Source organism: Castanea sativa, chromosome 9 (genome assembly GCF_040712315.1).
Source record: "Castanea sativa cultivar Marrone di Chiusa Pesio chromosome 9, ASM4071231v1".
NCBI classification, from domain to species: Eukaryota; Viridiplantae; Streptophyta; class Magnoliopsida; order Fagales; family Fagaceae; genus Castanea; species Castanea sativa.
Genome location: NC_134021.1, coordinates 23,643,307 through 23,710,938, shown reverse-complemented (window position 1 = coordinate 23,710,938; position 67,632 = coordinate 23,643,307). Strand labels below are relative to the sequence as shown.

Sequence of the window (67,632 nt, the reverse complement as noted above, 5' to 3'; positions counted from 1 at the left end):
TTTCTTCTGAAAACTCTTAACTTATGCCTCATTTTATTATAAAAAGACCCAAAAATATTAGAGAAATTAGAAATCTTTTTATCATTAATCAAAAAAAAAATTAAACATTCATTTATTAGATAGTTGAGACCTGTTAATCACATTGATTACCACATCATATAACATTCATTGTCATATCAATTTATGTACTTTATGTAATAAAGTTTGTTGTAACTTTAGCATTATTCAAGGTGGTATAATAACATGTGGGTTTTTTTTTTAAGGGCTATTTACTATTTTTCCCACCTTTTTTAAAGGTATACAAACAAAAACTCAACCCAATTGAAAATTATACACTTTTGGGGAAAAAATTTATTTTCATACTTTAAGCCAATAATCTATAAATTCTATACAATAGATTGTCGACATTACCCACCTAATTTTGCGCACAGCTACACACCAAACACTAAAATCAAAATTTATTACAATGTATTAGCTTGTCTTAGATAAAATAAACCTCTGTTCTAACAAAATAATAATTTTTTATCATTTTTTTATAAACTTTATTCTTGAACCATCATAGTTGGTTCTCTATTTGAAATTTAATTTAAGTTGGTTAATATTGATTCATAATTTTTTTTTTTTTTGATTCATCAAATTAACCTTGATTTGGTTAGTTTCAAATAAATTTATTTAATTGATATTTAAATACAAATGGCCCACTTAAAAATTTCACGTTAGGCCCCCAACTATATTAAGCTGGCCCTAATTGGTCTTTTTTTTAATCTCTTAATTAATTTTAACCTTAAATTTGGTTTTGTTGTTCTTAATTTAAAAAAATCCAATGGCTACTACTCTTAAAAGAAAATCAACATGGTTACTGTGGGGGTAGAATGGTTGAAACACACATTTGGGCCTTGGGCCTAATTTGGTGGTGCTGGTCTATCCGAGCAAAGCCTTTGAAGCCCATAAGCCAGCTCTTGCCAGAAGGGTTGGTGGGTTGTCCGAGGAAGGGCATTTCCTCGGCTCAGTCAAGCGAAGATCATAGGACACGTCATGGTATTTGGAGGGAGGATTTTGGAATATCTGTTGGGTAAAGATATGTTCTACACAGTTATAGAGAGGAAGAACGTATGAGAAATATCAAGGAAAAAAGGCTGCCACCACCACATTAAAGACCCTGCACCTACTTCTCTAGCCGCATTAATGGGGAAATGACCTTTGAATAGTAATGATCAGTCTTCCAGCTATTGTGTGAAGACTTCCAGAGGGTGGTGGATAGGACAAGTATCTAATGGGGTGATTTATGCTACACGTGGAAGATGAAGGGAAGAAGAAGAATGATATACAAGAGGATGAAAAGGGCATGAGAAAGGGGGAGGAGAAAAAAAAAAAGAGAAAGAAAGTACAATATACCTCATCTTCAATTTTAGTTTGTTATTCAAAGAAAGAAAAGCAATATAAGACTTCCTCGGCTTACGTCCGAGGAGGATTTCTCACTATTTTTATCCATTGATTGTGTGTATAGTGGAAATCTAGCCCATCATTTGTTGTCCAATATCCATAAAATCTAAGTTTCAAGCCCACGCTCTACAAATTTCATTGTATAAGGCTTTTTGGGCCTAAACCCATCATTAGGTTGGGTCCAGGTACAAATTGTGCACTTACAATTGGCGCCGTTTGTGGGAAATCTTGTGTTTAAGGAATCGGAACACTATGGCAGGCTCAGATCCGCATCAAGCAGAGCCTCTGGGTTCCCAGCATGAGAATCATTTCCAGCGTCTTGAACGTGAAAGGGACCAAGAGGGTAGTGTACCCATGGTGCACACCGGTGGGAGTCGTTCGTGTGGTGGAAGCAGAGTCCCCCATGAGGATGATGCCAAGGCCATGCAGAAGGAGATTGATCGTCCTAAGAAGAAGTTAAGCCGTGCGAGACAGAGGAGGACACCATCTCTTTCTGACCCTTCTTCTGAGGACTCCCAAGGCAATAGTTACAGGCCAAGGTCCATAACTCCCCCTAGTGAAACCTTCTCGTATGAGAAGGACGATCTTCATGGTCGTAGGAATAAGAAGTCTTCCTCCAAGGGCTTTGAAAACGATGCTATGAGTAGAGCGTTACACCAGATCTCCAAGTCACCTTGCACACGTACGATTGAAAGGGGAGAGCTTCCACGACGGTTCGCTCAACCCACATTCACCATCTATAATGGCAAAACAAACCCAGTGGAGCACGTGAGTCATTTTAATCAGAGGATGGCGGTACACTCTAAGAATGAAACGTTAATGTACAAAGTCTTCCCCTCAAGTTTGGGACTTGTTGCAATGAGATGGTTTAATGGCCTCAAGGCAGGTTCTATTGATTACTTCATGGAACTCACCAGGGCATTTGGGTCTCGATTCATTACATGCAGTAGAGTTCCTCGGCCTTTAGACTCATTACTGTCCATGGCCATAAGGGAGGGAGAGACCTTGAAAATGTATTCTGACAGATACTGGGAGATGTTTAATGAAATTGATGGTAATTTTGATGAAGTGGCGATTAACACTTTCAAGGTGGGCCTCCAAACTAATCACGACTTAAGGAAATCTCTTACTAAAAAGCCTGTACGAAGTGTACATCGGCTCATGGATCGTATTGACGAGTACAAACGGGTCAAGGAAAATCAATAGCAGGGTAAGGGGAAGGTGAAGGTTATCCCTCAGGAGATTAGGGATTTCAGGTCGGATAGATACAATAACAACAGGCCGATGAGATATTATGCTGGGCAATCTGATTCAGCCATCCCTCAGGCAGTCAACATCGTATTCTGAAAACCGGTACATCAGTTGCTGGAGAAAATCCTGAAGGAGCCATACTTCAAATGGCCTAACAAGATGGCTGGAGATCCTACAAAACAAAATCAGAATCTCATTTGCCAATATCACTAGGACGTAGGTCATACCACTAAGAACTGCCAGACACTATGGAATCATTTAGAGCAGTTGGTTAGTGAAGGGAAGTTGAAGCAATTTTTGTACCACCCCAATGGACAAGGAAGTCATTCAGGTTCAATCAATCAAAGGAACAACTCATCCCAACCTCCCTTGGGAACGATTAATGTCATTTTCGTTGCTCTTGGCAAGACTGGCTCCTGTCCTACTAGGGTGATGTCTGTGTCACATATCCTCGCCGAGGAGTCTGGCTCGAGGCCGAAGAGGATTAAAGGGAGTAATCCACCTATTTTGGGCTTCTCGGATGAAGATAAGGTTGGGACCATTCAACCACATGACGATCCTCTGGTGGTTACACTGAGGATAGGGGGTTATGATGTGAAAAAAGTGATGGTTGATCAGGGTAGTGGTGCTAACATTATGTACCCTGACTTGTTTAAGGGGCTTAATTTGAAGCTCGAGGATCTTACTCCTTATGATTCGCCGTTGATAAGTTTTGAAGGGAAAGCTGTCACACCAATAGGACAAATTTGTTTGCCTGTGCAATCAGGTTTAGAAATGGTTGATGTGGATTTCATCGTGGTCAACACTTATTCCCTGTACACGGCCATCGTAGCAAGGCCTTGGTGCATGCACTGGGTGCTGTATCTTCAACTCTTCATGTCAAAGTGAAATTCCCTTCAGAGGAACAGATTGAAGAAATTCTCGGGAGTCAATCAGTAGCAGGACAGTGTATGTCGGCTACAATACTACATCAAGCTAAACCAGGATCCTCGGTCTCGGCTACGGAGGACTTATAGCAATTAATGTCTCTGGATGCGCCCAGTGCGGTGACAGCAGAGGAGGCAACATGTGAGGAATTAGAAAGGTTTCTTATAGGTGATGATCCTGAAAAGTTCTTTCAAGTTGGTGCTCGCTTACCACATCAGGAGAAAATGGAATTGGTTATGTTTTTGAAGAACAATGTGGACGTATTTACCTGGGATCCCTATGAGGCCCCTAAGGTTGATCCAAGTTTCATTTTCCATCATTTGAACATCAATCCTGCCGTTGTTCCGAGGAGGCAACCACCTCAGCATTCTTCCAAAGAGCATATAGAGGCTGTCAAGGAAGAGGTGTTCAAGCTCAAAAGGGTCGGGGCAATCAAAGAGGTTTTTTATCCGGAATGGTTGGCACATACAGTGGTTGTAAAGAAGAAGAATGGGAAGTGGAGAGTGTGCGTGGACTTCATAGACCTGAACAAGGCTTGTCCTAAAGATTCATTTCCAATACCTCGTATAGATTAGTTGGTGGATGCCACAATTAGGCATCCTCAGATGAGTTTTTTGGATGCCTTCCAAGGCTATCATCAAATACCTTTGGCACTGGATGACCAGGAGAAGACAACATTCATTACTCCTACGGGGAATTATCACTATAAGGTGATGCTATTTGGTTTGAAAATGTAGGGGCTACCTATCAAAGGATGATGACCAGGATGTTCGAGTCGCAGCTCGGAAAAACTATTAAGGTATATGTGGATGATATGGTGGTGAAAAGCAAGACGGTGCCTATGCATGTGAAAGATTTAGGTGACACCTTTCAAACGCTCAGGAAGTACAAGTTGTGACTTAATGCCTCTAAATGCTCTTTTGGGTTGGGCTCTGGTAAATTCCTAGGCTACATGGTGACTCATAAAGGAATAGAGGTGAATCTGGCACAGGTCAGGGCAATCCACGGCTTACAACCACCTCGGAATCTAAAGGAAGTTCAGAAATTGACTGGGATGACCGCTTCTCTCAACAGGTTTATCTCTCGGTCCACTGATAGGTGTAGACCTTTCTTCCAATTGCTCAATAAGTGGAAAGGATTCGAATGGACCGAGGAGTGCGCTTTAGCTTTTCAACAACTTAAAGAATACCTTTCTCGACCACCAATCATGTCTCGGCCAGAGGTAGATGAAATCCTATTTGCACATATAGCTGTGGTCATCCATGCTGTCAGTTTAGTTTTAATACGGGACGATAGTGGTGTATAGAGACCAGTTTATTATGCAAAACAGAAGTGCGTTATTTACCATTGGAGAAAGCGATTCTAGCTGTGGTGCATGCTACGCGTAAACTTCCCCACTATTTCCAATCCCATACTGTTGTTGTTTTGACTCAGCTTCCTCTTAAGTCGGTGTTGCGAAGTGCTGATTACTCAGGGAGGATAGCAAAGTGGGGAACTATCTTGGGGGCTTTTGACATTAAGTATATGCCTTGCACCTCTGTGACGGGCCAGGTCCTTGCTGATTTGGTGGCAGAATTCGCTGAACCCTCGTTAGAAGAAACTGCAAAGGAGTTGCAAATGGGTGAAAAATCAGTTGGCATAATCACTTGCAAGGAGCTTCCGGTTTGGAAAGTGTATGTTGATGGGGCGGCTAATCAGAGAGGGTCAAGTGTGGGACTAGTCCTAATATCTCCAGAGGGGCTTACTTTCGAGAAATCTTTGAGATTGGGATTCTCGACTACTAACAATGAGGCGAAGTATGAGGCTTTGTTGGTCGGGATGGATATGGTTCAGAAAATGGGGAAAAAATCAGTCCAAATGTTCTCGGATTCTCAATTAGTCGTTGGCCAAGTGCTAAGGACATTGGAGGCTAGAGATCCAAGAATGCAAGAATAACTGACCAAGGCAAGACACTTACAATCCAAATTTGATTCCTTTATCTTGTTACATATATCTAGGAGTGGAAATACACATGCTGATTTATTAGCCACGCTAGCAACATCCTTGGCTCAAGGTCTGCCTCGGGTCATTCTTGTTGAAGATTTGTTGAAACCTGCTTGGACGACTGTAGATGCCATCCATGTTCATCAAGCTAGGCTTCGACCTAGTTGGATGGACCCCATAGTGTCCTTTCTTAAGAGCGATGTCTTTCCTGAGGAGAAATCTAAAGAAAATAAGATACGTAGGAAGGCACCTCGATTTTGGTTTTCTGAGGATCAAAAGTTGTACAAACGATCTTTCTCTGGGCCATACTTGCTATGTATACACCCTGAAGCAACGGAGTCACTTTTGGAAGAATTGCACAAAGGGATTTGTGGAAGTCATATAGGCGGAAGGTCTTTAGCTCATAGAGCTTTGGCCTAGGGGTATTGGTGGCCTAATATGCAGAGAGAGGCTCAAGATTACGTGAGAAAATTTGACCAATGCCAGAGATTCGCTCCTAGCATCCATCAACGCAGTGGTGTACTTAACCTTTTGTCTAGTCCTTAGCCATTCGCTCAAGGGGGGTTGGATATAGTAGGGCCTTTCCCAAAGGCTGTGGGGAATAAAAGGTGGTTGCTCGTAGGGACAGATTACTTTACCAAGTGGGTTGAAGTTGAACCTTTGTCAAACATTAGAGATCTAGATGTAAAGAAGTTCGTTTGGAAGAACATTGTCACTAGATTTGGGATACCTCATACTCTTATTTCAGACAACGGCTTGCAATTTGATAGTAAAGCTTTCAGAAAATACTGTTGTGACCTAGGTATCACGAACAGATACTCCACTCCAGCTTATCTGCAGGGTAATGGGCAGGCCGAGGTAGCTAATAAGGTTATAGTAAGTGGACTCGAGAAGAGGCTGGATGACGCGAAGGGAAGATGGGAGGAAGAATTGCCACATGTTCTATGGAAATATCGAACTACACCACGAAGATCCACAAGCGAAACACCCTTCTCCATGACTTATGGGGCCGAGGCTGTGATCCCTTTGGAAACTGGTTTTCCAACGTTAAGGATAAGCTCTTTCAGCCCAAATAATAACAATGGTTTACTGGAGAAAAGTCTGGATTTAGTTGAGGAACGGTGAGAGACTGTCATGGTTCAGCTAGCTTATTATCAACATAAGCTCAAACGAGGGTATGATGCTCATGTGAAGTTAAGGCCACTTGCACCGAGAGATTTAGTATTGAGGAAGGTCTTGGGTACTGCCAAGAACCCCACATGGGAAAAGCTAGAACCTACCTGGGAAGGACCATACCGAATCACTTCTGTAGCAAGGATAGGGCCATATCGTCTAGTAGACTTAGATGAAAAAGTTGTACAACGTCCTTGGAATGTAAATAACCTACGAAGGTACTACTATTAATAGAAGGCACTTCTACCATTTTTGTTCTATTATCATTATGCTCTATTTCAATTCATTTCTCTTAAGTATCAAACAGAAACTTGGTCATGCTTGTCTCCTCGGACCACATACCTCGTGAAAATTGATATATTATTAAATGTTAAACAGAACCTCAGTTACATCTGGTCCTCGGATCATCTACTTTGGGGAATTTAACATTTCAATTCAATTCTCTTAAGTATTAAACAGAAACTTGGTCATACTTGGCTCCTCGGAGCACATACCTCGTGGAAATTGATATATTATTAAATGTTAAACAGAACCTCAGTTACGTCTAGTCCTCGGATCATCTACTTTGGGGAAATTAACATTTCAATTCAATTCTCTTAAGTATCAAACAGAAACTTGGTTATACTTGGCTTCTCGGACCACATTCCTCGTGGAAATTGATATGTTATTAAATGCTAAACAGAACCTCAGTTACGACTGGTTCTCAGATCATCTACTTTGGGAAAATTAACATTTCAATTCAATTCTCTTAAGTATCAAACAGAGACTTGGTCATGCTTGGCTCCTCGGACCACATACCTTGTGAAAATTGATATATTATTAAATATAAGTAAACAGATATATTTTGGTGTTGCTATTGCTAGTTAAATCCTTCATTAAGGTCTGTATTGGTCCTTTGAGCATTATAATTAGTCATATTATAAATGTGAGTTGTATAGAAATAAAAGAATAGATATTCCCAGTAAACGAAGTCAGAATTAAAGTCTTAAACTCATGATTCAATTGTCTGAAATAAAATAAAAACAAAACTAAGTTAAACTAATGCAAAAATAGGCATAGAACAAGGATGAAGTCCTAGGTTATTTATGCCTTGTTTTTGGATGAAAGATCTTCTGCGACCTTGAGTACAATCTTTTTCGTTTTATCTTCCTCTTCTTTTGTTTTAAGCTTGGTCTCTTGGGATTTGGGGGCCACGACTTTAGTATTAGGAGGAGCATTTGAAGGCAGGTCCTCGGGCGAAGTCACAGTTTGTTTCCCCTTGTCCTTAGTCACTGGGGGAGGATCTCCTGGGTAGGATATCTTGCTCGAATCCTTGTTCATGTTCGCTTCTTGGCGCATGGCTTGGCCAGGATTAGTAGAGGCTTGTGTGGGGGGAAGAATGCTTTGAATGGTGGAAGGCAGACTAGGAGATGCTGTCGCTAAGGCAGCTGTAGCAGGTGTACCCTCGAGTGCACGGATGTCAGGAGGATACCATACACTCTCAGTTTTTCTCCACTCAGATGTAGCAGGAACACCTGCCACGTTGAGGGCTTCCATCCACACTTGCTGACAGTACCCTCTGCACAGTTCCACAAGCTCTTCAACTAAGCGGGTTTCTGTTTCTTCAACCCTTCTGTTAAAAGAAGTGAGTGATGTGGCATCAGCAATTTCCTTAGCTTGGGCTAATTCACCCTTTAAGCGTTCAATCTCTAGTCGAGCAGTGGCCAGGTCCTCCTTGTGGCTTCGAAGCTATTTGCGTTGCTCCTCGGCTTGTGCCTTTGCTGAGTTAAGACCAGCCTCAACGCTCTTTCTTAATTGTTCTTCTGCCATAAGTTTGTCAACAAGTTTCTTGTTCTCCAGGTCAACTCGGTCTAAAGCTTTTTCCGTTTCAACCCTGATGGTGAACTCCGTATTAGCTTTTTTACGAGCATCTTCTACCCATTTCTCAGCAGCAAAGACATCTTGGATGGCCTATATGAATGTGGGAAACATGTACAATAGGATGTAGAAAGTGACAAGGTATCTATAAGTAAGTTTATAAAAATAATAAATAAGTTAAATTACACATACCATAGCTAAATCCCTTTTGAGGGAAAGGAAGAGTTAAGGTTGCTTCATTTTGTCCAAGGCTTCCATATCCTTGGGTAAAAGGATGGGTTGCTCCAGGGCTTCCGCCAAGTAATGACTATGCCCTTTTTGAAAGTCTCTTATAGTAGAATGATAGGGAATGGGAGTCCCCTCCAACTCTAGGGGGGGTGACCAATGGGATTATGCTTGGCGCACCTCGGCTAACTCTCGGCTTTCCTTACTTTCCACCAAGGATTCTCGAACGTGGCCTTTTCCTGCCCTCTGCTGTTTTTGCTTCTTTTTCTAAACCAAATACTCCTCTTCAACCTCATCAGATCTTCTTTTCTTGAGGTGGGGGGCAGGAAGAACGGAGCCTAGAGGAGGAGGCGGAGGAGGAAGGTTAGCTGGGGGATGGGATCCAGAAGCATCTTCTGTGATTTTTTTGCCTCTTTCGAAAAGCAAACCCCACAAATCTGTCCCTGATTTTTGAGACATTTCTTCCTCTTCCTCGTCACTACTATCAAAATGGGCAACTATCAGACCTGCGATACCCGAGCCTTCAGTGGGTTCGTCTTCTTCGTCTAAGATGGTGACAATGCGTCTCTCTAATGGTTTCTCTGGTTCCTCAAGCCGAAACTGATCTATTGCTTCTTCAAGAGATAGACATGGGGATGTGGGCTCTTCTCGGATGTTGGTTGCTGCAGGTCATACTAAAATTGGGTCTGCTCTGGCTGGGAGTGTGTACAGGATGACGGAAGGGTCGTCTAGTAGCTCGTTTAAGGTGAGAAAGCCATACTTAGAAACGTCAATTTTTCTACGTCTCCTATCACCTGCAATGATTGCGTTATCAATCTCCTGGTAGACGGTTGACAGAGGGTCATACCCTAAGATAAGATGGGCAACCCTCACTTGTAAGTCCTCGTTCACAAACACCTCAGATCTCAAAACTCTGTTTAAATCCGAAATGCTGGCTTCGCTTAGTCGGGGCGATATCTGTTGTTTGTCTGCAAAAGACACATCCACGACCCATAATAGACATTGAATAAAGAGAATATTAAAATGTGATGAATCTGAATGATAAGGCTCGAAGATTTAAAACTCAGGTCAGAAATCTAAATCCTATGGTGTCACACTTGGTTTTCCCTCTTTGACTGGGCAATAAGGATCGTCGTACCATCTCCCTGAGGCGATTAAGTAGTCGTCCTTCATGCCTTTGTTAGACTTGGGAAGGCATGATATGAGTCTAACAACGCTGGACCTAGACTTGAGGTAATATCCTACGTTTTTCAGTTGGTGGCACTCATACATATGGACGACATTGCGCCAGGTGAGGTTCAAACCCATTTGCTTATTAAGAGTATCAACACAACCTAGGACTCTAAACATGTTAGATGTACATTGGTCGGGGCACAATCTATGGTTACGCAAGTATTCACTGGTAACATTCTTCATAGGAAGCGTCATTCCACCCTCTAAAAAGGCGATTATAGGAATAACAACTTGTCCTTCTTTCCTAGAGTCAGCTAGCTCTTGGGGGGCAGTACTTTAAACCCACTTCCGGAGGAATATGGTATTTAGCTCGGAAACCCTTCATGCCGGTGGGGGTGTCTACTAGACACTTGAATCTACCCATTTGGTGGGGGCAAAAGTGAAAATTTAGAGAGGAAAAGGGTATAATTACTGGCCGAGAATAATAGCCGAGGAGAAATGAACTTAAAAGATTGAGAACTTACGAGGAATAGATAGACGATTCTTCGCGGGCTTCTTGAAAGGAGAGAGAATAGAAAATTTTGAGATTTGATTGATTTCTGAAGTGAGAGGTTGAATTTCGGTTTCTTAGGTGTTTTGGCGTATGGGAGGCGGCATTGAATGGGAGTTACCCCGCCCAAATTCGAGAAAGACCCGAGCCGTTGGATGTGCATCACATCGTTGGATGTGGGGGACAGGGCGTTACCTACATCAATAAATGTGCGTCTGGTGGATTTCGAAGCGTCAGTAGTGGTTTAAAAGAGGCGAGGTGATGTTTTCACGCGTGTTGATTTGAAAATCGTGTGGAGATTGTGGCATTGGTTCAAAACTCCAATTTTCTTCTTGGATGAGGAGAAAAATGAAGTTTTGCGGGGCTATTGTGGGGGTAGAATGGTTGAAACACACATTTGTGCCTTGGGCTTGATTTGGTGATGCTGGTCTGTCCAAGCAGAGCCTTTGAAGCCCACAAGCCAGCTCTTGCTAGAAGTGTTGGTGGGTTGTCCGAGGAGGGGCATTTCCTCGGCTCAGTCAAGTGAAGATCATAGGACACGTCATGGTATTTGGAGGGAGAATTCTAGAAGATCTGTTGGGTAAAGATATGTTTTACACAGTTATAAAGAGGAAGAACGTATGAGAAATATCAAGGAAAAAAGGCTGCTACCACCGCATTAAAGACCTTGCACCTACTTCTCTAGCCGCATTAATAGGGAAATGACCTCTAAACAGTAATGATCAGCCTTCCAGCTATTGTGTGAAGACTTCCAAAGGGTGGTGGATGAGACAAGTATCTAATGGGGTAATTTGTGCTACACGTGGAAGATGAAGGGAAGAAGAAGAATGATATACAAGAGGATGAAAAGGGCATGGGAAAGGGGGAGGAGAAAAAAAAAAAAAAAAAGATAGCACAATATACCTCATCTTCAATTTTAATCTGTTATTCAAAGAAAGAAAAGCAATATAAGACCTTCTCGGCTTACGTCCGAGGAGGATTATTCACTATTTTTATCCATTAAGTGTGTGTATAGTGGCAATCTAGCCCATCATCTGTTGTCCAATATCCATAAAACCTAGGTTTCAAGTCCACGCTCTACAAATTTCATTGTATAAGGCTTTTTGGGCCTGAACCCATCACTAGGTTGGGTCCGGGTACAAATTGTGCACTTACAGTTACATATTTTGAAAATCTAATAGTTGGATTGCATGTTCTTTATCTTCTTGACAAATATTTCAAATTATTTTTTATGCATAATTTTGTACAATAAAAACTTGAAATTTAAATAATTGTTTGATACCACAGCTATTGATCTATAATTTTCTGGAAATTTTGCAAGTATGAAAGATATAAGAAAAAAAAAAATGTAATCCAATAGTGGATTTGTCAAAATTCACAACCAATAAAAAAATATTGAGTGAAATTGTAGCCATTAGCTACAACCAAGTTTGTAGCCAAACTTTGTCCATAGAAAATTACAACTTAATCACTTTCATACTAAAACTACAAATTAGCTCAACATAAGTAAACCAAATTTAATATTGCTAGCTAATACATATATGAACTATAACAAATATGAATCAATATAAAATGCGAAAAAGAAACCAAACTGAAGCTAAACACCAAGAAGTGTTTAGAAAGAGGAAAACCTGAGCATAAAGGTAGAAAAACCTCTTTCGCGACGGCACTATTGGACAATTTGCAATAAAATAATTAGTTGCAATATATGTAAGCCTATGAAACCTCCATGCCCATATCCCTCCATGTACTTGAATCCTTCAAGCTCCAGCTTACAACCAGTTTCACAGAGCCATTTCTTCATCTAGATGATTAGAGACACCGCTGTTGAGCCACCAACAGAAAGCTTCCGATAAATTTGGCCTTGTAATTACTCTTATTGTTTCTATCCTTTAACACAAACTCACAACACTTTGAAGATGTTGACTGGGGAGAGGATAATAAATATTTCTCTCTAGTATGTGAGAATGAAGAGGTTAAGAGTACATTTTTAGCTCTTTGGGAAGGACTCTCTCTTTCTCTTCAAGATGGAAGAAATGAAATGAGATCTCTCAATGTGTATATAATTAGATTCCACTCTCTAGTCACAACCACCATGCACAAGGAGTGAATGTTGGACTATTGGTCCTTTAGACCAAAAAAAGAAAAAAGGTTGAAAATACAGATCATGATAAAAGATAACAATCTATCTACATGCCATGCGGCAGGTCACGATAGTCACACCCAAACAACCCTTCATATTCCACATGTCGCTCACGAGCTAATAGATCGCAAGAGTAGCTTCGACCATAGTTTGACCTAGATGTGGAAAAACGGGCGAGTCGGGTCGGGTCGGGTCAAAGCAAGTCATTTTTAAACGGGTCAAATAGGTTGCAGGTCAATCGGGTTGACCCGTATTTTTCAGACAAATTTTTTTTTTCAATTACAAAAAGAAATCAATGACAACCTGTTTAGAGGTAATGAATAAAATTAATTAAGCAAATGAATTACACTTAATGCCACTTGTTAATATCCTTCCAATTCTGATAGTTTTGAGCAATGTTAATAGTTCACTGTCAAAATACATATGATTACAAGTTTACATTTTCAAAAAGAGATAGATCTTAAAACAAACAAAACAAGTAAGCCAGCAAAGTAGCAAGTTATCAGTCTTCTTAAGTGTATATGTTCCTATTGCATTTTAAATAATAGTAAAGTTAGATTACTTAGAAAGATAAACTAAACAAAAAAAGATTTAAAAATAAACATAACATATTAAGTAAAGAATAATAAGTAAATATTTTATAAGAATTACACCTCAATCCCAATCTACTCAATGTTGGTAGCAGATTCAGCACTGTAAATATTCATACTTGCAAATTGTAGCTCAAGTTTGTCACGTTTCAACTTTTAGGTTTGTGCATTGTGTGTGCCTTTGGCTTTGGACAATGGACTATAACTAGTATTGAATGAGAATTTTTTTTTTGAAATGGTTGTCTTGACAACCTTGGGTTGTCTTGTCTCATAACTCATTCTCTCATATCATGTCCATTATTTGTGAAGCTTAGCTCTTATTAATTGTAATGAAGCTCTAATAGTCTTAGCAAAAAAAAAAAAAAACTCAAATAGTCATTCTCTCATGTCATGTCTTGACAACAGTTTTACTTGTTTATAACTTTATATCTATAATATATGAACTATTAGTTTTGATACTTTGTTCTTTATGCACCTAATATCACGTAGTTTAAATATTTTTTTAGCAAATTTTTTTAACGGGTCAGGTCATGGGTTTTTCGGGTCGGGTCATTGAGTTGACCCGCAAAAAAAAGGGTTGGGTCATGGGTCAACTTATTTTTGCTTCGGGTCAAAAAAATCCGGTTCGGATCAGGTATTTTTCAAGTTGGGTCAGGTCAGAAAATTCTGACCCGTATTGCCATGTCTAGTTTAACCAAGCAAAAGTACTTTCTACCTGATACAATTTTGCCCAAAAAACGCATTAAAACGACAAAGAAAAAAAATACATAAAGCTTTGTAATTAAGCCAATAAAAATATAGACTTAACAGTTCAATTTAATGAATCGTGTTTTGTCATTCCTGTCTACAGAAATTAAATCTTCTTTTCAATGTTGTGATGAAAACAAATAAAAACTCAATTTTGTTGTTAACGGTTTAAGTCACTAAGAACATTAGTATTGCATGTGATAGTAGTCAAAGTTTGTGTGTTGTATTTCTGGTGCAATATTCATGTGTTTGTAACTGTGGACATAATAGTTCTATTAGCACCTGTTTTTATTCATGGGTATGAAACCAATGAGTCATAGAACTCTTATTAGCCTCAGACAAGAGTTGGGTTTTTGATGTGCAATAACTTTCTTTTTTGATAAAGATAAAGTTGACGTGCAATAACTTGAGAATCTAAAAGTCATTACTACTACTCATTTGTATTTGATGCGTTTTCTATTTATCTTACTTCAATAAAGCACTTGATACGGTTTTGGTTTTTTTTTTTTTTTTTTAATAACAGCTGTGTGGCTTGTGTGCTTGGCTACTTTTCATTGTGTCGTAACCATGAACATACCAAAATAAAAGGAGAAACAAACTGCAGAGATGCAAGTAGCAGGGCAGAACAGTTAGCTTTCGTGATTTGAGAATTGAGAAGAGATGTTTATCTATATGTTGGGCTCCATGAGAGCTAATCTCCTTACTATTTTTTGACATTTGGATGCTTTGAACTTTTTAGCTGCTGCGAATTGAACTGAGTTTACATTAATTAGTTGCTTGTGTTATCCTCTCTGTGTGATGATGTAAATTTCTTTGTTGATTTTATTTTGATGCATAAGTACTACTTGTCACATTTATTCTCTATATTATGGTATATTTCATGTTATTCAGTATCCACAGCTGCTTGTTTTAACTTTTTAAGTTATTGGTGGGTTGTATGAGTTCTCTTGCGTAATTGATTTCCAAGAATGACAACGTTAGTAGGCAGCCAATTAAAATTTTCTGTAAACAAGTCCAGTCTTAAAACAGCCCAAATAATCATATAAGAATCAAAGAAAAAGGGCTGGGTTGAAATGGTTTTAGAAAACAACATTTGCGTTGTAAAAGGAGACTAAAGAAGTGGGCTTGGTTCCAAACCCACAGCTAGTCAAATAAGCCTATGTTGGTACCCACAGGTTCCAGGTATGGGAGGACCATTGCCTTAAACTTTCATGTATAAGTAATTGCAAAAGATTTTTTTTTTTTAATCTTTTCATCATTAAATAATTAGTATTAAAACTCCAAAAAAAAAATCATATTTCAAGAGATTCATCTTATAAAATAAAAAATAAAAGAAAAGAGATTCGTCATTTTGCACCTCTTAATTTGTTATGAATAAAAATCATTATAAAATCTGGAGTTTTGTGGGTATTTTAGTCATTTCATTAGTTTTAGGGGTATTTTGGTCATTTTGAAAATTTTGGAGGTATTGCGGACAATTTTAAGTTTTGGGGGCATTTTTGGTAATTTTTTATGCTTAAGGATATTTTTGGCTATTTTAGAGGTTTTAAGTGTATCTTCGTTATATTTATTTATAGATTATAGGGTAATTGGGTGTATTGAGTTTTACTAATTGATTAAATGGGGAATAAATGGATAAATATGTGTTTATATACTCAACCCATTTATGAGTCACTCAAACCCACCCAATTGCCACCCTAGTTTGAGGCAAATTGGGTGGAATAATAAGTGTGGGTCAAATTTGTGAGTTGCATGAACAACTTTATGCATGGCAAAATGTGAAGCTAGCCTAACCCAAAAATACCTAATTAGTAGAAGCAAAACTCTTTGTTTAGATTTACATTCTTGTACTAGTAAAGTAATATTTACATTGTAGACTAAACAAATGTGTATAATGTACGATTTACATTACTACTACAATGTAAACCTAAAACTACCTTAGCCTAAGGGAAATATCTATAAAAATTTAGAGAAAGAATTTTGTATCAAATGATACCATGTAAGCGGTATCAAAATTTAATAAGTGAGATATATTTTCAAAAATAACTACCCACTAACAAATAAAAATATGTGCAATGAATAGTTATTTTTGTACATTTGTCTCTCCCTTATTAAATTTTGATACTAGTATTATTTAATTCAAAGTACTTCTTCAAGAATTTGAGATCAACCATGCTTATTGAACATGAAACCTCTAATTTTAACTTCAAAGAGCTATGTGGGCCTACAAAATCAGTAGTAGACTTAAGCCAAGTCCAGCCCATAGCCCAGAAAGGAAAATCCCTTCTCTTTTTGCCTAGTTTTGTTATCTGAGCTAAAAAGATAGGAAACCTAAACCCATTCAGAAACAGAAAAAGAAAAATTCTCTTCTCATTCCTCCAACCTTCGTTATAAGAGCGTGTAATCCCATACAATTATATATATAAAAAGGATTCTCTTATTTAAACTGAAGTTTTATGTGGTTCAAAAATATCCTCATTAATGAATGATGACTTTCCTTAGAAATAGGGTTATAAATGTCAAATAAAAATTTTCATTTTGAATTTAAAAAGAAAACTCCTAAAATTTAGGATTTTTTTTTTTACGTTCATTTTTTTTGTCCTATATAATTTAGCATTTTTTCCCTTTTTTATCCAAATAAAAGTAAAACACTCTAATTCATAAAAATAAAAAACTAAGAGAACTCCTAAAATTTAGTCTTCTTTCTCCTCACTTTCATCTTATTTTTCTTACCCGAAATTTTCTTTATATCACACATTCAAAAAAGAAATAACAGTTACTACTTACCTCTAAAGTTTATCTTTTTTATTTATTTGAAAAATAAAAATATGTATTTCCAAATTATAATATATACAAATTATTAACATTTATCCAAAAAATACTAGAGCCTTTAAAAACGCGCGCGCGCGCACACACACACACACACACACACACACATATATATATATATATATATATAATTTTAAGTTACACCTAGTGTAACTCCATAAAATTACACATTTTTTTAATAGTAGATCTTCATTTACATCTAATGGTGAAAAACAAACAAATGTTATGTCATCAATATTCTATATAAAAATTAATGAGTTATTTGCCCACTCATTAATTCCTCTAACTACAACGTTCTCTCTCATATTTTATCCCTGTAAACCTTTTGGATTAGAAACCTTACAGATGTGGTGGCAATGCCAACAAGCAATTTTTCACTACAGTAGAACATGAGAGATTTCTTTATCTCACTCCAACCTCAATCTAGCTCTTCCTCACAATCATCTTTCTACTGAAGAGATAAGAATTAAACTCGAGGAAACATAAAAGAAATTACGAGCCTAGTTCAAGAAAGATAGCCTCCTCTTTTCGTCATTAGTCATTCTTTGTTAGTGTTAGCTAAAAGGTATTAGATGCTTCTAAGAATCTTGCAGTGACCCACCACTTCAATGTTCTCTTTATATTAATATTCTCCTCTACCAATCCGCCTAAATAAATTTCCCTCCCCTCTTTTTTTTTTTTTTCCCATTTCTATTCTTTTTCTTACATCCTTTGTCAAAACCCAAAACCATATATGTCCACTTTCATTTTGATCTTCCACTTCCAGATCCAATCATCATGTTCATTCTTATTGTATTGGACTTCCAGATCTAATCATCATGTTCATTCTTATTGTATTGGTAGCGCAATGGGTAGCTTGCTGGTTAGATTTCAAATCCACCAAACTAAGAAAAAGAAAATAAAGAGACTAAATAAAAAAATAAAATTAACAGTGTCCAAATTTCAAAACTCAAAATTTTCTGACCCTGCTTGCTTCTTTGACTATACACGAATTTTAACTTGAAAATTAAGGGTGTGTTTGTTTGGAGGTGAAATAGGGTGGATGAAAAACTTTGGAGAGAAAATAGGAAGAAAATTTTTTTTGAAGTCTGTTTGATTAGGTAGAGGGGAAGGGAAATAAATGATGAGGCTCAATTATTTTCTCTTCAAGCCCACCAAAATGTTTTCTCCTCAAAATTGAGAAAAAATTGAGTGAGAATCAATTTTTTTTCTTAATTGACAAAAATGCTCATGTGCACATTCTTTAAGTTGTCTTTATTTATTTTTTCTTCTCCACTGGGTAGTACGTTACCCTTTTTATTTTTCTTTTTTCTTTTTTTTTTTGGACAGTTGCCTCTTCTTCTTTTTTCTTTTTTTATTGGGAATTACCGTTGCCCTTTTTTTGTTTTCTTTTTCCTGGGTTGTTGCCTTTTTTTTTTTCTACTCTTTTTGTTTCTTTTGATTTTCTAGGGCCTAACGTGCCTTTTTTTTTTTCTTTTTCTTTTTGCTGGGCAGTAACATTGCCTCTTTTTCTTTTTTGGAACATTACTTTTATTTTTTTAATAAATTTGGGTGACTGTTCTTTTTTGTGTGTGGTTATATGTCATTTTTTTTAAGTAAGCATCATTCTTTAACAAGGATATATGAGTAAATTTATTCAAACTCATTTTTTTCATCATTGATCATTTCACTTTTTCACTCTCAAACAAACAAAAATGAAAGAAAATAAAATCTTTTCTATTCTCCCACTTTTTCATCCTCCCATCTTTTTCTATCCTCCAAATTTTCCACATTTCCAACCAAACGGACCCTAAGGGGTAATACCATTGAATCGGTATGGGAGGAAAGAGAAAAATGATTGATTACTGTGAGGCATTAAATGTGAGGAATTTAAGTAAAAGTAACTAATTTGGGAAATTAATACTCTACATTAATGATATTAGAGGGGTGTTTTTATCACCCTTATATTAGAGGGGTGTATATATACATGATTTAGAATTTAATTAGATCTTGATTATTCATTTTTTGCACCCTATAATTAAATTACCACAAAAATTAAAAAATTAGATGAGACACATGACACAAAATTGAACCCCAATTAAAATTCAATTTAAAATATAATTGAATTTAGACTCTTTGAATTTTACACCAAATAATTCACTTAACACACAAATTTAAAATTAGATGAGACACGTGGCACAAAATTAGACTTAATTTTAAAATTTAATTAGATTTTTTCTCAGCTATATATATATTAGCTTGTAACTCCATGTATATGCATGGATACACTTAAAGATATACAATAAGATGCATAATATAATTCCTATATATATAATTTAAATACTATTGATAATCATTTTTATATTTTGTTAACTCTTTATAAAATTTTGTAAGGATATTATTAAGTATAAAATGTAAATTTTCCATGTTTATTTATTTATTTATTATTGTGAAGCATTTTTTTTTACGATTCATTTATTCTAGACTCTTTGGTTTTTGTACTTAATAACTCATTTGAATAAATATTTATAATGTGGCCCCATATTTGATTCTAAAATTAAGAAAAAAAATTTAGGAAACGTGACACAAAATTGGAACTCTAAATTGAGTTTCTCTTAACTTCACCTATTATTATATATATAGATAAGTTTAAATTAAACTTGGTGTAAGAATTACAACTTACACATTTTTTAAGCAATAAAATTTTAAAATATGTAATGGCTTCTCATTTTATATATACTAATATGTAACTCATGCTAACGCTTGGAAACAGTCAACAATAGTGATGCTAAGGTGATATTACCTAGGCAAGTGAGATAATCATCTTGGCGTCTATGATGGGTGTTATTATGCCTGGCACCCAAATTAAAGAAATTAAAATGGACACCCAGCTCAAGATTAAACTACCATTAGAAACTAATTTGAATAATATTCTTTCAACAAATATTTATATTAGTTTCATTTATAAGATTCATTGAGAAAAAGAAAGGCAATTAGCATTGTGTTTGCAGGTTGGAGAGAGAGAGAGAGATAATGTTGGTGTAACATTGTTTGTGTTTAAGGACCAAGTTGGATAGTTTTGAAATGTTTTGGACCTAGTTAGCATTAGCCTAAACCTTAAATAGATTAGTGAAATTTACCCTTAAAAAAGAAGAAGAAACATGTATACATCTTATATGTTATGCAGGACTAAAGAAACATGATATACATCTTAGGCAAAAACACCATTTTAGTCGCTACATTTTGATATTACGATCAATTTGGTCCCTACATTTTAGCAGTAATCAATTTGGTCCTTATTGTTTTCAACTTGCAGTCAACTTAATCTTTACCGTTAACTCACTAACGAAAGATACTTACGTGGCAAACGGTCTGCCTTGTTAGTACATATGTGGTTAACATAATAATATAAAATCAATTAATTAAATATTATAAGAGCCACATCAGCATTTTAATAATAAAAGAAATCCATGTTAGACAAAAAAATTCTGAAAATATTAATTAAAAGAAAAAAATAAAGAAAATGAATTTTTAAAAGAATCTTCACTTTCTTTTATTTTCTTTAGAATTCTTGCAGTTTCTTTTTTTCCAAACACAATATACCCAGCAACACGACAATATGAAATCAAATCCCAATACCGAGTGTTTAGCCAAAAAATATCCCAATACCGACATCAGCACTAAATAAGCACTCTAGAATGAATTTGGACATACACACTACAGACTGGGTTTTTTTTACAGATTTCACATACATAGACACAATACCAGGCAAGGAACAGATCACCCTCGTCTTAATGTTGCACGAGACAATGCAATTTTCAAGTATCTGTATGAAGACAATATCGCCATCATTCGGGTGGAAGGCTACGAATTTCATAGGCCATGGGAGCTCAGCTCCGCCCCTTTCATTTTGAAAATAGGATATTCTGGAAGTATGTCCCTGAAGTAAACTTTGTGTTTCAGTGACCATGTGCCTGCATTAGCGTAATCCCCAAGTTCCCAAACAGAAAATTCATATCATCACCAGCGCAATAAGGACAATAACGAGGTGGAAGTCTGCAATAGCGAGGGCACTGGAATATAGAATTTTGGAATATCCGAATACGCCCTTGGAACACTCCCAGGGAGATGAAACAACCACTAGGAAAGATGGGCAGATCGATATAGCAGAGGTGGCATCCTTGTGGTTGGGTGTTGGGTGTTGCTGGGTATATTGTGTTTGGAAAACAAGAAAGTGCAAGAATTCTAAAGAAAATAAAAGAAAGTGAAGATTCTTTTAAAAATTCATTTTCTTTATTTTTTTTCTTTTAATTAATCTTTTCAGAATTTTTTGACTGACATGAATTTCTTTTATTATTAAAATGCTGATGTGGCTTTTATAATATTTAATTAATTGATTTTATATTATTATGTTAACTACATGTGCGCCAACAAGATAGACTGTTTGCCACGTAAGTATTTTCCATTAGTGAATTGATTGCAAGTTGAAAATAATAGAAACTAAATTAACTGTTACTAAAATGTAGGAACTAAATTAACCATAACCTCAAAATATAAAGACTAAAATGGTGTTTTCGTCTACGTCTTATATAAACTAGCGGTAAGTCTTACACTACTATGTGATAGTTATGTCCTTTCCATTGAATTTGTCACTGATAAACCAACTACAAGTCAATGGCAACATTATAGCCAAGAAGAGTGGTCATTTGAAGAGACTTTGCTATACAAATATGCTTATCCCAACATTGAGGAGCTGAAAAAACTATTAGATCTACAAAAGAATTGTTAGAGCTAAAAGAAATATGACCAAAGATAAATGAATGCGCAGCTCACTCAAATAAAATTCAATCAAAGGTTTCAATTTTGTAAGAATTATCGGATAAAACTCACTACCTAAAACACGAATTAAAGCGAAAAGATTCAAGCTTTTGATAGGAAAAGTAGCCACTCAAATAACCCTTAAAAATTAGAAACCCAAATTAAAATATAAAATTTTCAATCTTTGTCTACATTTTCTACCTTTACAGACAAAGGTAAGACAAGACTTGGAGTTAAGAGGACAACAATGTTGTTGGTTATGTGCGGCTGCCAAGGGAGTCGATATCGTACCGTACCGGCCAATATTTTCTCTACCGGAGCTTAAAACGGTATTGAAACACGTGTTTCGTTTCGGTTCAAATACCGGTTATACCGGGTTGTTCCGGCTATACCGGACGAAATATCTTATTTCGGCCAGAAAAATCATACCGGACTGGAATATGACTTTTAGATCAAAAAGAAAGAAAATTTTTCAGATCCAGTATCTCTCTTCCCTCTTTTAGTAACATATTAACTTATGGTCTCTCACTATATTGCTGCCACCACCAGAAAATAACTGCCACGTTGCTGAAGTCCCATTTGGCTGATCTCTATTGCCTCCCACTTCTTCTTCTTCTTCATTAAATAACCAAGAACCTCTTTCATGGCTTTTGTTTTTTGGTTTGGCTTTTCAATTTCTTTTGTTTTGTCCTTTTTGTTTATGTACTTGACAAATTTACCCAACTTTTACTAATAATAAATTCCAAGTTCCAACTTCAGCCCCTTTATTATTAATTTATTTGAATAAAATAATTTTATAATTTTTTTATTGTTTTGTGTGTCTAACATTCAATCACGTGAAAATGAATTCAAACTTAACTTCCTTTTATTAAGTTTTTTTTTTTTTTTTTAACTTCAACTGCAGAACACCAAATATATCAATATCTAATGGATTTAGCACTATAATAATAATAATTAAGAAAACCTACTACCATGTGTCATTTAAAAAAAACTTTGTATTATTAACAATAATAATTATAAATAATATCAATGTCTAATGAATTTTAAAAGATAGAATTTTAACTAAAATTAAGGATCAAAGATATTTAAATGAGTTTTTTTATAATAAAAAAAGATATTTAAATGAGATGTCTTATAATTTGTAAATACTTTTAATAAATTGTGTGCACTTTGACTTTTACTGACATAAGTTTTACACTCCATCATTACTAAATTTGAGCTCTTTATAAAATAATCGTAATCTCAAAACACTATACCGGTACTGGCTAGAACCGAAATATTTCATTCTACTGGCTAAACCGGTACAGCTTCTAGTACGAAATTGACTCCGTTGGCTACTCCAACCTCTAACTCTACTGCTACTTAGTCGCTTGAGGGATTTTTTTTTATTTTTTTTTGGGTGTGTGTGACTTTGATGGTACTATTGGGTAAGGACAAAATAATTTTATTTAAATTTATTTTAAAGGGCCGGGTTATTTGTTTTGGTCAAATTGGTTGATTGAGCTTAATTTGTTTTAAATTTACTATTAGTAATTTTTGTTATTGCGCTAATTTATTGGACTTGTATATTTTGTTTTAGATTTAAAATCTATAGATTTTTTATGGTTTTTAAAATGAAGAATGCTAGAGCTACAAAATTTTTTACAAATTACTGATGTAGTGAGTAATTATTGGTAAGTAAAAAAGTAGTGTAAGTGACGGGTCAAATGTGAACCAATATGAATTTACATCCTCAACAGTTTGTAAATACGTTCTAGATAAGTTTGAAGCTATATCATTAATCTTAAAGGAATTAATGATATTATAAAAGGTGGGAAAAGTGTAACTTTACAGCACAATACTGCTAAAATTAGCACTAAATATTAAGAATATTCTAATGTTTTAAATAAATAAATAATTGTGAGGACTATTGCTCCCCATGTCAAAGCATGCCTCCATCCCTGTTTAAAGGCTAGTTGAAAAGATATTGAGAGTCAACACAAATATGAGAATTATAAATGATTGTAGAAGATTAGAAGTCTTTTAAGTTTTGTAACGGTTTATATCAACGTATATGAAAGGTTGGAGAGAAAAAAAAAATGTCTACTCATATGCTAATTAAAAAGGAGAGAGAGAGAGACTACAAGAAAAAAGACCTGTTACAACAAGTAATATTGCAACAACAAAAATAATTGGGGTAATATGTATACTATTGCATCTATGGGTTGTTTTTTGTTGTAATAGTAACTTAAATTTATTACATCAATTAAAATTGTTGCAAGAATTACCTTGTTACATCTAAATGTGTTGTTGTAATAACTAAACCTTATTTTATTTTGAAATATGTTGTTGCAATAAGTAAACACTTATTTCACATCAAAATATATTGTTGTAATAGGTAAAAAAAGACTTGTTACATGTGTTTGATCGTAAACTCAACATGTTATGTATATATTTGTGTTTTTGGACATTTAATGGAGTGCTTTGACTTTTGCATTTTTTTAATTTGTATCTTTTATTTGTTATTATAGTTCCATAATATAATGTTTATATTGTCTTATAATGTGAATATTGCAAGACAAGGGAATAGACAAATTAATAATAATAATAATAAAAACTCAACCTATTGCAATAAGGTTGTTTGTTATAATAAGCTATGACATTTTTCACGTATTATAACAAAACCTTTGAAGCAGTAAACTATTGCCACAAAATATTTGTTGTAATAAAAAAGTTATTGCATTGAAGCAATAAACTATTGCCACAAAGTTATTTGTTGTAATAAAGAAGTTATTGCATTAACATACTTGTTGCAATATGTAGAATTTATTGCAACAAGATCTTTGTGTTGCTTAAACCTATTGCCTCGGAGTTTATTACAACGGCTCGCAACAACTTTTTTGACGTTGCAACAATTTTTCCTGTTGTTAATGGTCCCTTGTAAATTAATGAAGTTTGCCACCAAACCTAATCCTTCCTTTTTTTTACCATTGCATTAATGTGAATTTATACATCATAGGCAATCTTGAAGCTACTAGGAAAATGCCATTAGAATTCTATGTCACAAAAAAAGTATGACAAGCTTTCCCCTATGCTGTGTTTGTTTGAATCACATAACATCTTGCCAGCTGTCTAAGATTTATGCATTTTTTTTTTTATAAAGCTCTAGGACCAAAGAGCAATCAAGGCTCAGAGATAATTGCAATCTAGATTGCATAAATAGAATCCTCAACTCTTCCAAAACCCCACCCTCTCTCACTCTTTTCATTCACATTACACATATTCAATCCTTGACAATCTTCAGTTCATCATAGCCATGGCTAAAACAAAACTATCTTTGGCTATCCTCTTCCTTTTCCTTATGCTTTTGTCATTGGACTTAGGTACTCTCTCAATTTTTTGTTTTTAGTTTTCTGAGTTGCGTTTATTTACTTGTTAACTGATTTATATATCCCCTCCTTTCTTGTATGTATGTTGTGTTGTCCTAAGTGTAGGTCTAATACATTTTAATTTATTACAAGAGTATTTTTTGATTATTGTACTTAATCAATTAGTTTGGATTTTCTCAAAATGTGATTTTTGTGATTGTATAGCCTTTAAAGTTTAAGGGGTGTGGCTCATCCAACTTCCAAATAGCTTTATTACAACGGCTCGTAACAACTTCTTTGACATTGCAATAACACCTTATTGCAACAACTTTATAGTTATTGCAACAATTTTTCCCGTTGTTAATGGTCCCTTGTAAATTAATGAAGTTTGCCACCAAACCCAATCCTTCCTTTTTTTTTTACCATTGCATTAATGTGATTTTATACATCATAGGCAATCTTGAAGCTAATAGGAAAATGCTATTAGAATTCTATGTCACAAAAAAAGTATGAGAAGCTTTCCCCTATGCTGTGTTTGTTTGAATCATATAACATCTAGCCAGCTATCTAAAATTTATGCATTTTTTTTGTAAATCTCTAGGACCAAAGAGCAATCAAGGCTTAGAGATAATTGCAATCCAATTTGCATAAAAAGAATCCTCATCTCTTCCAAAACCCCACCCTCTCTCACTCTTTTCATTCACATTACACATCTTCAATCCTTGACAATCTTCAGTTCATCATAGCCATGGCTAAAACAAAACTATCTTTGGCTATCCTCTTCCTTTTCCTTATGCTTTTGTCATTGGACTTAAGTACTCTCTAAATTTTTTGCTTTTAGTTTTGAGTTGCATTTATTTACTTGTTAACTAATTTATATATCCCCTCATTTCTTGTATGTATGTTGTGTTCTCCTAAGTGTAGGTCTAATACATTTTAATTTATTACAAGAGCATTGTTTTATTATTGTACTTAATCAATTAGTTTGGATTTTCTCAAAATGTGATTTTTGTGATTGCATAGCCTTTAAAGTTTAAGGGTTGTGGCTCATCCAACTTCCAAATAGCTTTAATATATTAAAATTCTTATCCTCCAAGTTATGGCAATCCTATTGAGTTTTATGAAATGAGAAACATATTTCAAGATGTCAGTTTGGATGATTATTTGTTCATTCTTTTGGTAGTTATTTAATGTTTATTGAAGGATTTTGCTTTAGTTTTCAAATCTGTCACTAATAGCATTCACCTAATGGGTTTTCTTAGAAACTATTTGATTCAATGACTATGATTCTTTCAATTTTCTCCAATCCTAACCTCTTTCCATATGTGTCTCAAAAAAATTATGCAGGGACTTCAGTAACAACTAATGTGAAGGTAATCCTAAACATATAAACTTATAGAGTAACAAATTTTAATATATTTGGATCTAAACCTTGTGGGAAATTCCTATGATCTTGTAGACTTGGTGTGTGGCAAAGCCTTCAACCAGCAACGATTCCCTAATAGCCAATTTAGACTATGCATGTGGTGTGAATCCTGAAGAATGCTCCGAATTAAAGGAAGACCATCCCTATTTTAACCCAAATACTACCATCCACCATGCTACATTTGCCATGAATGCTTATTACCAAGGCATGGGCAGTCACCAATGGAACTGTGATTTCAAGGACTCTGGTCTTATTGCCTTGACCGACCCAAGTATAGCGTTTACCTTGTATTGCTAAATTGTAAGTCTTATAGTTTTTCTTGCAATGAACTAATCATCTTGGTTTTGCACCATTTTACAGGTTATGCTGACTGCATCTATAGCGGTATGTAATTGCTAATTAACTATAAACTATTTGCTCAAAGGCTGTATCTTTTATTAAGTTTCTTTCTACTTATTTCTTATCCTTTGACATCTAAAGTATTAAAAAATTTGATAGGTGGAGACACAGTGTTGGATTTATGAACATCGGTAAATTGAAACTCCTTTTACCTCTATCTCATAAAAAAAGTTGAATTCAAGTTTAATGTTATGCTTATGATATTTCAGGGAAAGTGGTGTGTGGCAAAGCCTATGACAAGCGATGACATGCTACAAGCAAACATAGATTTTGCTTGCAATCATGTGGACTGTGGCCTTATAAGATATGGTGGTGGATGTTACTATCCAGACACACTGATTAACCATGCATCAGTTATAATGAATCTTTACTACCAGGCCAATGGAAGAAAAGATATGAGTTGTTATTTCAAGAACACTGACTGCATTGTCATGAAAGACCCAAGTAAGCCAATTTTACTCTCTCTCTCTCTCTCTCTCTCTCTTATTGCAGAAAAAGATAAGGTTTTTCTCTTTGATCTTCTATTATTGATTTGAACTTTTTGTTTACCTTTTCAGGTTATGATGAATGCAAATATAAGTTTTAATAATGACCATCAAAAGAAGTATTGAGTTGTAACGTGTTTAACATGCAGTTAAGCATCTATTTTACAATAATTTATTGACTAGCACATGTATTTCATGAACTTCATTACTTCAATACGAAGAAATATCAATGGGTTTCTCACTTCCCAAGCAATTCCTGTAGTCCAAATGAGTGATTGTGGTTGCTAGTTCTTAAATTTCATCTGGATCTCTTTGTTTTCCATTATAATTTGAGGCTCCTACTTCCAAGGAAAAACTCCTAGTGAGTTGAATCCACAAGACACTAAAAGAAAAAAGACTTAATACAACAAAATAAGTCGTTACAATAATAACTAATGGCATTGTAATAGGTGTTATTGCAACGATAAAAAAATCAATGCAAGCCATTGTAATAAATTCCGAGACAATAGGTTTATGCAACACTAGATTTTCGTTGCAATGAGTTCCACATATTACAATGATTTTTTTCAAAATCTTGCAATAGATGTTATTGCAATGACAAAAAAGTTGATACAAGCCGTTGTAATAAACTCCGAGGCAATAAGTTGAAAAAATCTCATTGCAATATATTGATTTTTTTATCAAAAAAAGATTAGGGCAAAATTACAACTTACCCACCTATGGTTTGGCTGAAATTTAAGTTGCTTGCTTGTAGTTTGAAATTCCATGATGAAAGTGTTCCAATGGATAGTTTTTGAACATATTTAATCTTATATTTTTATGTTTAATGTGTTTTTGGAAAAGAGAGACATAAAAGTAGAGCAAAATTACATATTTAGCTTTGTTTTTAACAGATGTGGGTTATAGAAATCTAACTGAGCTAACCTCAGGTGGGAAAAGTGTCAAATTTCAAACCACAAGTAGGCAACTTAAATTTTGACCAAACCACAGATAGGTAAATTGTGATTTGCCCAAAAATTTAAAAATAAATAAATCATTTTCTTAAATAATAATTATTTCATTAACCTGTTTTGCTATTTAAAAATCATATCTAGGAACTATACTAACAATATAGTTCAATATGAAATAAAAGATTACCTATTATAACAACATATCTCAATGTATAATAAGAGTTACCTATTACAACAACATATTTCAATGTAACATAATAATTATTGCTACAATCTCATATTGATATAATAATTTTAAGTTACTATTACAACAACAAAAAACAACTTAGAGATGCAATAGTATATATATTACCTCCCTTATTTTTTTTTTGTTGCAATAATACTTTTTGTATTTTGTCTTTTTTCTTGTAGTGAGACCACCGCACACCTTTAGTGCGATAGTCACTTTACATGTATAAGTACTTATGTGGTGTGAGGTGTGAGGAGTAAGGGTCGAGATTCAAGTCTCTAGAAAGGAGCTTTACACACATATACACTTAGATTAAGTTAAAATAGAATTTCTATTCAAAATTAACATGTTGAATTTTCAGTAGTGTGAATTTGCCCGAATAGACGCAACAACAGTAATTTTATATTTTTTAAATGGTAAGCGAATGTGACTAATGATCATAAAATGAAGAAAAGTAGTGATAAGAATTAAGATAATGTCAAATGCATGGTTAAACAACAACAAAATTATATAAATCAAGCATAGGTAGTTTGTCAATTTGTCTCACTTATCAAAATTCTATGAGCGTGAAGCCAACAGGGGGCTTGACTTTTCAAAAATCCTTCATTCCTATCATAATTTAGGTAAAATAAATAAATTTGGATATAAATTTAAATAATGCCCCTTAGATTTTTGCTAAAAACATGTTATGCATTTATATAGTTTTTTTATATATACAAGATAGAATTTCTACTCTAATACATTTATATAGTTGACTAATGCATTTTTTGTTCCTTCAATTACACTTACTGGTATGTAAACTGTGCTTACGCACAGAAATGATGAATTATAGTAGTGCTATTGATGTTAATTTGGGTTATTAAATATATAGGACATTAGTTTGATCAAAACAATTAGAGGTACTAAAATGATTTTTCCTTAGAATTTTAATGATATTGGTTACGCCAAGTTTTTCATTACACTGATGTATATAATTTTGAAAATCACTATTAAATACTACATATACAATATCAATTCACCATCATTTTTTGTGAAATTCGACTAAATACAACACAAAATAAAAGAATAAATTGGTCCAATAGTATCTCCTAAATTAAACAGAGATAGGTGCTTGGGATCGTTTAACTCAATTACAGTTTATTATGTTCAAGATCTTCATATATAAAATGTCTAAATAGAAACTGTATAAAAAATATACTCATTAGTCTAAGAAAAAAATAACAACAAAAATATAAACAATTTAATTTGTATGAAAAGCTAACAAAGGCAAAATCTAATTTTGATTCTAATCAAATTTTCTCTAAGCTTTGATTTTAAATATATATATATATATATATATATATATATATATATATATATATATATATATATATATATTACCTAGGTTATTTATATTGGACTTCTTGTTTTCTACACTAAATTAACTCACTTGACACAAAAATTTAACAAAATTAAATTAGATGGAAAACGTCACACAAAAGTAAACTCTAATTGAAATCAAACTTTTACACTAAATTAACTTACTTGACACAAAAATTTAAAAGTTTAGACTAGATAAGACACATTATAAAATATTAGATTTTAATTGAATTCCAATTTAAAATTCAATTTAGAATCTAATTGAACTTAGACTCTTTTACTTTTGCACCTAATAATTTGCTTGACACAAAAATTTAAAAATTAGATAAGACATATGGCAAAAAATTAGACTTCAATTTAGAATTTAATTGAATTTTCTCTCAATTTTGTCCCCACACACTCACAGAAGCCTGACCTGAATGTCATTCATGATACCATTAGCCTTAATTTGTAATCAAATGGTCTCTGTTCTTTTGAAATATATATAGTATCAATTAATTTCATGCTCAATGAAAAAAAAAATTATAGGATCAAAATAAAATTAATCAAAATTTGGATTTGAGCCATGTTCCAACTTATGAGTAATAATATCACAATCTTTTCAATTCAGCTAGACTCTACTATGCCTTTAATGTCACTTGATCATCTTTTTGCTAAGCAAATGGGAAGCTAGCCTAGTCCAAAAATACCTAGCTAGTGCAAATATCCATGACACACTCCTTGACTCTCACACTCTTTCTCCCCAAATATTTTCCACTAAAAGTTTTAGCGCACACAAAAAACAAAAATGCATATTTACTAAAGAAGTAAATTAAAGAGGTGGAAGAAAGAGAGTTTACCACCATCTTAGCCGTTGGTGAGAAGCGTAAAGGGGGTGGCAAAAAGAGAGCCATGTCATATAGAAAAATGCTTTACAAAATGAGTATCCAAATTTACCTAACCCTCATCTCCTTCTCCCTTAAATCGACCCCACCTCTCTTTCTCTCTCACACCCCTCTCTTGTTCTCTTTAAAACCAAACTAAACACCATCTCTTCTCTTATAAAGCTTTGTTAGTTTACTTGCTTGTCTTTTTAGTCAGGAAGTGTTTAGCTAAGGTTTTAAGCCAACCATTTTAAACAGCACAACTTCTAGTTCCTTACCCTCCCTTTTTTTGTTTCCTCTGCAAATATTCCACATTTCTTGGAAAATGATGGAGGCTTTGTTCCTCAATTCTTCCTCAGTTGCACCGATTAAACTCTTAAGAATACCCGAAAAGCGTGACCAGTGCTTCTTGAGGAGGAAGAGGAGTGTGGTGTATTGCCAAGAGAGTGGTAATGTGGTAAAGCCTAGTGGGATTTCTTCGGTTTTTACCGAGAGAGCTGCATTAGTGAGCACGGATCATAGTGCAGCTTTGAGAGATGCAGGTAGCTTGATTTTGTCCCCAAATGGAAATAGCCAGGCTGAGATTGCAGTGAAGGATTTGGTGCCATATGGAGGACCAACCACCTCTTTGGTAGAGATGCATGATGGTATTGGAATTGTCAAATTTCTTAGAGGGAAGGGATTTCTTATCACTGGTGGAACTGGATTTCTGGCAAAAGGTATATATGTTTTAAGGCATTTTCCATGAACTTTGTTTATGCGTATTAAGGTTTTTTTGGTCATCGATTGATAATAACATGTGTTTTCTTCTCTTCAAAAAAATCAGTTCTTATTGAGAAGATTTTAAGGACAGAGCCCGATGTTGGTAAAATTTTTCTTTTGATAAAGGCAAAAAACAAGGAATCAGCTCTGGAAAGATTGAAAAGTGAAGTACGTTCTTTATAATGCCCTCTGATAAAGGTTCATTTTTTTAATGATCAATTTGATAAATTTCTTTTTGTTGTGTTTCAGATCATAAATGCTGAGCTTTTCAAGCGTCTCCGACAGACCCACGGAAAATCCTACCAATCCTTCATGTTGAGCAAGCTAGTTCCTGTGGTTGGGAATATCTGTGAATCTAATCTTGGCTTCGATGAAGATTCAGCAGATTTTATTGCAAAAGAAGTCGACGTAATTGTAAATTCTGCAGCTAATACAGCGTTTGATGAAAGGTTATGACCTTTCTTTATTAGAAGTTCATATAACCTTGTAATTTTTCAATTTATGTTATTATAGAATTTTGAAATTATGGTACTGCATGCAGATATGACGTTGCTATAGATATCAACACAAGAGGACCATGCCACCTGATGGGCTTTGCAAAGAAGTGCAAGAAACTAAAGCTCTTCTTGCAAGTATCAACAGGTAAGTCAAAATATTCAGCCAAATAAAAAAAGAAAAAAAAAATGAAAGGCATATATGGGGACGGACTAGAATGATTTTTAAGGGTCTGTTTGGAGCACATATCTTATTTTGTGTTAAGCATATATTCATTTCTTCATATACAGCTTATGTTAATGGTCAAAGACAAGGACAAATTATGGAAAGGCCATTCAGTGTTGGTGATACTATAGCAAGGGAACTTTCAGAAATTTCATCAAGACCCTTCCCTACATTGGACATCGAAGGTGAAATAAAGTTGGCTTCAGATTTCATGGAAGCTTATGAAGTCAAGTCAGTGGCTCAAAAGATGAAAGAGTTAGGTCTAGAAAGGTGATGAGTTACTTCTCTCTTCTTTGCTCTTTAGTACTTTTTTTTTTTTCTGAGGAAAGAGAAATAATTTTAGTGCAAAATTAATACTTCACTTTTTGGATTTCTAATGTGAAGATAGTTGTTAATTTATCAGGGCCAAAAGATATGGATGGCAAGATACTTATGTGTTCACAAAGGCTATGGGAGAAATGATGATCGACAAATTGAGAGGAGAAATACCAGTTGTTATTATTCGACCTAGCGTAATTGAGAGCACTTGCAAAGAGCCATTCCCTGGATGGATGGAAGGAAATAGGTACTTATGTCCTATTCAGAATTTGTATTAACCTATAGAACGCAAAAAGTAATTGGCTCTGATACAAGCTATCTCACAGGATGATGGATCCTATAGTGTTATACTATGGAAAAGGGCTGCTCACAGGTTTCTTGGTTGACGCAAATGGAGTACTCGATGTAGTAAGCAAATATTTTGTATCTTTTTTGAGAAAATGTGAATAGTTGTATTATTAAACTAGAAGATATGAATTTGTTGTGATTTTGGCTCGGCTGCCTGGTTCATTATAGTCAGGGAAAAGAGGTTAACAGACGTGTGAAGCATAAAGTTTACGAGTTCAATTCAATTCATGTAACTCGTAATTGTGGTCATTAACAAGTTGTTCCCTTGACATGAATGCTTGCAGGTCCCAGCAGACATGGTTGTTAATGCAACCCTGGCAGCCATAGCAAAGCATGGAGTGGCCCAAAAACAAGACATCAATGTATACCAGATTGCTTCATCTGTTGTAAATCCACTAGTTTTCAATGACCTGGCGAAACTGCTTTATGAATACTACAATTCATCTCCGTGCGTGGACTCAAAGGGTAGGCCAATCAAAGTTCCATCTATGAAGCTATTTAGTTCCATGGAAGAATTCTCCACTCACCTATGGGGAGATGCTATTCAGCGAAGTGGGTTGACAACTATACCCCCTTCAAAAGGGAAATTGTCTCAGAAACTCGAAACTATCTGCAGAAAATCAGTAGAACAAGCGAAGTACCTAGCAAACATATACGAGCCATACACATTCTATGGTGGAAGGTAAGTAACTAGTGACAGCGCACTGTGACTTTTACATGACATTAAAGTCAATCAAACACATTTTTAACTAGAAAATCAAGGAGCACATATCATGTGGAAAAAAAAAAAGGTTTAGTACACACTTCTAACTAACAACTGCGAAACAGGTTTGATAACAGCAATACTCAAAGATTGATGGAAAGCATGTCCGAAGAAGAGAAGATAAAATTTGGGTTTGATGTGTGCGGCATAGATTGGAGAGATTATATCACGAATGTCCATATTCCAGGTCTTTGGAGGCATGTCATGAAGGGAAGAGGAATGTGTAGCTAAACACCATTCATCTTTTTATACATGTAATCACCAGTCAAGTCCTGAAACTAGTCAGTTTAAAAACAATGTTACTTCTGTTTCTTCTTTTAGAACCTGTTAATTAAGTGGGCAAAAAGTTGTTTCCTTAACTTCTTGGTGTACTTACTTAAATTTAAGCTTCTATATATAATCAATGCCGGTGTCTTTTTCCAGTTCTGTAATTCTGCATGCATTACGTATTATTTGGGCCATTAATATACATCTGATTTTTTTTTTTTTCTTGAATCTGTCTATAAATTTATTCTTGACTAAATTGCAATTTACACCCATAAATTTTAGAGTAATTAATTTTTACTTTATCCCTTAAAAGTTTTAAAATTTTCATCCATACTCCTAACGTTTTGTATCATTTGGATTTAAGTCCTGACCCACTCAATGGTACATGTGATGGAGAACGATCTAAAAGTAATAGGTGAAAATTTGGTTGTTTCTAAACACTTACTAAAATTGGTGAAAATGAGGAAAAACTCTCAATGACTTGATTCTTGCTGCTAATGAGATGAGATGTGATTTATGGAACAACAAAACTCTGGGATACGTGTCTATCATAGAAGGAATCTTACAAAATAAAAATTACAAATTGTAGTACAATACAACAAATTATCACAAAATTTTCCCAACAGTTGAGTTTCAAATCTTTCGTATGTGAAGACAAAATTAAATAAATTAATAAATATTATATTAGGATTGACCACAACAAAAAACAAAAAATATTGTGAAAATATTGTCACGTTTTATTGTAGGACAAAATTTAGCCACATAATTGGTTGTAACCATAGATTACAAAATTTGTTGTAATATCTTTTTATTGGAGGTGAATTTTGACAAATTCACTATTAAATTACATCTTCTTCTTATATTTTTAAGATCAATAGTTATGTCATCAATAAATTTTAAATTTCAAGTTTTTGTGGTTTAAAATTATGCATAATATATGCACTTTATTTCCTTAAAAACAATTATGCATAATATATAAGCTTATAGATCATATAGTGAATAATATTGATTGATACAAAATTTGGCACATGTATTAAGAACATGTAGCACATGTAATTCAATGATTAGATTTTCAAAATATGTAGTAATATTTATTTTATTGAGTAAAGTTGTAGTCTTAAGCTACAACTAGTTTTTTAGCTGAACTTTGTCCTTTATTGTATCTCCAAACTTTTTAAATTAGTGATATTTTTCTTTAGAAAAAAAATTTGTGCTATTTACACAATATTTTCATAACAATTTCATAATAAAGCTTACGTAATAAGTTGTTATTGGTTCTCATCTGGATCTACTAGTGACATTAATATTTTTTTTATCTACCATTAATGAAGATTTGTAACCAAACAAATAAGGAAGGATAAGAGAACATAAATTCACAAGAGGAAACTCAAATCTTAAATTTTCTTTTTCAACTCTTTACCCTTTATTTATTCTGCTATAAGAGGCTAGGGGTGTGCAACCAAGTCGTTGATCCGCCAAAACAGATCCAATTCTACCTAACCTATTGGTTTGGGTCAGTTTTTAGAGGTTGGCGAGTCAGTAAATTTGCCTAACCCGACCCACCTATATTTAATATATATTTAAAAAATATATTATATAATTTTATTATTTATTCTTTTATTTATCAACTGAGTTAGGATAGAGCTATCTGATATCCTACTAACTTTGAAGCACTAATAAAATAGTTTGTGTTAGTTTGGTAGTAGGCTCAGGCTTATTAGGTTCTAAATTTGCTCTTATTTGTATCAGTGTTGTTTGAATGCTTAATTATTTTTTTTTTTAATTCCAACCCGATCTAGGTGGGCTAGGTTGGGTTAGATCTTTTTTCAACCTGACTATGGTGGGTAGAATTGAAAATACTTCTCAACCCGAAGAAAAATACTAATTTTGATTGAATTGTTTATGTTATGGGTACACCAAAAAAGAAAGTTAAAACAATAACAAATACATTAAGTTGTCTAAGCTGATACTTTAAAGACCAATAACATTCACTTAATACTTTAGGGACGAAAGCACTAGTAGATAAATATTAGGGACTAACAATGTAATATCACCATGGATTAGAGTTTAGGTTTGAATCCCTTATAAATGCGCAATTTAAGCATGATTTAAATTTCTTCAAGAATATTTTATTTAAATTAGTATTTATTGAGTCCCTGATAAAAAATTAAGTAAATTCATTATAAAAAATAAAAAATAAAAAAAGGTAGAAAGAAGTGTTTTAGTACAATGACATAATATTGAAAATGATAATGGGAATATTCACTAGCATAATATTGTCAAAATGGAAATGTAAAACCAAAAAAAAACAAGAGAAGCGTCAAAATTAACAAAGACATTATATTGTCAAAATTAATATTGTCCAATGACATAATATTGTCAAAATTAACAAACACAATATTGTCATAATTTTTTTCTTTTACAAGCTCAAGAGTTTATGCCTAACATTTCAAAGAAAATATTGGATTCGATCCAATTTCACTTGAAGTACATTTTTTTTCTTTTTTCCGCACCATTTGAGGAAGTACAATTATCTTTCTCCAGACATGTTAAGATGTTATGGCCAACATGCTTGCAAAGGCCACAAGACTTCTTTTGTCTTTTTCATTCGTTTTTGCTTCGGACGACCTTTTGTCTTTGAGAGTGGAGGACAATTAATGAAGCAATTATCATCAATCATATCATTAATATTAGCATCAACCATATTTTCCTTGTCCACTAAATTTTCATCGTCCAACACTAGCAATTCCTTTTCACTTAATGATGCTTCACGACACCAATGTGGTGGCAAATACAAGGATGGAATTTGGTAACAATCTTTATGGAGGAATACACTAAGTACATGACAACAAAGTATACCCCAAAATTCAAAATTCAAAATTCTTGTAACTACAATATGTCATCTTACCATCCCATAATACTTTGTGCCTTTGACTAGTTTCATCTTTATAATATTGTAGCACAAATTCAATACCATTTTCTTGAAGCACCGAATATTGTGTTGCTCTCCCAAATTCCTCTTGAAAAATCTTGAAAGCATAGGGCATCAAAACATTATGTGCTTGGTCTTCTAACGGTGACATTGATCTTAAAGAAGAACCTCTATATGTCTCCAACACCGTATCATGTGATTGTGTTTGCTCAATATCTTCAATGGCAAGATCAACCTAAAATTACAAATAGTAAAATAAATTAAAAACTTTTGTATGACACATGAAGACTACAAATATTAACAACAAAAAAATTATACAACAAAAGAAATCAATGGTAAATAATGACTTACTTGTTTGATGAGTTGGATCAAGTTTGTGTGAGAACTAACAAACTGTTTAATAAATTCATTTGTACTTTCCGATCTTCCGGTTGTTGTCATTCCACCAAAAAGAAAGCCCATGAAGGTAACATGGTACCCAAAAATGCTTGATTTGATATAAATTAATTACATATTTTTTAGAGAGCATCATGTCATATTTTGTCGTAACTTGAAGCCATTGATTGTCAAAATCTTCACATGACTCTAACTTGTATAACTTATAAAAGTCCATGCACCAATTTGAATATTTCGTATTGATGTAAACCAACCACTAAATTTAGCGGTAATATGTCATATATATACAAAAGGTGTCACGCACCTGTAAATTTTTACTTTTTGACAATTCAATCCACATAAATCCTATCAAGTATTAACATCAAGAATTATCATAATAATTCCATTGAATATACTCTCAAAGTAAGTCAAAGCTCTAAGTATTAATTACAAAGACCATTGGCCACAAAAGAATAGAGGTCTGAATAACAATTACGTATCAACAGCTTGTCCCATCAATGGGAATACAGTCACAACCACTATAATATACCAAAAAAAAAAAAAAAAAAAAGTCAAGTCTATTCTAAGATGTACAACATCAAATAACTCCATTATAAAAGTTCAGCCTCCATCAGTAGTTAGTCTAACTACTATTAGCCACCAAAAAAGCTGTCTCAAGATATTGTTGCCTACTTTGAAAAGTTTATAAAAATAATAGGATGAGACACAGCCCAGTAAGTAGCATAATTAATGGGGGTGGGGGAAATGCAAGTTTCATCTTCAATTATAATAATATGACAAGAATGATTAAATAATAAAACATAAAATTTCTCAAAGTAAATACATTGAAACTATATACTATAATCTGTGAGCATTAACAATATAATTTCCAAAACAATAAAATCTGACATACGGCAATTTATCACAAATATACCACACTACCACATAGATCGGTCAGGAGATCCACCCATTCACAACTAGCATGATATTGTCCTCTCTGGTATGCAGACTCTTGGCCCCATGGACAGCAGTCTCACCCATACCCTCAAGCTTTTTCTCTCCCCACATGAGCAGCAGAGAGAGCGCGTCAAATAGGACATCTTTTGCATGTGGTCTTTTGGCCCTATGGACAACAGCCTCACCCACACACAATCAAGGAATCTCTTCCCCCCATGAACAGCAAGGAAGAACGCATTGTCCAAAGCGAAAGAATACTAACCTAGGTTGATTCCGTTGTCACAAAGACTACGAAAACCAAATTGAATGATCACCGGAAAATCACACATGGCATGGTGTTAAAACCACATAAAACTCACAGGTATACATTTCCTTTCAAATACATAGTTTATAACCAGGTAGTTTCAGAAAAATCTTAAATAATTTAACTTCCACAAAGTTTGTAAGGTTTTCAACTTCATTCTTGTCAAGAGATTTTCTATCAATTTCCCACATAACAAGACAAGATAAACATCTTTAAATTTTCTAATATACCATAAAATACATAATTTCCTTACCAAAGATTAAATAAAAGATGCTCATTTTTCCATATCAACAATTCATGCCTTTCCCCAAATGCAATACCAAATATGATACATTTTTATATATAATAATATGTAATAGGGTCACAACACAACAATTTTAAGAAAACATATATCCATATATAATTTTCCAAAACGTGTTTGACCCAAGAACATCATTTATGAAATATGGTTATTTTTCCAAAAATATCTCATTAAGAAGCTACTTACCTCGCAACTGCAAAAGCCTAATTCTCCAAGCTCCAAGAAGATTAGCTAGAACCTAAACAATATCAAGTAAACCTATCACAATAAGCATAGAGCTTGAAATTGTATCTAGCCACAATTTTGGAATTGCCAAATAGAGACTTAATTAGGCAAGCCTAGTATTTAACCTCATCAATATTAACATATTCCACTTCCAAAGTATCTCAACAAATTAATTCACAAGGCATAGACTCCAATTTATAGAGTTAACCCATTCAAGATCATCTCCAACATTATGACTACCTTCCATAAATTTACACTACATCATTAAGAGACCCATGAAAGCAAAAATCAAAATATCCTCCAAGACAAGAAATTTAGAACTTCAACTAACTCCAAATAAACCCAATGGCAATGGAAAAATTAAATTTACCAACCATCACATGTTATAACTTAAAACCCCTAAATTTTCCACCACACACAAACCTTAAATAGCCATTTTTAGCACAAATTATATACCCATTCATCAAATAATTCCACCAATACAAAACTCATACATAAAAACACATAAATATCACTTCCAATGCTCATAAATCACATGGGTATCATTATTAAAGCTTAAATACAAATAACCTCAAGCAAAAGTGTAAAACCCACAAAAAAGATTAGGAATTTTTACCTCAAAAAAAATGAAGAATATGCTTAGGGGTTCCTAAGTATTTTTCGGGTGATCTTGCCGAAAAAATGACGGTGAGATGGTGTGGTTTGGAGAGGAGGCCAGCGGGTGAGTGTGTGTTTAAGTGAAGAGATAAGAAAGAAAATCAAAGAAAGAAAAGAGAGAGCCGGCCAAAAGAGTGAAGAGATAAGTGAGAAAAATGATTGGTGGAGAATGATGAGTAGTGGGGTTAGGTGGGGCACGTGCGAACTCCAAAAATCTGACCTTTCACCTTTTTTTTCTTTCTTTTTTTATATATATGGGCTGACAGGGACGTGACAAAAGGCATGCTTTGTAGCCGGCAATTCTTTTGATATTGCCTCTGTAATCCATAGATCTTGATCCGTCAAAATTGCCTTGGGTTGATTCTTCATTAAGAACGCAAAAGTTTGCTAATCAAGTACAAATTTAATAAAGCATGAAAGTATTTCAAAGGATGTACGTTCTACTAATTAATCAAATAAAATTTAAAAAATAATTGTACAAATTTATAAAACAAAGAATGTACCTTCATTAACCACTGAGAGACACTTGTTGTTTCATTTCGAAGAAGTACACAACCAAAGAGAATTGTCTTTCCATGATTATTGACACCAACAAAAATATCAAAAGGCATATCATAAGCATTCACCTTATAAGTAGTATAAAAAACAACCACATCTCATATTTTTGGTACCAATCAAAACAATGAGTAGGTGACCAAAAAATATGCTCCAATCTATTTTCTTCATTGGTTGTAAATGCATATTGGAATATAGAGTTCTCTTCTTTAGCAACTTTGCAAAATTGTAAAAGATCTATGGCATCATTCTTTGCATTCTTCCTCCTCATTTTCACATAAAGATTGCAAATATCCCTTTGAAAAAATGGAAGTTGTCCATATTTCAAATGCCTCTCAAGTTCCATAACACGCTTTACCTATCTAATTGAAAGTCCATCTTCTTTCAATAAGAAAATACGTTTTTCATCGTCTATAGTGATAACTCGATTGACTGGAAGAAATTGTACTTCCAAAGGGGAGGACAAATCATGATTATGGTCTACAACAAACTTAGTGACATGCCATTCTCGAGGAAAAATATCAAATAACTTTCGTAAAATGATACTCAAATGAGCTTTACATCCTTATTTTAAAGACTTCCTATTTCATTGCTCCTCCTTAAACGGATCTACTATTTTTAGTGGTTGTTTACCTTGTCGATGACAAAAGAAATCACATCTTACTATTTCTCCTTTTTTTTTTCTCAATACGACCTTTTCAAATTGTAAAACCATATTGATTTGCATAAATTTTATAAAAAATGAAAGCTTTTTCTTCACTAGGAAAACATTAACCAACAAAAGGCTCAAACTCATTTTCTATTGAATTTATATCTTCATGTCCTTCAATAACTCCCATTTTATCTATTGGACATTCATTTTAATCAATTATTTCATCTCCATAAGTATTATTATTTTTTCCATCATTTGGAAGCTCATTTAATGCAACACAATTCTTTGAAACACTTCCATGAACTTCACTTGCAATCAAATCATCGTCAACTTGTGCTATATTAAAAAATAATAATAAAAACAATCAACATCATATTATTTGATATATGAATTATATATTACAAATAAATGAAAATAATAATACCTTCTTGAGATAATTCATTTAATTCAAAACAATCCATTGGAACAAATTAATGAGTCTCACTTGCATCTACATTGTCATCCATTGGTGCTATATTAAAACAAGAGTTTAAAATATAAACATCATATTCTATGATAAATGAAATGTAAATTTATAAATAAAGTAGTGACTCTTACTTGCAACTACATTCCCATCCATTGATGCTATAATACATGTATTAGAAATAAAAATTAACATCATATTGATTTGGGTGCTATATAAAAACAAGAGTTTAAAAATATTCTATGATAAATGAAATCTAAATCATAAATCAAATAAATTATAATACATTCATGAAGTGGTTCATTTAAGTCAAAGCAATCTTTTGCAACTACATCCACATCCATTAGTGCTACGATATACATGTATCAAATATAAAAATTAACAACATATTAATTTCAACCTATTTTTAAAAAAATAACTATGAATCAAATAAAATACGATAGCGGTACCTTGTTTAATTATTCTTCAATCCTTTATTGATATTTCTTCATCTCTTCTTCTCTTTGATATTGGTAAAGGGGAAGAAATTTAGTTTGATATTGGTAAAGTGAAAGAAAGTGGATAGTAAAATATTGGTAAAATAAGATTTTGTGGGAAATAAAAAGTAAAAGTGAGGGAAATGTGTTAAGAGGGCAACTTTGTCGAAAAAAAAATGCCCCCTACCAATAGGGCTGCCCATCAACCCGTCAGACTCGACCCACCCGTCTGACCTAGTCCGACCCGAAGACCAACAGGTGGATCCGATTCTCAAAACAGGTCGGTTGCGGGTCAATTAGAGATAAATTTTCAGGTTTTCAGTTCGGTTTCGGGTTCCACAACTCATAAACCATAGAAACCGACCCAACCCATGAGAAGTTTAAAAATAAGGCAAAAAACCCAACCCGTGAGAAGTTTTCATTTTTCAAATTTTTACGCTCTCTCTCCTTCAGTTTCATATTTTCACGCTCTCTCCTTCTCTGATCTCTCTCTCTCTCAAATCCCTAACCCTAACCCTTCTTACAGCTGCCACCATCATCAAGTTTTCCTATTGCTGCTGCCGTTGTCATCAAGCTACTCAAACCCAACTCTCAAAGACTCCTCTAATTTGCTTGAAATATCCTTTGATCTTGTGCATCTGATGGTGGGTCTATAAAAAATGTAATTTTTTTATAGATTTTGCACTGATCTTGTGATGATGTGGTGATGATGGGTGAGGGGAGTGATGGTGGTGCCGGTTTAGTGTGATATCTCTCTTTCTTTCTTCATTTCAGTCCATAGATCTGAATTCTTGTTTGTGCTATGTGATTTTTGTAGTTTGTGTTTGGGTTTATGTCCTTTGGGTTTTGATTTCTCTGTGTTCTTTGTGTTGATTTCTTTATCCTTTTTGGGTTTTTATTTTTGTGTTCTTTTGGCTTGATTTCTCTGTGTCCTTTGGTGTTGATTCTGTGTTTTTGGCTTGATTTCTTCATGTCTGTGTTCTTATGGGTTTTGATTTCTGTATTATTTGGGTTGTGATTTCTTTATTTTCTTCTTTTGTTTCAAACCTGATATTACCTGACGGCCCCGACCCGCTCAACCGATGACCCGAGTTGCCGATTTCGATCCGAACATATGGTCAGTTGCGGGTCCATTTTATGTTCACCCGAGTCAATCGGATCACATGCGAATCAACCCCAAACCCAATCAGACTCGACCCGTGGTCAGCCCTACCTACCAGTGCCAACCGTGTCCCACATTAAAAGGGCAAATTTGTCCAATTTTTCTTACAAGTCATGTCATGCTTTTTCTCTAATTTACTCAATTTTTTTATTTATGTGGGACCCACATTGGAAAACCTTAACAAGCACCCTCCGGTGCTTGTTAACATTCTCCTATATATATAATCCAAAGGTGACTTGCCACTGTGGAGCTGGAGACCACTCAAACAACCAAATAGTACATGACTCCTCCTTGGATCTTTCTCTTTTAGAGCCACAAATCAATTAGGGTGTTTGGATTGGGTAAAAACTGACTTATATAACTTAGTTTTCATCACCCATAATCTAAAATATGAGAGATCTACAAAAAATGAATAGTGGGACTCATCTAAAGGCTTGTCACATCAGTTCTCTTTCTTCTTTTTTTCTTTTCTTTTTATTCGCTTTCTTCCTTCCTTTCTTCTTGTTAGGTCACACGCCTTGTTTTCTCTCTCTCTTTTTTTTTTGTCTTTTTCAGTCCAGCGCCATTCTTCTTTTCTCTTTCTTTCTTTGTTTCTTCGCAGCTGCTTCTTCTTTTTTTCTCTTTCTTTCTTTTTTCTTCATCTCTTCATAGCGATTTTTTTTCTTGCTTTTTTCTTGATAGGTTGTTATAGTCTTTTCTGGGCATTCTTGGCTTTGATTTTCAAACTAGATTATTTTAATTTTTTTGGGTATTTTCTAGGTTTGTGATATTTGTGCTATTTACTGGGTTTATGACATGAGATTAGAGCTTCAAATATCAACACCAAATCCTTAAACTGAGATCTTTTGGCTTCATTTTCTGGATTTATATTATGAGATCAGAACTTATTTTTTTCACTTTGCATTCTTCTTTTATTTTCTAGTTGTAGTCGTTGGGTTTTGTTTAAAGAGATGAAGATGTGAAGGGGATTGAGTTTTGTTTAAAGAGATGAAGATGTGAAGTGGAGAGAGTACTTTCAGTAGTCGCTGTGCATTTTTCTAAGCATTGAATTTTGTGGGTCCTATAACTTTACTTAACATTGAGTTTTTGAATTGAAATACCACTAAATTTCTAGCCAAACGCACTACTAGTAGAGTTATGAAAAATTTTGAGTCAAAGATATGAGAATTGGGTAATGAGTTTGAGTAATGAGATTTGAGTGTTAAGATATAAAATTGAGTTAGCTCCAAACCAAACAGGCCCTTACGTTTAGCATATAGTTTTTTTTTTTTTTTTGTGAAGTTTAAACCAACAGTTTTGTTTCAACTTTTATAAACACGTTTGGATAGTAATAATCATTAGCTTCCGGATATCTTAAAAAAAGAAAACATATTTTACATTTTTAAAAGCTACTTTATTTATTTTAACACATTATTTTAAAATTCATCTTATATCTCTTTTTTTTTTTTTACTTTCAACATACAACCTATTAAACTAATATAATATAAAGGGGCAATTACACTCCCCCCTTTTAAGGTTTGGAAAAATGACACTCCATCCAAACTTGAAAGGGAAAACACTTTTTCCCCAAACCTCAAGGGGGGAAAATTACTCCTGATATAAAATAATTTCAACCAAAAAAACCACACTAACAACAACAAAAAAGTCATTGTTGGTCTCTACCACAGCAATAACCTAAAAAACCATAATTGATCACCACCATAGCAAACCAAAAAAAAAATCAACCAATCAAGTTATATCAAACCCCAAAAAATCACAGAAAATCTAATCAATTACCACTGATCTCAGCCATAGCAGACCCAAAAAAGAACTCATTGGAAACCCAACCGATCTCAAGTTGATGCCTACCAACCATAACCGCCAACCTCAGCTATGGCTAACCCCAAAAAAAAATACCCATAGGAAATCCAACCAATCTCAACGCCAAAAACCATCACTCACAATTATCGAAACCTAAGAATTGCAACCCCCACCACCTCCACCATTGCATGCCACCCAAAACCAAATTGAAAACCCACCAAACAATGCCACCACACCAAATCACAAACTCATGGTACTGAGAGAGTAGGACGGCCATCTAGATGGTGGTGGCAATGAGTGGCAAGAGGCGAAGAGAAGACTAGGTTTGTCTAGAAGAGAGAGAGAGAGAGAGAGGAAAAAGTATTTTTTTAAAAAATAAAATAAAACTTGCTATAGCAATTGTTATGTTACAAGTAGTCAATTACTGTAGCAAGTCTAAAAAAATTTTAAAAAAAATAGAAACCCAAATGAGGTTTGGTTTTTGTGGTTTGGGGTTTAAAATAACTTTTTCGGAGTTTTAGAAACTCCAATGCTAGTGCTCTTTATGACTATTGTAAATGTATACACTAGCCTCATTGCATATGCTTTAAGGCTTTTTATATTTTTTGGGGCCTAGTGTCATAATTTATCATGCATTTTAAATTGAGGTTTTTTTTTTTGTCCACTAATATTATGTATTTGTGAACTACTGATATGGTTAGTCATTAGAGTATCATGAGGTTAGCACCGATAAATGAACAACAAAATAGCATTTATATTATATGTTTGTGTGTGGATGTGTTCATTTTTAGGTGCTAGCCTCATAAAACTTTTGTCTGTATCAATAGTTCAAAAATGCATAATATTAGCGCACAAACACGTAAATCTCAAATTGAGATGCATGGAAAATTATGACATTAAACAACAACAACAAAAAAAAAAAAAAGATCCTCAGGGCAATCGGGAAGCGCATGCGATGAGACTAATATTCCATGAATATCATCCACTTTATTTCTAATGCGATTGTTAATTGATTAAATTTTCAAACATTAATATACTTAAAATTTGAACTTTCAGAACATAATTCATACTAAATGGTTCTACACTATTCTTGTGCTCAATCTTCTCTTTTTATTTTGAGACGTAGCATGAAAAAATTAATTCGCCCGCAAAAGCATAAATCTCACTACACCTTTAAGTGCTTTTGTAATTGAAAATACATCAATCTTGAACAAGGACGAAGCTAGGATTTTGATTGGGGAGGGGGGGGGGGGGGGTTGGCGCTAGAGTTTAAAAAAAATGAAAATTCACTTTTATATTTCATTATGTAATTAATCATTCAATTAAACCAAAAGATTAACGTACTATCTAAAGAAGAAAAAAGGAGAAAAGAAAAAAATTAAAATAAAATAATACTCACACATGGTTTTTACATTTTATACATATAAAGGTTGAACTATTGTTATTTCTTTAGATGAAATAACAACAGAATATGTGCGTAAAAGGACCAGAATTATCCCACATGCATATGTGGTTAATAATGACAGTGGACGTCCACCTATAGCATCAATTTTAAAACACCATAATAGCTCTACTTATTGTAGCAGTTTCTTAAAGCGCCATAGTAGAATATCCATAGCAGTAGTTTAAATAGCACCGGTTTAAACTACCATAATAGGTCAACGTATTTGGCAGTTTCTAAAAGCGCTACTTTTATAATGGCAGTTTTCAAAACCACTTTGGAAAAAACATGGTTGTAAAACCAATTTTTTTGTAATGGACAAAGCAAAAGAGTAAGGCGTACTCCCTTAAAAAAAAATTAAAGAGCAGGGTTTCACTATAGTTTTAAAAACTGGACCGGACCGACCGATTCGACCGGTTCAATTGAAAACCGGTCATCAATCCAGTCCAGTTACGTTATAAAACCGAAAATATACTAAAAACTGTTAAACAGTAAAAACTGGCCGGTTCAACCGGAAAACCGGGAACCGGCGCAGTCGAACTGGTTATGGCCAGTTGGGTTGAAAACTAAAAACTACACCATTTTTTGACTTTTTCCCAGCCTTAAACTACTTTGTTTTGGAACATTCCGGTCAGTTTTGGGCGAAAAATGCTTTTTCGCACTGAGTGCTTCTGCAGTTCTGCCTTTTGCAAGATTTTTTTGACAAAAAAAAAAACAAAAGAAAGAAAGAAAGGAGCAGCGAGCCAGCAACTGCACAGTGACGATGTAATGCTCTTCAAGATTTTTTGACCAAAAAAAAAAACCTATGACTGTTTCCGTGAGTGAGACTGAGAAGGAGGTGGAGAAGGAGTTTTGTGAGGAGATTTCAGATTTGTGAAGAAGAAATAGAGAAGAGGAACACGTAAGGAAATGTGTAGGCTTGGAAAAGTTTAAAAAAAAAAAAAAAAAAAAAAAACGCATTGGGAAGGTATTTTTCTTTAAATGGGTGGATGATCTGAAGAGATGTGCAAGCACTAGGCACTAGGCTTTGGAAAAGTCAAAAAGAGGCCTTGGGATGGTAAAAAGTACAAATGGGTGGATGAGAAAAATTTATGATATTAATAAATAAAAAAATAGAAAGCAAGAGATAAAGATGTAGAATTAAAATTTAAAAACGGTGGAAGATTTATTCAAAAAAAAAAAAAAAAGGTGGAAGAAATCATTCATCAAACAGTGAAAAAAAAAAGGTTGGACTTAGCTTAGACCATGGGAAAAGTCCTTCTCACGTCACTTCATCTTCAATAGTTATCAATTTGGACAGGAAACTAACAAGTAAAAACTAACCTACAAACATATAATATTTCAATTTATTATATTAAAGAATATTTCAACTTATTATATTAAAGATGATTGTCTGTTAATTTTATTATGTTAAATTTTTTAAAAAGATGTTATATATTATATTTTTTTAATGAAATATATTTATCACCGTTAGTTTGTTAGTTTTAGTATATTAAAATATTATTAACTATTTATATAATTTAAATAAATAATAATTAAATTATTTATGACGTCACCGATTCGACCATCGGTCGGATCCCGATCTAACCAGAAAACCGGTATTTAGTTCTTTTTTCGATTCTTTCACCGTACCGGTTTTTAAAACAATGGGTTTCACAATGAGCGACGCAGAGGTAGAGCTAGTCAATCTGATACATTGATTATTCACAGATGTAAGCCAATAAATTTTCTATCACAATTCACTGCTACATGCCTACATGTGACATTTCGTAAGTTGAAAACCCCTCCTACCTCACTACTCTTTAACTCTCTCATTCCCAAATCTACAATAAAAATAGCAATCTCTTTCTTTATTTATTTATCAATGAGATACCCAGCTCGTTCAAAGCTTCTCTTACACTGGAGTCCAAATCTTCTGTCCTAGCTCCACTTTATACTCCATCAATAAACACTTGCCACATGTTCACCTAATTAATTATATACTACCATTATTGACTTATTAATGCTACCGTTATTAATTAATAGTAGTATTTAATTAATTACGTGAACACGTGGCAAGTTTTTATTGATGGAGTATATAAAGTGAAGCAGGAAAAGTGGGACAGAAGATTTAGACTCCTTACACTGCACTTTGGTGCTCAGCTTGAGAAGACAAGTTATGAATTCAATGAGTGATGCTACAAAGACACACACACTCTCTCTCTCTCTCTCTCTCTCTCTCTCTCTCTCTCTCTCTCTCTCTCTCTCTCTCTCTCTCAACACTGGTATTTTAGGAATTATATTTTGAAATTAATTGACCATGAAACTTTGATTAAATCTTTTTTGGTGTTGCTTGGGCAATCTTGTTAATGTTTTGTACTATTGTTTAGCTTAAGAGGCCAAAGATTTTGTTTGGGGGTGGGGGGGGGGGGCGCCTTAATTTAATTTTGTTGAGTTCAAATCCTAAATGAAGCTCAAATATACCTTTAGAAAAAAAATTCCCAAAATCCAGGGGGACCACTAATCTAGGAGTATGTATTTATGTGTATATTGGGCCGGAGGCCCAATTCAAGGACATTAAGTAGTCCGAGGATGGGTAAATATCTTACTAAGAGTCTTTGTTGGTATATAAAGAAGTAAGGTCTGATCATGATCATTCGAGAAGGTGGTCTGAGGAGGAATACCTCCTTAGCTTAGCTAGGCAGAGGTCGGAATGTATTGTCTACCACTCAGAAGCAATGTCCCATGAGACTCTGTTGATAAAGATATGCACCACGAGAACATAAGACAAAAAAGAAAATCATGATATATCTAAAGGAAAAGTTGCTACCACCGCATTGAATACTTTGCAGCTAACTCTCTAACCGCATTAATGAGGAGGTGATGCCTGTGCATCAGTGTGCACCTTACAGCTACTCCCAAAAGTTTCAAGGAGGTGCTGATGGGACAAGTATCCATACTAACAATCTGATCCATACGTGGAGGATAGAGAGAGGATGAAGGATGATATAAAAGGAAAAGAAAACCTCCAGAACTAGAGATCAAGAAAGAAATGAGAGAAAAACACTGTAAACTAAGGAACAACACTTGCAATCTGTTATTAAGTGAGGGAGATATATAAAGAAGAGTTAACCTCCTCGGATTGAGTCCGAGGACAATTTACCCTTTATAAACTTGTTTCTATTGTGATCTTGACCCATTATAATTGGTATACAGACTTGTTAGAACCTAAATTTCAAATTCACTCTCTACAAATTTATTGTGTTAGGCTCTTTGGGCCTATTCTCTCTCTATTTTAAGCTTTGGTACAAATTGTGTCTTTACAGGCTCCATTCCTGATCTTAAATTATGTTGAAAAAAAGTATTGACCTTTAGAAATAAATAAATAAAATATGAAAAGAAAAAGTACTGACCTTTAAAAAAAAATAAAAAATAAAAATAGTAGCACATGCTCAAAGAGGGTAGTATTTAATATTTATAACTTTAGCCTACTCAGAAAGCTTGCTCAAAGACTTTTCGGGCTAAGGTTATTTTAGAGAGTAAAGTGAAACATCAAAACCAGCCTCAAAATCTCATTAATATATAAGAATATGGAGATATATTAGAATGAAGTTCAACCCACTTCCTTACTTTTTGTCTCTCCTCCTAATTTTCGCTTTTTTCAAAACAAAAAATTAATAATTTTTTTTTTTGCGCATGCCATGAAATATTAGCAATACAACCCACTTCCTTACTTTTGTCTCTTCTCCTAGTTTTCGCTTTTCTCAAAATATATATATATATATATATATATTCGCTTTTCTCCCACTTTCTTTGCGCATGTCATAAAATATTAGCAATAAATAGAATAATAGTATATCACCCTACCTCTTTCCATGGAAAAAAGATAGACTACAATTTTGTCGCCTACTGTTTATCAAATATTATCAAAAATGTGAATAGCCACCAATAATTTTTGGGCATGGAGCTAAACTGTTGTCTAACCAATCAAATAGGGGTATACTTGAGCTGCTGAGCACTTGACACAATCAAAACTATTAAAATAAAAAACTCAACTTTAATTTCATCATTTTCACTATATTACATATAGTAGACTAGAATATGAAGTCAAATAGCTTTAGGTCTGTCGTACAAATATATAGCTTGTCGTGCCCCAAACCCAAAATGGTCCAAAGCGTGAGAGAAGAACGTTTAAGAGCGAGAACGTAGGACATTTTTCTTTTCTTTTACTCTCCTCAACACATGATAAGAATAAATAACCATACTAAAATCTTCATATAACAAGTTAGTGCTTTATAACACATTTACAAACAATAACTCAAGTCATGTGCCTCCAAATAATGCATGAATATATTTCAAGGCTCCAAATGGATAACACAAAACCACAATCCCTTCTAGAATACACAACCTCAACATTGTAGTTAGGCCTACAAAGCCTAAGACTAACAAACCTCAAGTATCCAACCTCCAATAGAATTAATTATGACATCGTTAAACTTTTTGCAAGATTGAGTCACCAATCAATCATAACATAAACCTCTCAATTAGCATAATGCTCCAATCACCACCAATAAAACAAGCTCCATGCTCGAGGTATAGCAAATTTATCTGAAAAACTGTTGGAGAGTAGGATGTAAAGCCCAGTAAGTAGCATAATTAATGGGGGTGTGAGAAATGCAAGTTTCATGATTATAAACAGTTTACAAAACATGTTTTAGTTTGGGAAATTGCTAACTAAATACTGCAAGATCATTTTCAATAATAATGTAACAAGAATGATTAAATGATGAAACACAAAATTTCTCAAAATAATACCATGAAACTATATATTATAATCTGTAAGCACTAATAATATAATTCCAAAGCCATAAAATCTAACATACGGTAATTTTATCACAAATATACCATACTACCACATAGACCGGTCAAGGAATCCACCCATTCACAACTGGCATGATATTGTCCTCTCTGGTATGTAGACTCTTGGTCCCATGGACAGCAGCCTCACCCATACCCTTAAGGTTTTTCTCTCCCCCCATGGGCAGTAGAGAGAGTGCGTCAAATAGGACATCTCTTGCATGTGGTCTCTTGGCCCCATGGGCAGCAGCCTCACCCACATACAAGCAAGGAACCCCTTCCCCCCATAGGCAGCAGGGAATAACACATTATCCAAAGTAAAAAGGCATTGACCTAGATTTGATTCCGTTGTCACAAAGACTACGGAAACCAAATCGGGTGATCACTAGAAAATCACACATAGCATAGGGTTTAAACCACATAAAGCTCACAGGTATACATTTCCTTTCAAATACATAGTTTATAACTAGGTAGTTTTAGAAAAACCTTAAATAGTCTAACTTCCACAAAGTTTTTAAGGTTTTCAACTTCATTCTTGTCAAGAGATTTTCTATCAATTTCCCACATAACAAAACAAGATAAGCATCTTTAATTTTCTAATATACCATAAAATCCATAATTTCCTTATCAAAGATTAAATAAAAGATGATAATTTTTTCATATCAACAATTCATGCATTTCCCCAAATGCAATACCAAATATGATGCATTTTCATATATAATCATAAATATATTAAGGTTACTACACAATAGTTTTTTAGGAAAATATAGTTTCCATAGGTAGTTTCCAAAAGCGTATCTAACCCAAAAACAACATTTATGCAACATCATTATTTTTCAAAAATCCCATTAAAAAGCTACTTACTTCAGCAATCCAATCCAAATTAACCTCAACCGAGCACCGCATTCAACCAATCAAGTTACTAGTTCTATCACCAAGTACCTTGGAACCTAGAAGCACAAGTATCAAGCCTATTAATAACAAGGCCTACTACCAAATTACGCTATCAAATTTGTCTCCATAAATCGGAAAATATTCCCTCAAAAATCAAACCTAAGGCCCTAAAGCCTAGCTTGACCATCCCAAAACAAGTACCCCTACCCAAACGGGAACCAAACAAGCATCCAAGAAACTCACAGTGCTGACACAACCAAAACATTTCAAATTCAATACCGTAATAATGTGCATCAAAAGATAATATAACATACTCATGAATCTCTTTGAGTACTAAATAATATATTTAAGCCAAGATAAGATCAACCGAGGTTTGGGATTAATTCCACAATTTCTCAACGTTTTAGTCTTGCTTTCAGATTTAGTACATAGCAGGGCAGCCATTTTGTAAAACTTTTTTGGTCAATGAAAAGTTATCCGATTAATTCAAAACTTTAAAGGAACGTTCCCCTATATGTATACAACGTACCACAGAAAATTCAGCCCAAAACGATTTTTATGTAATTTATTAAAAATCATGCATTGCGGCTGACTCAAATCTGTCATAACAGCTTTAGAAAATTGCTTTAGTTGTAAGACTAACCCAAAATATTTGAGAATTTACTCACATTAAAACCACCAAATTTAAAGCATATTAAAAATAAGGAATCAAACCCAAAATATCATATAAACAATTTATCAAACACTAGGTATGCAAAAAGCACATGCTCACACTCCACTTTCAAAAATTCAAAGTTAACACTTCACTCACAATCACATTTGCCAAAGTCATTGCCAAAAATCAACCCCAAACTTCCACAAAATCAACTCATATGATTTGCTCAAGGAACCCAAGTTTTTAACCATTAAGAAACCCCAAATGATCATCATTTGTAAAAGCTCTTAACCATTTAACAAATAAATCCACCAAATCAAAAACCCATTTACTCAATCACATGTATACCACTCATGTAGCTTAATTAGAAAGAAATCTTACAAAAACTTGAAAAGCTACCAAACAATTAAGAGTTTTACCTTTAAAGTTTGAGAGAATGGAGCGTATGGGGTTTCTAATGGGGTTCTCCAGTGAAATCCACCAAAAGTGGTGGTGGATGGCTGGTTTGCCGATGAGGGAGTGAGAGAAATAGAGGGAGCTAGAGTGTGCATGTGTGTGGGCTTCGATGGGTGAGTGAGATAGGAAAATAGAGAAACAAAGAGAAGGGGCAGCTAGTCAAGAGGAAGAGAGATATCAACGTGAAATGAGGAAGAAAAGGGGTGGGGGGGCTGACTTAAGTTGAAAAGCTTAATTACCAATTTGCCCCTCAAGCTTCCTTCAAATTACACTTAATAACTGGGGTGTTGCATAGTTGACTCCTAATATATAATAATAAAATAAAATAATTCAATTGTATATACATTAATATACTATGATCGATCTAGGCCAAAAGCTAAATTGATGCAAACCAATTGTATGCAATAATAACATAAATAGTATATGACTCTCTGTCTTCAGCATGATAGTAACCTCTAATTCGCAAAAATTCTGCAGCACGTGACCAATAAAGATGAGATGCATAAACAATAGTAATAGTGAAAATGGCCAAATACCACCATTTTGCAAAATTTGTAGCAATTGAGAACTGTTTCGGAACTAATTAGCAATGTACCACTTTTTAGGTACTCGAGTTCTAAATGGTACTCGAGTTTAGTAAACTCAAGTTCCTAGTTTCTATTCCACAATGGCGTTGGCTGAGTTGGCATTTGACATTAAAAAATGCCACGTAATACTCGAGTTTAAGAAGCTCAAGTACTGTGTTAGTCTGTACCCGAGTTTCTATAACTCAAGTATGGCTCGGGTCTAATAAACGAAATAATCGAAATCATCCAGATTCATACTCGAGTTTCATGGATTCGAGTATTGTGTTAGCAGTACCAGAGTCCTCTAAACTTGAGTTTTGTCTTCAGATATGCCTCTTGATACTACTTAATGGCTTCCACTTATACACCTTTTAGTGTTGTCATGTACAGTGGAAACTATCATGCCTATCATTTTTTTTCTCTGTCATGTACAAAGGATACACACCCATGAGTATACACTTTCACCATTCTATAAAATATTTTGTCATTTAGGGCTTTCATTGGAAATATGCTTGAGTACCACAGCTATCTCCTTTATTATTATGCATGTTTGTCATACCACTTCGTGGCAATATATATATCCAAATCCCAAAATGAAGTAAAAAAAAAAATTAAACTACAAAACAATTGCACAAAGACCACACTTTGTATTTCAAAAGATAGATACAATAAGATTCTTCATGGCAGACTAAGGTTCTTCACCCATATTGTTGTTCACTAAGGCAAAACACACCAACAAAATTACAAACATGAAAAATAACCATGACAAAACCAGCTTGTATATTCTCTCACACTCTCTCTAACCCTCTTAAGTTTTTCCCTAGCTTCAACATAAAGCTCATGAGCTTCTCTTCCCCCCTTAATTTTATTGATGCATAGGTTTGTTCTAGACTTGTGTCAAAATGCTTTTATCTTATTCTCCATATCTGACCCTAGCCCTTTCTTAATATCTGCAATGAAAAGTAGTTGTTTCAATATAACCTAAATTAGGCTCAGTTTGAACCAGAGAAATCACACATAACTAAAACTGAACTTCTTCACAAGCAAAGAAATCACTATAATAGAAGTAGCACACTGAATTTCTTGCTGTCAGTAATAAATTCCATCCTCAAAGCCAAATTCTGTTGAACCAATCACAAAAATAGGTAATGCCAGTGGATTAACATACAAATCAAATAGCCTCATAGCAATTTTAAAGATCTAAAAACATTACCAAAGAGCCTTCTTAAAACTCATCAAGTACATATTTTTGAGTAATACAACTTGTAAATGGGAAGAAAAAAGCATCCATAAGGTTGCCTAAAGTAAAAGGAAGTTACAGTTTTCAAGACATACTGATGACAAACGAACAGATTGATGAACATAAAGTGAGAAACAACAAAAACCATACTTACAAGAAAGCAAGTTGAGGGATTTTGGCCAAAAACACGGGAAAAGGCCCAGACAAGTTATTGTTGTTCAGCCTCCTAGTCTCATAACATGACAAAAATAAACAGTATTAACTAAAATCATATAATTGATTACATAAAAAATCCCAAAACATAAACTATACACAATATATATATGGTAGGGTACTTGAAGATGATCATGTTAACAAAGGCCAAGTCAAAGTTGAAACCCTTAATGGTAGGGTACTGGAAGATGATCATGCTAAGGAGAGTGCCTTCACAATTGTAAAATACGCAATCAAAGAAAACTTCTAAGATCCAATAGGTTAAAAGTGGAAAAGTGAAATCATGGCCAACCCACAAATGACTAAACACCCTTCAGAGAAAGAAAAAAATGAAAAACATTACATTACACATAGGGCAATTACACATTACATTACATTAACCAATTAGTATGCAATTTTTGCGATAAGCCAAATGGCAATGCTAATGACTTTTTGTGTGCATCCTATAGGGAAAGTAGCTTATAGTATAAATGTCATATTTGGTCCTTAAAGTTTTATCAAATTTTTCTTAAGTTTTAAAAATACATAATTGAATGGCATATAGCATGCATTTTGATCTTATGGCATATATGCATTTTGTTTCAAGTTGCATTTAGAAGGATGCCACGATTCAAACTTAGCGTATCTAATCTGTGAGACCACCACTCGTCGGTACATCGTTCCGCTTAGGGCATGTTCTTCGGTTATGCCCCTTATGGATCACATAACCCGCATTGCACTTTCCTCCCCCCTCCTTCCATGGTGTGGTTCTCAGCCGTTTCCCACCCTCGTCCATCTCATTCTTGATTCGTGTTGAGACAGGGCGACCTTTCTCTCAAATCAATCGGGGGTTAGGGACGACCCTTCGAGTTTCTTTAGGATCCAGCCATGATAGTCTATCTTTCAATGCAAGGAAAACAGGAGCATAGCTCCGGAACATTGTGTTCATGCTATAGCATGGGTCAATGTACTGCTCTGCATTAAGTCGATACCTAATACAAACTAAAATGACATGTGAGCATGGTATCTTGTACAGTTTCCAACTCTGACATGTGCAAGTTCTTTGCAGTAGATTAACTCCATGTGTGTGATCCCCATGTCCAATAGTCCCTGGATTATGCGGTGTATCTACTTGATATGATTATTGTTATCCGCTCAATCTCGTCACCCTGTGATGCTCTGCCTTCACCTTATTTCTCTTGAAGATATCCAAGGCATATTTACATAATTTTTTCCCCGAATTCAACTGCCCTATGCTCTTATTGCAACGATCATCGAAGTAAGCATTCAGTTTGAACCATGTGTATTTCACCATTACCGTAATGAGCAGGCTGCGAGCACCCTTTAGAACACCATTGAAGCACTCGGAGACGCTTGTAGTCGTCACCCCATAACGGTAACCCTCGTTAAAAGTTAGAGCCCATGTCTTTGGGCTCTAACTTTTAACGAGGGTTACCGTTATGGGGTGACGACTACAAGCGTCTCCGAGTGCTTCAATGGTGTTCTAAAGGGTGCTCGCAGCCTGCCCATTACGGTAATGGTGAAATACACATGGTTCAAATTGAATGCTTACTAGGTAGCACTTGTTGCCCTCTATACTAGATTCTTTAAAGTTTCATTGTTCCATTTAGTGTTGACGTTACTGCATAGATGACGAAGGTAGTAACGATGTTCTATCATGGGAAGTTGCAAAAAGTCTTAATTAGTGTCTCTGAAGACAGCGTGTATCCCAGGTGTCTATCAAATATGACGCACAGCTTGCTCCGATTGGTAACATACGTTCTTATACAAGCCAAGAACCAACCCCAAGTCTCTGTGCTCTCGCTCTTGACAACAGCAAAGGCTAGTGGATAAATATTATTATTAACATCTGTCACCATTGCAATCATCAATTTCCCTTTATATTTTCCATAGAGGTGGGTTGCATCAATGCTGATCACAAGCCTACAATACTTGAACCCAACAATACATGGACAAAATGCCCAAAATTCGAACTTGAATGTATAGATTCCCCGTTCATAATTATCGTCCACTAATAACTTATACTTTGTACCCGGACTTGCATCCTTAAGTCCTACCAAAAAATGCGGCAACTCTGCATAAGACTCCTTAAAATCCCCGTATATAGCTGCAACGGCCTTTTGTTTGGCATCCTATACCTTGTATGTGAACCATAATGATTACGATAGAAATGAATACAAGTTAAATAATTATAGTTGAAGAAAACAAATCAAGACTTGTAAGGCTATAAGATGAAGATAATATTTCTTTCTCTTTATTCCTTTTTCTTTTCTTTTTTTTTCAATTTCATTTTTCATAATATAAAGTATTCATAGGTTTTGGGAAAAAAATATCATGCATATACTTCCATGAAGACTAATGTCTCTACATTAGATTGAAAAAAAAAATGCAAGTTAAAGAATACCTTGTAGTGAGATACTTTGTATTTTAAGTCTGCCAAAGCAACGTGGCGTAAGTTCTTTATCTTATACGTGGGATCTTCTCGTATATAGTGCTCAAGTATGTATGCTAGGAACACCAAATCAATCATCCGACCATCATAAGCATTCTAAATTTTGTCGCACGTGTGGGGGCCCTTGCATTTTGCCATCGTCCAGACATTGTCTCCCTTGCAACAGATCGCACGGACTAACCATGGATAGGAATCATCCTCACAACTCACTATAAGCCTCTTTAAGTCTGAATGCTCAGTTTTGAAACTAAAATTCTCTCGTACTGCGTACTAGGTCAACGCATGTCGCACCGCCAATTTAGTCGCAAATACCATCCCTTTCATTGGTTGCTCCCCAGGCGTCCAACTTGATAATTTTGCTTGCATAACTGGTGATGAATCAAACATATTATCCCAAGTGTTTTTGGTGAACCATTCCAGCGTAGAATCGGGGCCAGGGCATGTGTCTCTATTCTCTTCTACAACCACATCTTCGATATGATCAACATCCTCATGTTCACCCATGTATCTAGGAGCTCCTCGAAGTCATCCCTAGTAACATTAATATGGGTTGCATCATCACCAAGTCCGTGACTATCTTCATTTTTGGATGTGCCCCCATGCACGTCATCATGAGATAAATGCTCTCCTTCATGCATTCCCTGGAGCACTTCCTCCTCCTCAATCGAGTTCACATGTGGAAATGTCTGCCACGGTTCACTGCCATACCTATCCCCTATGTTCTCTGCACACCCTTGATAAGACTGTAACGGTATTGAGTCGATGTGCTCATCTACAGTTTCATCCAAAACAGTATGTTGTGAACCCTCTCCAACCTCTACTATGGCGGGCTCAATAGTGACATAAAGATTTGAAGCAACAAATCCCTTCACCACCATTTGTTCAACAACTTCCCACATCATCTTCACTTCGGTGCCACCCAATAACTGTAGTGAATTGTAGAAAACTTGGGTGTCTACAACCTGTTGAGGTGCTCGATACACAATGGAAATGCTATGCCTAGAGTGGTCTAACCGCATCACCCTCAATATTCTTCATTGCAATGGCGTAAGGCCTATCCCACGCTTCACCTTAACGCATTTTTGCTTTTGGTTCGAGCCTTGGTATGACAACCCATGCAACTCATGATAATATGTCTCTCCATCATAGTACACATAGAAATAGTGAAAATCCATCTCCGACCTGTTCAAAGAATATTGTAGTTGTCATAATCTATAACCACTTAAATAAACTTGACGTATGATAAAAATAATTTATATTCAAACTCAATTAAAAGCCTGTTTCTGTATAGACATATAAATAATTGAATCTCGATCATTCAAATAATTTATACACATAGACATAATGTGCACTTAACCATATATGTATTTTGCAAACGTATAAATAATTAAAACTCAACCATGGGCAAACTTTATTTTATGAAGCCAATTTTTTTGTTGAGTAATGAATTCATATTACTATGAACACCCGTATTACTGTAAAAGTGAACAGATATCATATTACCTCTATCTATCAACCATGAGTTTTATACAATTAAGCCACACGTGAACTATACTTGTCACTATGTAGTTCTAGCACTTGCTTATTCTAAAGGTGTCGTTAGATTGAATATTTTCAAAGGATTTGCTAAATTTTCTTCTATTTACACCCCCACTACGTTTATGTGTGTAACTTACAAATTAAAAGGAATTGCATATTTTTTAGCTAACAAGCAATTACTTTTTCATGTGTCCTCGACATGGTGGTTCTGAATAAAATAATCTTACTATGCATGCTCTCTATTTGCTATCATATGGTCAAGCTTGATTCTATTATATTTGTGCTCCATTTGTTTTGACAAAAATTTTTATATATATATCAACAGTTGTACGTAGTTAATATTGCAAAACTCATTACATGAAATACACCCCATGCATAAAAATCTCATACGAACCACATGCAAACACAATCTAAAACTAAGCATTTAACTATTACCTCTTTGTATTGAGCACAGCAATGTTGACCCAAACGTGGAAATGGACAGCACGTTGGTCTTGGATGGAGATACTGACACTGATAGACAAAGACTTGCAGATGGTGACCCAACTACTAGTAAAGCTTCTGCTTCTTCAGACCAATAAGCCTTCTGCCTCGTTAGATGTATCAAGCTTGGAACAGTAGGTACTGAAATTAGTTGAAAGCTGGCAAGGGGTTAGTTTGTTAAGTGGTACTCGAGTTCACAGAACTCAAGTTTAAAAAAGAACAATACTTGAGTCTATTATTCTCGAGTACCATTCATTTGCATTCATTGCAATGGTTGGCACCAGTAAGTAGGTGTGGGTAATAAGTATATAACTCAAGCTTATCAGTCTCGAGTACTGTACTTGCTATCTACTCGAGTTTGTATACTCAAGTTCCTTTCATCAAGTATCTCATCAACCACTTCGGCCGTTTCTACCCAACATCAACTTCAACAAACAAAAAAACTACTATGGAAAATATTAGACACAATATATGTGAATTTTTTATTTAAATATTTTATTAATGTAGCAGAAAATTGTAAAACTTGTGATTAAATTTAATACCACATCAATTTATATTTGTTACCCAAGTCAAAAAAAGATACTAGTTTGACGCAAATACAAATTCTTAGCTCCTACTAAGAAGATATATAAAAGCTAAAGCGTAGCATTTATAAACATACTTATTATTACTTAAACACTACGGCACTATTTAGAATTTGGTACACATTCGCTCAGGTTGGCACCTTTAGCTGACCAGAATCATTGAAATTGTCTCTTATTTGTAGTAAAAGTAAATAAATTCCAACTTCTACTCACTTTTTTGTTTTTTCAATCAATTTTGAAAAGTGATTTACCAAAATAGATTTTAATAGAAAAAGAAAGCGTAACATTGTATGCAAATAAGCACTACTACAAGTTCTCTGAAAAAAATATAAGGGTACGACTTACTTCCCCTACATGTTTGGATTGCCACGATAGCAAACGCACAGGATTTCAACTTATATGTTTTTCAAGCTACATGCACATATTAGCTAATGGCCTTCAGCCATTTTCACAACCGCAGTCTTGACACCAATGACTGCTCATGCGCTCTTAGTATTGTCTTGATCCACAAAGAGAAAAAATAAAATTAATAAGTGAGAATTGCTAGCATTGAAACACATACAGCACATTCACAGGAATTTGTAATATAAAGCAATTTAGGATAAACTCTACAGTCAGGACTAGTGTTTCTTTTATTTTATTTAATTGTGTTTCCCTTGTATATAATATTCGGCAAGATATGTAGGCCCCTTTAGTAAAGAACAATAATGGATTCTATAAGCTCTTCAACTGGAGCCAGCTCCTTTTTGTCAATTAGCACAAATTCCTACATAAAACCAGTGCGACAAGTTTAACTAAAAGCTTCATAATTAACTGATAAATTCTTACATCAAACAAAAGGTGCACTTTACATCAGGCATACTTGTAGTAGAAATGAAAATATTGGGATTGGACTTGTCAATCAATTTATAACATGTTTCAAAATTGCACATTTGGGATGTCAAAAACACATTTTGACAACTAAATAGAGAAATCAATGGGACGACTTGTCCACTATCTATATCCAAGATTAATGGAGGGTGTTAAGTTATTCCATGACCTAAGGTTCTGTCACAATTGCTCCACAGAACCATGATCCAAGGAAACAAAGCTTTCAGTATCTTAAAAGAACTTAATGCTCGATTATTTTGTAACTGTTCCCCAATTGCAAATCCTAGTGTAAAATGAACAAGCACAAACATGGAAGAGATCCGTAATGATGTTCATGCTTTACTATGGAACATAATGCTAGCTTTGATTTGTTGCAGTGGGATGTTCCCAAATGCTAGCTTTGATTTGATCTTTCTGAACACTTGTGCAGACTATTACTAAATAGCTTTGATAATAAACACCTGATAAAATGTAAGTGCACACATGCATGCAAGAGAGAGAGAGACAGAAAGAGTTACTGTTGACAGCAAGCCACTCATTCAAGTCCTCCCCAGTAGGAAGTTTTACAGCCTCCCTTAGGTTTCCACTTCCTAGAGTGCCATCAATGTGCTTTCTAATTTGTGCCCCCTGCATTAGAACAGGACAAGTACAAATACACATAACATAGCAGGTCTATAGCATTGCTAAGAAATTTTATATACTAAACACCAAATAAAAACCAATAGTGATAAAGCTGACAAAAGAACCAAAAATACCTGGGAAGGTGTGTGTGATGGAAGGAATATATTTAGGGGCTGATACGGAGCAGGAGTTCCATATGCTCCATAAGGCGACCTTGAGGGAGGTTGATAATTTCCACCATATGCACTGCTAGGACCACTAGGCTGCATTTGTGATGGTGCAGTTTCCTAAACAATACGCATTAAAAAAATTCAAAGGATAAGAACATACACATTAGAATAACTGGGAGAAATGCAACAATGTTTGCAATTACACAGCAGTTGAGACAACTATATCACACAGAAAAGAGAGTCACAAATAAACACCTGATAATATGTTTGAGAGGTATCGTAGCCATAATTGGATTGATCAGCACCCTACACGGCTGCACTTTGTGTTTGAGAATTTTCGAGAGGCATAACCCTGGCTTCTTTCTCTGCAACAAAAAAATCCATCAACTGAAACCGCATACTGAGGCAACAAAAGCTATATCATAGAGCTGGCCCCATTAAAATCAGCATTTTGAAAAGAATATCATAAAAAGAAACCAGGGATCGGTCCACACATTGATTCATCAAAGTAAATTGAGGCTATTCAAGATAAATAAACTGCCTTTAGGTAAGGTGATCGGCTAATCTTAAAGTATTGATCCCGTGTGCTCTCCCACAAGGATGCGCCACCAACATGAGCAATAACTAAAGCATCGGCCATTTTATTTGCAGATATGCACTGTGAAGACATAGAGTGTAACCCAATAAGGGGAAAAAAAATTGTATCTATATTTTAAAGATAGAATCAAATGGTTTCAGGTCCTCTATGGCAACATAGGTGTGTATGAGATGCACATGTAAATACATTCTTTTCCCTTTTATGTAAATATATTTTCACTCTTTCATCTGTATTTAAACTACTCAGTTAAGTAAAAAATGTTACAAGCTTATAGGGTCAACATCACAATTTGCCTTCTTGGTAGAAAAAACTTGACATATACCATTAAAACAGAAAATTCAAAGCCAATAAGTTATACATTGGCCTTAGGCAAGGACTTAAATAAGATAAAACCCAGATCTTTAAGACTACAAAGATCAACCATAACAATATTATATTTAACAGTTCATATCTCTATGTAATTAAAAAATTTTCCTCGTGTCCTCTTCACGACAAAGGGTGCATGATCAATTGTCCCAGGATTTCCCAACACTATAACAGCAACCATTTCAACAGTCCCCAGAGCCTGCAAATTGGACCAAATAATGAATTAGCCCTTAAGTGCTGATGCTCCAGATATAATCTCGATCAATTTAGTGGTAATAGATGCTTGACGAATTCTATCATGAACAATCAGATGAACAACAGAGATCAGTCATGATGGAGACAGAAATACAAAAAATGAAAGTACACAACTATTATATTAACTAACAAGAGTAGCTAAAATTGGAAGAAAATATTTCAATTGGTGAGGTCCATTATGAATGACCACATCATTGTTCACACACTCATGCTTAATCACTTTCCATATAGAGATAGAATTTTACTAAAAGCATTGCCATTGTCACAAAAATGGAACATATTACAAAGAAAATATCACTATTAATCTGGCATTAAATAATGGGCAATTTCTCCACAACTACGCATGTCAATTTTTTGCCCCCTTAATACCTAGTAAGAAAGATGGAGTTCCAGCTAAAACCTTTGGATTTGAACATAATAGAACAGTCCTAGAATAGATTTCTTACATCTAATTTATTATTCATTGCAATGCTATTAGACACCAGTAAAGCTAAATGGTATTAAAGCTCTAAAGGAAATGTGAACCAAAGATTATGTACTATTGCAAAAAAATAATCAAGCCAAGTGGTATCCTTGTTTTTGGGTTTTTGCTTCAGTGCCTCTCAATTTAGTCAATAAATTTTCTCTTTTTCAATAATTTTGAAAATTGATATACAACAAAGGTTGCCCTCAGAATTGTACAGCAATAAATTAAAAATTTAGCCCAAGTAATCAGCCAACTAAGAAGACTCTCCAGGGCTCATACTCAATATTCTCTCTACAAGCAATAAATCATTTGGGGTTGTGACCTGCAAAACAATCTTGACAAAATGATTTATAGTCCAAATAGATGAGATTTCCCTTCAATAGCTTACTGGAAATTTAACTCACATTGCTCAATCGCCACGTATCCATATTCCTTGATGATATCAACTATGCTCATACAAGCTTGAGCAACAAATTCCTTGTCATCATCTTCAGTCACAATCTTGATATAAATATTCATCACAGTATCTGTAGATTACAAAAGGCACTATAAGATTTCTACTACTACTAGAAAAACAGAAAACTAGCCAGGCCAACAATTTCAAGCTAAGATGTTTATCATTCCTACATCATGTTCTTACCAAGAACTTCTTTTGTTTTTGCCAGTCCTTCCTGCAAAATGAGACAAAGATTGTGATCAATTCAGTAGTATATATTTCCACCTATGGGATTTAAAATGACATAAAGTAACAAAACCAAAGCTAGCTTTCAACTGAAGTTGCAAATCTGAAGAGGCTGCTTCTAAAAGCATTGACAACTAGATAGTTCTTTATTGACTAATATCTATATCAAACTAATATTGGCAAATAAACAGCTCCACAGGATCTAAATAAACAAAATCCAGATGACAAATTAATGCCACGGTTTGGCAAGTAGAAGAATCAAAATTAGAGAGAGAGAGAGAGAGAGAGAGAGAGGATTCTGATGCAGACTATATGTTGACTCTGATAGATCGCCTGTGCTGCTATTAATATGCCAATTCAAAAATGACAGAAAAATAATAATGAAGTACTAGATAACACGAGGGTATAATACAATGACCCATAGTGTGAGAATGAAAAAACTCTTGCAATACGTACAGAAAACAAGATTTTAACAAATAAATTTGTAATGGGATGTCACCTTGACTAGTAGAAGTCAATAAACTATTCATCAAAATAGTATCATATCCAACGATTCTGTTTATGAGGATTTGCTGCCACCTAGTAATAAGAAAATATCCATTTACGTTCAACTCTCTACAAATATGCATACACCTCAAATTATAAAGTTCAACAAATGGTAGACAAATTTAAAACATAATTAAGTTTACCAAATTGTAAGGAAGCTTTGTAAAGCTTTCAATTGATCTCAAACAAGCACACTAATGGTATACTGAAGTTAGAACCTTTGTATTATTCCTAGAAGAATGCCGGTGCATTATCTTCCTAAACAGGCATTGACACAATTGTTCTCAGTGGCTCTAGCTAGTTAACAAAAAGAAAATGTAGAGTTTGTTTAGACCCCTTTAACACACAATTGGATTAACCTAGTTAACAAGTCAAGTTATTACTTTGTCCAAATTCCAAATCTAGCTTAACACAATTATATAATCATATCAATGCAAAGTACGGAATATAAAAAACACAAAGATATGATGACCTAAGAAAACCAAACCGGTAAAAAACCTGAGGAGAATTTAACCTAGCTATCCTTAAGGTAAACTTGAATCCACTATGAAAGAATCAAAGTGTACAATAGCGATTTAGACCACTAACATCCTATTGCTACCCACCAGTAGAATTTACTGACACGACCACGTGCAAGCTCCGAGACCACGGACTCCTTCTTTCTTGGATTCTCCAGGAAGTACAAGCACTCCCGCTTGTGTATCTTTAAACTCTTATGGCAGCAACTGAACGATCATCAAGCTCTCGAAGAAATCTCCTTCTTGATAATCCCAAGCTTGTGTGAAGGCAAGCACCTCTCAGATTTCACAAGAGATTCACACAAACAGCAATATGAGCAACCTCAAAAACGTGGCTAGGGTTTGCCTTTTATACCTAGGACAAAATATAAAACCCTACACATTATATGGGCTTAAGGCTAAGTTGGAAAATCTGCAGAAAAACAATCTGCACGACTTTCGATCGGTCGAATCTAATTCTCGATCGATCGAGTTAGGTAGAAATGCACAGTAACTTCTGCAGTTAACTCGATTCCAACTTTACATAAATCAAATACTTTGAGCAAGTCTAAAACACAACTAGACACCTGTTTTTTTATCATGGTTTGCCAACAATACATATTAGAGTTCTAATACATTAGTTCCTAAGTACTTAGAACCTAACAAAAAGCTTTAAGTTTTAATCACAGATGATTCTCAATCTGTATTCTAGGTTTCATACTACAGAAAGGCAGCCCCAGTTCCAGTATTGGAGGAAGCACATGGCATGGAAAGCATAAATATAAAGGTCCACGGAAATTAAAATTTTGAAACAGCCTGATATCAAAATTATGAATCAAGACTTAGAAACCAATAATTGAAGCAAAAATAGGCTCTAGACAGAAAAATTGCCACTTCCAAGCTCAATTTAAACCAGAGTTATGTTCAGAAGAAATAACCTGTTTCCAAAACAGGAATGTCGAGCTAATATGCTAATGTTAATGGTACGAATATTATGGCGAGACCTTGCTTCTTCAAGTAGCAAAAATTATCCGAACAGGACGAGCGCTTATTAGAATATTGAAATGTTAGATGTTAGAAAACCACAGCAGAGTATGCAAACAAATTTCATGAATTGCAAGGAGGAATCAAATTTGGTGAAAAGATTACCTTTTCCATAGTGTATATATATGTTGGCTCAAATGCTTTGATTCTCTTCTCAAGTGAATGCACTAAAAAAGTAATAGCAAAAAAACAAGAAATATATAGCACAACTTAGGAAATCAACAAAGTGAAATTTTTATCATTAAACTTCTATCACAACAGGAAAACAAGGTGGTTCAATAACTCTACGGTCCTTACCAAGAAAATTATCTTAGCAATTATTATTAACACTTTCTACTTATCAACAAAAATTATTATTAAAACTTTCCCAGTTCCCCCCTCCCCCAATAGAAAGGGAACAAACAAACTCGAATATCTTCTCTCTATATCTCTCTAATTGTCTAACTGTCGGTTGGGTGATGGGTCCCACCCAAATAATTAGGTATGCTTCAATATCGATATTCAGCAAATAACGTAGCAAGATCATAATTGGGGTAAAATGTAATTATGGACACAACCTTTTATAATTCACCCAAAGCTGCTCTTGGCAGCCCTAAAGAATGCTGCTAAGCAAAAATAATAAAAATGAACTCCCAAAATAAACTTGTTTCAATGGATTTTGTCCCCGTTATATTTTGTAAGTATAAAACATTTGCCGACTAACCAAAAAGCTGAAGTTAGATTGAGCACCAATATAGTAAACCAGCGTTCTAGAATTGCAATCAGCATGGCTACTAGGGACTCACATTCATCCAAGTGAGGACAATAAATTTTAAGAAACTATAGTTCTACCTAGGAGTTTTCAATTTTTGCATAATCACTATAATTCTGCAACACGATGATAGTAAATGAGGAGAACTAAAAAAATTTCCAGCCTTTCCAAATGAAGTATATGCAACCATTTGGGAATATCAATATTTATATTTATACTTGCAAGATTCTGCACTTGAAATTTCAAATTCAGCAAATAGAGACTTGGCCTTGATACAATAAATCAAATATGGTACAGTATAAGTTTCTCCTTATAATGCATTTAGAAACCAAGCAACTTTCACGATGCATGTTTGGAAAAATATGAAAGGGAGAGAGAGAGAGACAGTTTTTTTTGTAAGTAACTGAACAACATCTGCATCAAATATTGAAGCCAATTGTCAGTCCTACTGGCTGATAATAACAAGAAATATTAAACCTGTCTGTTATGAGTATGAAGACCAATAGAGGGCTTCCATCACACATTTAGTATGACTAAAAATTTTTAAAAAGACATTCAAATTTTAATAAATTAATAAGATGACATGATTTGAACAAAGCAGAACTTCATGATAGACATATGAGA

At 34.4% G+C, this 67,632-nt stretch overlaps 2 protein-coding genes and 4 long non-coding RNA genes across 11 annotated transcripts in view; 3 read left to right on the top strand and 3 right to left on the bottom strand.

Annotated features, from left to right (window-relative positions):
- Positions 1-14,770, top strand: part of LOC142610044 (uncharacterized) — an 18,370-nt gene extending 3,600 nt beyond the window's left edge. Inside the window, exon 3 of the long non-coding RNA XR_012839750.1 lies at positions 14,586-14,770. This is a non-coding gene — a long non-coding RNA (uncharacterized LOC142610044). The remainder of the gene's footprint in view (positions 1-14,585) is intronic.
- Positions 14,771-26,312: 11,542 nt separating this feature from the next.
- Positions 26,313-27,446, top strand: LOC142608939 (glucan endo-1,3-beta-glucosidase 5-like). The gene is made up of 6 exons (XM_075780590.1): positions 26,313-26,408; positions 26,495-26,732; positions 26,822-26,845; positions 26,960-26,970; positions 27,070-27,304; positions 27,418-27,446. Exons 1-6 carry the CDS (start codon positions 26,313-26,315, stop codon positions 27,444-27,446), a joined length of 633 nt encoding a protein of 210 aa, XP_075636705.1.
- A 3,625-nt stretch (positions 27,447-31,071) lies between these two features.
- Positions 31,072-33,919, top strand: LOC142609466 (fatty acyl-CoA reductase 2, chloroplastic). The gene is made up of 9 exons (XM_075781052.1): positions 31,072-31,465; positions 31,573-31,676; positions 31,758-31,957; positions 32,050-32,150; positions 32,294-32,498; positions 32,632-32,793; positions 32,873-32,954; positions 33,179-33,576; positions 33,723-33,919. The coding sequence occupies exons 1-9, from the start codon at positions 31,072-31,074 to the stop codon at positions 33,886-33,888; spliced, it is 1,812 nt and encodes a 603-aa protein (XP_075637167.1). The 3' UTR covers positions 33,889-33,919.
- Positions 33,920-36,255: 2,336 nt separating this feature from the next.
- On the bottom strand, positions 36,256-39,797 carry LOC142609677 (uncharacterized). 2 transcript variants are annotated; one of them, XR_012839653.1, is made up of 4 exons: positions 39,635-39,797; positions 38,980-39,031; positions 37,208-38,476; positions 36,256-37,091 (listed from the first exon to the last, which is right to left on the bottom strand). It is a non-coding gene; the product is annotated as an uncharacterized LOC142609677 (long non-coding RNA). The 2 variants fall into 2 exon arrangements; XR_012839652.1 differs by having other exon boundaries at positions 36,591-38,476.
- Positions 39,798-50,615: 10,818 nt separating this feature from the next.
- LOC142609509 (uncharacterized) lies at positions 50,616-58,315 on the bottom strand. The gene is made up of 3 exons (XR_012839619.1): positions 57,489-58,315; positions 55,026-55,097; positions 50,616-50,819 (listed from the first exon to the last, which is right to left on the bottom strand). It is a non-coding gene; the product is annotated as an uncharacterized LOC142609509 (long non-coding RNA).
- Positions 58,316-61,747: 3,432 nt separating this feature from the next.
- Positions 61,748-66,635, bottom strand: LOC142611261 (uncharacterized). 5 transcript variants are annotated; one of them, XR_012839985.1, is made up of 7 exons: positions 66,555-66,635; positions 66,152-66,424; positions 64,670-64,749; positions 64,129-64,159; positions 63,893-64,015; positions 62,059-62,966; positions 61,748-61,920 (listed from the first exon to the last, which is right to left on the bottom strand). It is a non-coding gene; the product is annotated as an uncharacterized LOC142611261 (long non-coding RNA). The 5 variants fall into 5 exon arrangements; XR_012839984.1 differs by having other exon boundaries at positions 66,152-66,628; XR_012839988.1 differs by lacking the exon at positions 64,670-64,749 and having other exon boundaries at positions 66,363-66,424; positions 66,555-66,605.
- Between the last annotated feature and the right edge of the window lie 997 nt (positions 66,636-67,632).

Coding starts and splice junctions, on each gene's coding strand:
- LOC142608939 (XM_075780590.1), top strand. CDS start 26,313: ATGACTATGATTCTTTCAATTTTCTCCAATCCTAACCTCTTTCCATAT. Junction 26,409..26,494: donor CAGTAACAACTAATGTGAAG/GTAATCCTAAAC, acceptor ATGATCTTGTAG/ACTTGGTGTGTGGCAAAGCC. Junction 27,305..27,417: donor CATTGTCATGAAAGACCCAA/GTAAGCCAATTT, acceptor TTACCTTTTCAG/GTTATGATGAATGCAAATAT.
- LOC142609466 (XM_075781052.1), top strand. CDS start 31,072: ATGATGGAGGCTTTGTTCCTCAATTCTTCCTCAGTTGCACCGATTAAA. Junction 31,958..32,049: donor AATACAGCGTTTGATGAAAG/GTTATGACCTTT, acceptor TACTGCATGCAG/ATATGACGTTGCTATAGATA. Junction 32,499..32,631: donor AAAGAGTTAGGTCTAGAAAG/GTGATGAGTTAC, acceptor TTAATTTATCAG/GGCCAAAAGATATGGATGGC.